Consider the following 72,089-nt stretch of genomic DNA (forward strand, 5'->3'; position numbering starts at 1 on the left):
TATATATTGCTATAGTTGAAAACAATTGTATATATTCAAGTTCTTGAATTATATAGGGGAGGGATATTTTGAGAACCATGTTGAGTTGTAAGAACTTTAAGAACTCAAATTTGGACCACACATTTAATTAAATGATATGAAATATGTGGCTGAGATTAAATGTAATTAAAAAATGAAGCAGGAGAGAGAGAGAGTAAGTATTTTTGATGATTACACAAGTTTAACTGTTAGTTACACATGTGTAATAAGTCGATTCGGTGTGTAAAAAAATACCGTAATTTAATTAGAGATGCCGTGAACTTTAATTACCCACTGTCACAACAAGTGCCATGCCGTTAGAAAATGCTCGAGTAACAGAGTACTAAGAAAAAACCATATAACTAAGCATATTTACATAGGAACATGCAAAAAAGAGTACAAAATTTATAATCTATTGCATGATACACAATATATTATATAAAATAGCTTAACTCAATTGGAACTAAAAGGTAGCGAAACGCCCGCACAACAAAGTGACGGACACGAATATAAACCAGAATACTACGAGTGAAGGAAAATAGAAACTGCACTACAAAGTAACAGAATATAAGTAATACTATGAGTGAAAGAAACCAGAAACCGTACCTTAATCAAAAGCGAAAACAAAAGTAAAGTCAACGTTGTCCGCCAATTGTATGAGAACCTACGGTTTAATTTCTTGTAAGATTAATTTACATAACTTAAATTATCATGTTGGTGATTTGCTAACTTGCGGATTCCCCGGTGACTAAACATACAAGATTCTTAATTGATTATTTAGTTAGTTTAGGATTCAAGTGACTCTTTTATTCGAAGTATTACAAAATTTGGATTTTTTAAGAATAATAAACATGCAGAGTTGAGTTATTCTACAAAGGATAACAAATATGAGAAGTATGAGAAGCTGTAAGAAATTAACATGTGAAGTGTAGATCAAAGGTATAAAAGTAATAGTACACATTTTCTCTCTCCACATGCAAGTCACATGTTAATTCCTTCATCATTCTAAAAAGTTTATAACTTTTCATATGATATTTTTTTTTTAAAAAAAGTTCACCATAATAATAAGCTTTTTTTGTCTTTAATATGAGTATAATTTTGTTATATAGAAATTAAAAAAAATTTACGTTATTGTGTTTTGTTGCTTACCATTGTGTCTTTTTTCGTCATTGTGTCTTTCAATTTATTATTGTGTTTTTCGCCATTGTGTCTTTCAACTCATCATTGTTAAAATACTAATAACGCCGTTGTGTAATAATAATATGTAAATGTAATGAAAAATACTAACAAATTATCTAATACTAAATACAATGATGAATACATATTACACGTTAACCTGAAACGTAAAACACAATAATGGATACATATAACACGATAACATGAAACGTAAGACACAATAGTAAAATACATATAACACAATGACCTTAAACGTAAAACAAAATAGAAACTGCATATTACACAATAACTCGAACATAATACACATTGAACATAACACTATTTTTCTCAAATTAAGTGAATGTTGAAGACAATGACTAAAACACAATGATAAGCATAAAGACAAATGTTGAGCACAAAGATACAATGACGTAATTGTTGTTTTTATTTTTATCTTTAATATGAGTAACAATTGAAACATAATGACCAAAATCTATAACACAATGCATATAAACTCAATTAATAAATACAACAGAGAACCAAATAACATAATATAAAAAAACCTACCAATTTTTTTTTATTTTTATATAACAATGTGATATACATATTAAAGATAAAAAAATGTTTGTTATGACGGTAAAAAAATTTTCTAGAAAAAATGACGTATGAAAAAGTTATAGACGTTTTAAAATTATGGAGGAATTGACATGTGACTTGCATGTGGAAAGAGAAAAAGGGTTATTACTTTCATGCCCTTTTCATCAATTTTTATTTTTTAATTAATCTCCAGTATCAATGGATTAGAATCCTTATCACACTTCTTATTTTTATTGTAATTTATATTTAAACTTTACACTAAACATGAATATTCACTTGTTTAAATTATTTATAAAAATATCTTTAAATATATTAAATAGATTTCCACAACTATTAAGTATATATTAAATAGATTTCCACAACTATTAAATATATTAAATAGATTTAACTAATAGATAAATTTGACTTAGATTAAAATTTCCTTCTGTTTTCACTTCACCGACTCGGTTTCATGGAGACGAACACCACCAAGTCAAGCTACAAATTACAAGAAAACTGATAGCCGGCAAAAAGATCAAATGAGTGTGTGCGCAGACGGGTCAAAAGAGAGTGGTCGCAGACTAAACCGATGACTAAAAGGTTAAAAAAAACAAAATCACATGATAAAAAAAAACATGCTTGATTTTACCGAAAACGTTATTACTCGTTCAACTTATTATTTAAAGAAATCTGATTTCTAGTTAGTTTTTTTTTATTGGTTTTCATCTCCGGAAAATTTAACGATTAAAGTCACATTATACCGAACCAGTTATTGAGAATAACCAGTTGCAAGGAAACAAATGATTACCTCAATAAACGAGCAGAAAGAATCACTGACTCGGAACTTATCTCCTCGGTGTTTTGACTGTAGTTATAGAAGGGTTAAATCTCTAGTTCTTATCATATGGTGAACCAAGGTGGGTTGCATAAGTGAATTATATAACGCACTGAATCATTGAAATCCCACCTCGTCCGGTGGTAGTTCTTTTGTAATGATTATGATTTGAGAATTTTGAAAATCTCATGCTGATCATATGACTTTATTTGATCCAGGTTTCTATACACTTTACTTTATATAACTTATAATATGCGTACTTATCTAACTTTAATTTCCAACCAAATGTTACAAATATTAAAAATCCAATTAAAGTTTGTATTATCCCAAACCTATTTTAAATATTGTGATTATTATCTAAAAAAATATATTTCGGGTTTTTATAGTGATCTATTCTTTTCTTATCAAAAATTCTCACTTTAGGTGAGTATTTCACTCTCCTTTTTACTTATTTTTAAACATTTTGGGGGCATATACGTATCATATTATTTTTATCTATTATTTAGTATTCACACTTGCGAACTGTTTTAATCCTTGTGTGCATTATAATTATTTGCCTAACATGATATATGTTTATTTGCTTAATTGTCCGCATTCGAAGAGGTCCATCACAATCACAATAATAGTATGATCATACGCCCATTGTAGTAGCCAATTCCCACTTCGCAAGACAACAGTTTTACCGACACCCCTTATTTGCCCATTGGCTAAAATGTTTATCTCACAGGAACATTTTTTCGTTTTTATATTATATTGTATCTTAAACCAACTGGTGTTTTACTCACTCAACCTTGTGTTGACAAAACTATTTTATTTTATACGCATATGCAAGTTATCGTGTGAGTGATTCATAATTGGTGAAGATGTAGGATTGCTTATGTTAGAAGGAACATTACCAAGACAATAAATCAAGACTTAGTTTAGATTTTGAATTATTAATTATCATGTTGCCTTTACTTTAATTTATGAACTTGGTTGTTTGGATTTATTTGATTAATTAAATAAATTTAATAGATATTTTCACCTTTTAATTGTTGCATGATAGTGCCTTGAGAGCTATGAGCAATCAGCTCACTTCCGACATTTCCGCATTAGGTTGGGGTGTGACAGATTGGTATAAAAGCCAAAGGTTTAAGATAGGTAGCTAGTGGTGCCTTGGTAACATACTTATGAGCGTCATACGTGCTTATTTGCTTACCTTATGTATTCAAATTATTTGTTTACAGCTTTCTTAGATAATTAATTAACTATTTTTTATTATTATATTGTCATGCACACACACACAACTCCGAGGCTATGCCTTAACCTCAAAGATAATTTTTCTTAAATTAATTTAAATCAATTAGATTGTGTGAATGAAGTATGAAAGTATGAGAGTGTGATAGTATGAATAAATGTATGAATGTATGAACGTACGAAAGCAAGGCAACATGTAAAGTATACATTATGTATCTTCGGATGCGTATATGAAAGTAAATGTATGAATGTACATTTCCTGAATAACTAGAACTCACTCAGCGTAGCTGACTTTTAGTATGCACGCAGGTGAATAGATTGAAGTAGTTGGCTTGAGAGAAGGACACATGGCAGGATTAAAGGGACTGGTATCTAGAGAAGTTTTGTCATGATGTTTTAAATAAACCATTTATGTTTTGTTTTTAAGACAAGTATCGAATTTTTGTAATGAATGATTGAAGTTTTATTTATTCCACGAAAGTTTTAATTAAATCTAATATTCTGAACTGTGTTTATAAGTAAATCGAACACCAATGTAGGGCATCGGGAACGGGGCCTTACAATTTGGTATCAGAGCATAAGTTCGAGAGAAATAAGCATCCTACATGCTTAGACTTAAGCAGAGAATGGGACATAAGTCAGAAAAGAAAGAAGATGTCAATTCAAGAAAACCATGTGTCACTCAAGCAAGATCAGTAAAGGTAAAGTGTATGGTTGATTTCATGTGTTATGTAAGAATGTTTAAAGAAGTTAGCTAAATTGCTAGGGATAGGAGTATCTAACTGAATGAACTGTATGACTGTCTAACTGTTAGAAGTCGAACTAGCACAAGTGGACTCACAAAGGGAAGTGTATAGGACAGGAGAGTAACATGATCAGCTAATCACAGCTGGTCATTGTTATTACCTGTTAACCTTACTATCCTTGTACTAAATGGTTCCTTAAGTGATGACGTTTGTGTTTCCTTATAGAATACCAATGACTAGAGCAAGAAAGGTCGTCGGTCAGAGAGGTCGTACTGGACATCATGGTAGGCCATGTATTGTCCAAGAACCTTCTGTAGAATCAACTACTAACACAAGGGAAGAAGGAAGTGCAGCTGGACAGAATCCGAGCAACAATGAAGGGTATCAACTTGGCCCCGCTATTCAAGCAACCATTGCTCAAGCTGTAGCTGCTGCTGTGAAGAACCTTTAACCTAATTAGTCTGCTGGAAGCCATGGGAGGACTGCTGAGAGGGCAGGGGATGACGGTAAAAAGGCTGATGATTGGGAAGGTGACTCGAGTGAAGTTCGATCTGTGAAAGTTTATGACAGAAGGAGAGGCCAAGGCGGGTGTAACTACAAGTCATTCAAAGGTTGTGACTCGTCGAAGCTGCCTGTTTTAGGGGATGCAATCGCTACTCTCCAATGGATAACCGCCATGGACAAGGTTATCTAATCAGTGAATGTCGTCCTGACCAAGTAGTGGGTTATGCTACCCAGTCATTCGGAGATGAAGCTGTGTACTGGTGGGAGTAGGTTGAGCAGATAAAGACTCGAGAAGAAGTCAAGGCGATGAGATGGGATGACCTGAAGGAGTTAGTGATGAGAAGGTTCTGTGCTGATGCTGAGGTTAAAAAGGCTGAGATGAAGTTTCTGAACTATAAGGCGAGTAAGATGACACACCGCGAGTACACTACTGAATTCCACCGCATGTCTAGGTTGGTGCCTGACATGGTGAATACTGAAGCCAAAATAATCAAGTGCTACATAAGAGGACTGCCACAGAACGTCCGCACTTTGGTCAAGACAAGTAAACCTGCTACTTTTGACTCTGATGTTGAACTCACAGAGATGGTTTACGATGAACTGGCTGTGGGTGAGGTGGTGGTAGAAGAGAAGAAATGGGTTTTTCCTGCTAAACGACCCGGTACTCAGTTGTGGAACCATAGGGATAAGAAGCAGAGAGTGTGGGAGAAAAAGTCGTGTAAGACGTGTGGTAAGATGCACAGTGGTGAGTGCAAATGGGGTAAGGGTACGGATGTGACAAGTGTGGTAAAGCTCATGGGGGAGAGTGCAGGCTGGGATCAAATGCCTGTTACAAGTGTGGGAAGGTGGGGCATTATGCTCTAGACTGCACTGCAAAGCCCGTGTGTTACAAGTATGGTAAGACTGGTCATATGGCAAGGGAGTGCACTGACGGTAAAGCTGGAGGAAGTGGAAAGAAAAATGCTGATCAAGCAAGGCCAAGGACTGGGGCCTTCATGTTAACTTAGGAACAAGCCAGACAGAATCCTAATGTTGTGACAGGTACATTTTAGTGAACGGTATTTCTGCTTCAGTATTGTTTGATTCAGGTGCGATTAGAAGTTTTGTAGCTACGACATTTAGTAAGCTAGCAAAAATGAAATGTTGTCGTGTGCCTGAAAATTTTTAAGTAGAAACCGCGAGTGAGACCTCAGTTAGAATAATGAGGATGGTTAAGGACTGTAAGATAGAATTAGAGGTACATGAGTTCCCTGTTACCTTGTATGTCATGACCTTAGGAGAGTTCGATGTGGTTTTGGGAATGGATTATTTATCTGAGTTTGAGGCTCAGATAGTGTGTAAGAGTAGATTAATAAGATTAAAATCCTTGGATGGTGGTACGGTGATGGTTTATGGTGATAAAGAAAGTTCAGGGCTTAATGTCATTTCAATGATAAAAGCTGAAGGATTGTTAAGGCGAGGGTGCGGTGCCTACCTAGCGTATGTTGTCAAAGCTACGGCCGATGCAATAGAAGTGAAAGATGTTCCTGTTGTGCACGACTATCCAGAAGTGTTCCCTGAGGACCTTCCGGGGTAGCCACCGGGGCGTGAGATAGAATTTCAGATAGACTTAGTACTAGGAGCCCAACACTTCGCGAAAGCACCTTACCGCCTGGTACCGTCCGAGATGAAAGAATTGGTGTCCTAACTACAAGAACTCCTCGATAAAGGTTTTATAAGACCGAGTGTTTCCCCGTGGGGCGCACCGGTGTTGTTTGTTAAGAAGTAGGATGGAAGTATGAGAATGTGTATAGACTACCGTGAGTTGAACAAGCTTACGGTGAAAAATAGATATCCGTTACCATGGATTGATGATTTTTTTGATCAACTGCAAGGTTCGAGTTGGTTCTCATGAATAGACCTTAGATCAGGCTATCATCAACTGAAGGTGAAAGAGGCAGACATCCCTAAGACAACGTTTTGAACACGGTATGGACACTACGAGTTCCTCGTGATGTCGTTCGGTATAACGAATGCTCCTGCAACATTTATAGACATGATGAATAGGGTATGTCGGCCGATGTTAGACAAGTCAGTCATCGTTTTCATTGATGATATATTGATTTATTCAAAGAGCGAGTCTGATCATGCTAAGCATTTAAGAGAATTATTGGAGGTTTTGAAGGAAGAGAAACTGCATGCTAAGTTTTCAAAATCCGCATTCTGGTTGCGTGAAGTGAAGTTTCTTAGTAACGTGATCAATCCTGAAGGGGTTACCGTGGACCTACCTAAGATTGAGGTGATAACGAATTGGAAGACTCCGCAAAACCCTGACTGATATATGAAGTTTCCTAGGGTTGGCTGGCTATTATAGGAGATTCATTGAAGGCTTCTCCAAGATAGTCGCACCGTTGACTGGAATGACCCAAAAGACCATAGTATTCAGTTGGGGTAAGTTTCAAGAGGAAGCTTTTGGAGAATTAATGCGAAGGCTCACACAATCTCCAATCCTTGCTCTACCCGATGGTGATGAGGATCTGGTTGTTTGTACTGATGCCTCGCATCATGGGCTAGGTTGCATACTGATGCAACGAGTAAAAGTGATAGCTTATGCGTCCAGACAATTGAAAGTTCACGGAAGTACTTATCCGACGCATGATCACGAGCTAGCGACAGTAGTGCATGCTCTGAAGATATGAAGACATTATCCGTATGGTATTAAGTGTACTATTTACACTGACCAGTAGAGTTTGAAGTATTTCTTTGAGCAGAAAGAGCTGAACATGAGATAGAGAAGATGGTTAGAGTTGATAAAAGACTATGAATGTGATATCAAGTACTACCTTGGTAAAGCTAATGTGGTCGCCGATGCGCTAAGCCGTAAGAATGAAGAAGTCAATGCAATTGTGAAGTCTTATAGTTGATTATTAACTCATATTTCTTCGAAGAAATCATCAAGGCACAGTCTGAGGTGCTTGCAGATGAAGGGCTAATGAAGAAGGAAAGAATTGTCGAACAACAAGACGAGCTGATGGAAAACACTCATGGTGTTAAGAGTAGGTTCGACTGTATGTGGATTCCACGCTATGGAAATCTCAGAGGTCAAATCTTAGATGAAGCTCACAAGTCGAGATACTTGATTCATCCAGGGGCCACCAAGATGTATTAGGATCTTAAGAGAGATTATTGATGGCCGGGTATGAAGAATGATGTAGTAGACTATGTTAGTAAGGGCGTAACTTGTTTACAAGTCAAAGCTGAGCACCAAAAGCCTTATGGGAAGATGCAACCTTTAGAGATACCGGAATGGAAATGGGAACACATCATCATTGATTTCATAACTAAGCTACCCCGTACAGCTAAATATCATGATACCATTTGGGTGATTGTGGACTGCTTGACGACAAGTGCTCACTTTCTGCCTATACGGAGGCTATCTCATCAGAAGTATTAGCAAATGTGTTCATAAAGGAAGTACTGATTAAGCGTGGAGTTCCGTTATCGATACTGTCTGATAGAGATACTCATTTCACTTCAGGATTATGGAAGAAGTTCCATGAAGCTATGGGAACAAGACTGAACATCAGTACGGCGTATCATCCTCAAATAGATGGGCAGTCTGAAAGGACCATCCAAACCCTTGAGGATATGCTACGTGCTTTTGTTTTAGACTTTGGAATAAGTTGGGATGATCATATGCATCTGAAAGAGTTCTCCTATAACAACAGCTACCATTCGAGTATTGGTATGCCCCCGTTTGAGATGCTATATGGTAGACGTTGTAGAACTCCTATATGTTGGGGAGAGATTGGTCAGAAAGAGATTGGAAGCCTAGAAGTTGTGCAAGAAACCTCTTCAAGGTTTGATCAGATCAAATCAAGAATGAAAGCTGCTCAAGACCGTCAAAGTCCTATGCTGATAAGCGACGACGACCAATCGAGTTCAACGTTGGTGACAATGTGATGCTCAAGGTCTCGCCTTTGAAAGGAATTATTCATTTTAGAAATAGAGGAAAGTTGAGTCCAAGGTACATTGGACCGTTTAAGATTGTTGATCGTGTGGGTGAAGTGGCTTACAAGCTAGATTTAACTAAAGAGTTGGAAGGACTTCATTCTACTTTTCATTTCTCTCATCTGAGAAAATTTCTAGTTGATGACACGTCTCATGTGCCATTAGTAGACATCGAGGTTGATGAATAGTTAAACTATATTGAACAGCCGGTAGGGATCGTTGACCGCAAGGAAAAGCAGCTTCGTCATAAAGTTATTCCTCTGGTGAAGGTGATATGAAAGCACCGTATGGGATCAGATGTCACTTGGGAAATTGAAGAAGGGACGCGCAAGTTTTAGCCGGGATTGTTTAAGTAATAGTTAGATTTCGGGGACGAACCTCTTTAAAGAGGGAAGACTTGTAACACCCCGTTTCTTGTTTCGGTTAATAAAACAATAATATGAGTTATTATAAGTTGGGCTCGTGTTAGGTTAAATAAATGCGGGTAATGGACTTGGATAATCAAGGAAGAAAGACCATGGGTTAAGCCCATGACCCATTATATATAAACCACAATTATCCATTAATCCATCCATTACACTCATTCCATATACCATCCATAACACACACTTAAGCTCTCTCTCTAGCCGAAACCAAGAGAAGAACTGATCCCGGCCCGAGGTAATGATGTTACGATCTTATATGGATCCTAACCCGCTAGATCTAGTCGCAAAACAACTAACCAGCACCCTCAACCATTAAAGTCACGAGATTCGGATGGAAATCGGGTATAAGACGATTGAATGACGAGCTTAAGGTCTACTAGCTAGGATCCGGAATGATTGGGACGAAAAACGGTGAAAAACGGTGTAGAAACACGTTTTTCCGGCCACCGCCCGTTTTTCGGCATGGTGGCGCCGGAAAGGCGGCGCCAATGATTGGAGAATGTCAGGGAATGTTCTGACATTCCGTGCCCTAACCCTAGGCGCGTGTAAAGAATGGGGCTATGCCCATTCCTTAAGGAAGAACAACGAATGAACTGTCATTCGTTATGCCATTCGTTAACAGAGTACTAACAAATGAACTGCTATTCATTATGCCATTCGTTAATGGAGAACTAACGAATGAACTGCCATTCGTTAACGGAGAGCTAACGAATGAACTACCACTAGTTATGCCATTCGTTAACGGAGAACTAACGAATGAATCCTCACTCGTTATAAAGGTTCATTCGGTATAAATATTCATTCGTTATAAAGGTCCCATTCGTTGAGAAGTAACGAATGAGTGCATTCATTATGAAAGAACACACTCGTTAAGAAGTAACGAATGAGCTTCCATTCGTTACAGAACTGGATAACGAATTAGAATTTGAGAGAATGACAGAAAGGTCCATGGACTTAGAAAAATGATTTAATTACATAGAAGCCGTTGGACTATACTAATTAATGAAAAACACTTTAAAGGTTAATGAATAACGATTAACTAACCGATTAACGATCAATGAAGTAAAACCGGCTTCGACGCTTAAGATTAAGTAGCGAAGAATGTGTAAAGCGGTATTTAATATTGTGTTTATTAAACAGTTAGTCGTGCATGACTAAATAAAGGAATCCCGTTAACGGTGAATGTAACATGAGTCAGGTGAGTTTAGCCCCATTTCCTTGTTATGTTTACGGGGCTGTGTGCATACTCAATGTGAATGAATGTTAATACACTTACCTTAAGTGGTAAGTGTATGTCCTGATGATAGATGTGATAGTTATATTTATGTTATGAATGTATGCTTGTCGGTACGTGAACGGTCTTCGGATATTGCATGAATGGCCAGGAAAGGTGTGTCTTACATAAGATGCATGAATGATATATATATGAGTAAGAATATATATGAATGTATATAATAGAATGTACGTATAAAGAAGCGTAAGTATGGTTGTTTGGAAAGAAGGGAGTAGACCCTAATAATATCTGAGATAGAAGGGACCAGACCCTAAGAATATCTGAGACAGATAAGGAAAGGACCAGATCCTAGTAATATCTGAGATAGAGAAGAAAGGGACCATACCCTAATAATATCTGAGATGGTAAAGATAGTATATATGTAGTATGAAAGTATGAGAGTGTGATAGTATGAAAGAATGTATGAATGAATGTATGAATGTACGAAATAAAGGCAACACGTAAAGTAATATTATGTATCTTCGAATGTGTATATGAAAGTAAATGTATGAATGTACGTTGCCTGATTAACTAGAACTCACTCAGCGTAGCTGACCTTTAGTATGTACGCAGGTGAATTGATTGAAGCAGTTGGCTTGAGAGAAGGATAAATGGTAGGATTAAAGGGACTGGTGTCAAGAGAAGTTTTGTCATGATGTTTTAAATAAACCATTTATGTTTTGTTTTTAGGACAAGCATCGAATGTTTGTAATGAATGATTGAAGTTTTATTTATTCCGCGAAAGTTTTAATTAACTCTGAAATTCTGAACTTTGTTTATGAGTAAATTTAACACCAATTTAGGGCACCGGGAACGGGGTCTTACAAAAGTTTTAATTCACTCTGATATTTAGGACTTTGTTTATGAGTAAATCCAACGTCTAATGTAGGACACCGGGATCGGGGCCTTACATATTCGCCAATATCAAGGGGAATTAAGGTTTTGATCTTACACCGCTCTTACGTTATGTGGGCGTTCACTTACACACCTACAAAAAAGTACTTTTCGTTGATATCAATTACCAATACTACCATAAATGTTATTAATGAAAATTATTAGCCCCCTAAGTGATTACCAACCTCTAATATACCCTGCTTTTTGAAAGAAATAAAATCATGACCAGAAGGGGTGTAGCTTTTAAGGGGCTGGTGATGTTCGTGGTCACCATTGTTTTTACGCTTCATAAGGTAAATTTTTGTAATTTCTTAACGAAAATTTTTATACGTATTAAGTTCGGTCACCCTTCAGTGACTTCGGTCACACCCATAAATTAGCCCAAACTGTGGCAATTAGGTTTAAGGATTTCATAGTGACGTCGTCAAAATCAGCAAAAATGAAAATCCGCAATCATTTTTTCTCAATCGACTCTGTAAATCTTATCCCTATCTGTCTGTTTTCTCATACAATAATCTTTATACAGTTTTTCATTCTCAAATTACTAATCCTGCGATGCTAGCCTATTTCGTAATTTTGATTGTTCATGAAGTTCTTCATAAATTTACCAGTGTTTATTTGATAATCGTCGATCTCTGATTGAAATCTTGACATTTAATGGATTATATACAAACCTAATGTAATTTGAATATGAAATGAAATTACAGGATCAAATCACCAAGAGGTCCGGTTCACTTTGTTATTTTTCATAACCAACAGAACCGAACTATATATGGACCACTTCCTATAGTTATAGAAGGGTTAAATCTCTAGTTCTTATCATATGGTGAACCAAGGTGGGTTTCATAAGTGGATTATATAACGCACTGAATCATTGAATTCCCACCTCGTCCGGTGGTCTTTCGTTTGTAAAGATTACGATAGAATTTTGAAAATCTCATGCTGATCATATGACTTTATTTGATCCAGGTTTCTCTACACTTTACTTTATATAACTTATAATATGCGTACTTATCTAACTTTAATTTCCAACCAAATGTTACAAATATTAAAAATCCAAGTTATGTTTGTATTATCCCAAACCTATTTTAATTATTGTGATTATTATCTAAAAAAATATATTTCGAGTTATTATAGTGATCTATCCTTTTCTTATAAAAATTCTCAGTATTTCACTCTCCTTTTTATTTATTTTTAAACATTTTGGGGGCATACGCATATTGTATTATTTTTATCTAATATTTAGTATTCACACTTGCAAACCGTTTAATCCTTGTGTGCATATAAATTATTTGCCTAAATTGCTATATGTTTATTTGCTTAGTTGTTCGCATTCGGAGAGGTCCATCATCATCACAATAATAGTATGATCATACGACCGTCGTAGTAGCCAATGCCCACCTCGCAAGACAATGGTTTTACCGACACTCCTTATTTGCTCATTGGCTAAAATGTTTATCTCACAGGAACATTTTTGCGTTCTTATATTATATTGTACCTTAAATTAACTGGTGTTTTACTACTCAACCTTGTGTTAACAAAACTAATCTATTTTATACGCATATGCAAGTTATCGTTTGAGTGATTCATAATTGGTGAAGATGTAGGATTTCTTATTTTAGAAGAAACATTATCAAGACAATAAATCAATACTTAGTTTAGATTTTGAATTATTATCTTGTTGCCTTTACTTGAAATTATGTACTTGGTTGTTTGGATTTATTTGATTAATTAAATAAATTTAATAGATATTGTCAACTTTTAATTATTTCATGATAGTACATTGAGAGCTGTGAGCAATCAGCTCACGTCCGACATTTTCACATTAGGTGGGGTGTGACAGATTGGTATCAAAACCAAAGGGTTTAAGATAACATGCTTAGGAGCGCCATACATGCTTATCTGCTTACCTTATGTATTCAAATTATTTATTTACAGCTTTCTTAGATAATTATTTAACTATTGTTTATTATTATATTGTCATGCACACACACACAACTCCGAGGCTATGCCTCAACCTCAAAGATAATTTTTCTTAAATTAATGAGTTAAGTGCCATTTTAGTACATGTGGTTTGTTCAGTTACGCAACTTTAGTACCGATTTTGATTTTTTTGCAAATGGCTACTTCAGATTTCTAAAGCTTGCCATTTTAGTACTTTTTTCTAACTTCGTCTATTTTTGTTCGTTAAGTAAAGGATAAATTAGTAATTTTCATTTATTTTATTTACAAAAAATATAAGGTTGAAGAATATGAATTAAAATATAAACACCTTTGAAAGTAAAGGGACCTTTGTGCAATTCTCATAAAAAAATAAATTCCAACCCAGTTCCCTTCCCGTCTTTCCGATCAAAGTATCTCACCGCCGGCGAGCTTAGTTGTTTTATCCGGCCAATCCACAACATTAATTTTTTTTAATTCGTAATCTTAACGCATCACGACTATCTCCTAATCTTTGACTCGATTTAATTCAGTTTTTATAATTGTTAACCAGTATTATTAACTTGGAACCGGTATTAAAACCAAATCAAATTAGACACGTTAATGTTGATTTAGCCAAATAAATACACCCAAACTTTACTCATTCGATGATTGCGAACACACTCATACGATCAATTCCTCCCAAACATCAACACTATGATCATCTTGAAACTCGCCACCGACCGATAACTTCAACTAGTCAACTGACATCAATTCCTCCACTTATCAGGTAACTGATTCGTGCTTCACGCACGTCCATATGCAGAGAACAAAAGCCCTCTATCATATCACATTGACAGATGACAATTATCGATCAATTTGGGGTTTCATTTCTAGGGTTTATGAGGATTTAGGGCTCATGAGAAGCCCAACTCGCAAAATTATTTTAGTATGCTGACAAGTTGGGAAAATAAAATGCCATGGAATGCTCATGGGAAACCCAACTTACCAAAGAAAATTTGTTTATTTATTTACTCGATTTAAGATAAAATAAAAATTTTATTATTTGACTTATTCACTTACTTCAAAATATTTTGATCCTCATGATACGGCGCAAATCCCCCATTTATAAAGGCAAGGTTATTATAAGTTATCTAAAAAATTAAACATTTTATTATTTAATTGGTTTCTTCAAGAAGACACCTATAAGTTTCTAACAAGTTTTAAAACACACCAGTTTTATGTATTAAACTTCCTTAGACCATGCGTATTCACCGCGTTACGCTGGCGTTTTGGCCTATAACGCCGGGGTCACATTGCCCCTCTCGTCATTTTGGAACAACGTTTTCTACAAAACGGTTAAAAAGGCTCGCATATCAAACAAATCTACCATTTTCTACATTACCGTTTGAGAGTTGGATGTCTCCGCCGTTGGTACTGAATGATTTGGTGAGTGGATTGGAGGTACAGATAGGCTTATGTCTCCGCCGTTTGAGAGTTGGCAGTCTCTGCCATTTGAGAGTTGGTTTATGTTTATATTATTGTTATGGTGGTGGGGGTGGGTGAGTTACAGATCGGAGAAGAAGGAGATAGGGATGGGTCTACCTAATTACCTACCAATACCATACCTATATCAAATATCCATTGTAAAAATAATAATAATATTAGATTACTAAAATAGGTGAAGCAATAAAAATAAGAAAACAAAAATAAATAAAAGTGACTGCACGACACGTGGCGCATAACGACCAGGGGTGGAAAGTTATGACTATACCCTCTTTTTGCAAAAACCATAACTCTGACTGGGCGCCACGTGGCACGTAATGCCTAGGGGATGGGCATTATGACTACACATGGTCTTACGGTTATTTAATTGTTTTATGTTAAAGTAACTTTCTGGCGAAATCCTACCTTACAACGTGAAAAGCAAAGATAGCTAAACAAACTTAATTGACTTAATATAATAAGTTGACAATAAAACCTAGACGGACTCCTTACAAAGAACTAAATCTAGCAATCATGATCAACAAAGATCTATCAATAACCACTCACTTTACAGCTTTCTATGCTAGCAGCTCACTTTTATATATTTGATTAGTTTTATTTTTTCTATGATTTTAATGCATATCAATCAGAAACTAGTCAAGAACACATAGTAAATGACCTAACAAAACTCTATCCTATGAAACAATCAACAAGGGTAATATGAAACAATAAACCTAAGCAAATAAAACCAAGTAATCATACGCATCAATGAAATCAAACTCAACAATTTACTTTTAAACATAAAATCCATAACAAACATAATCCCAATCAAAATCCATCCAAACAAAGGTTCTTCACTAACTAGGTAGTTTAATAAGTTTAGGCTAGCATCATGTATCAAAATAAAAAAAAGTAATAAAATACGAAAACATGGTGAAATAATAAATAACGGAATATCAAAGGTGATAAAACCCGTAATCTTCACTCTAGAATGTCTAACTCTTCACCGGATGCTCTCTTTCCTTCAAAAATCGCCAAGAATCTCGAATAATAGGTCAAGTAATCTCCAAATTCGTCTGCTGGCTGTAGGGTATTTTTCAAGTTAAGGTTAAGGGTGTATTCATAGTGAACTGGGCCTTGAACTGACAAAAAACGGAAACTTTCTGGAATAATGGGGTGGTCGAGACCCGCGAACATGTATGCCCCCCTGGTCGTGCGGCGTGCAATATTAGGGCGCCCGACCCGACCGGTTCTCCTTCCGGTTCATTTCCTAATGCGTTCTAGCTTCTCGTTTTGACTATTTTGACTCGCTTTTCGTCCTTTTTCGACCATGATCAACCTCCGGAACCTACAAAACACAATAATGTTAGTGGTATACAAATTTTAACTAATAAACAATAAAAACTAGTTAAATATTAAATAAGATATACAAGAGAAACATATATGTGTAACATTATATCAAATTTCCCCACACTTACTCTTTTCGTCCATGAAAAAGTCTAATGCAGTGGAATCAGAATCGGGAAATATTATCTTAAAAACATATAGATTAATTTAAAATTTCAGAAAGACTCAAATACCACGATCACCGATATCAATGTCTACTTAAACCCATGTCTTGATCTTTAACTGGACAAATAAGATCCAACAATTATATTACTCAGTGGTTTACACAATTAAGACCCACTTATTTTTAGCTTTTACCGAACCAGACCACCCCAACTTGACTTAAACCTCAAAATTAGCAAATTTAAAACTTTTATTGCTATTTTTTTATGAATAGTTAAGACGATCAAGGGTATTGTTTATCCACCTAAGCTTAATCACCAAAGTCTACCAAGCAGCCATTGGATATGATAAGGTATAATTAATTAATTAATTAATTAATTAATTAGCTAGCGTTCCCCACAACATGACATACCCCCGTTATCAAGCAACACCCCGAACCCATCACCATAGGTGTGTATGCACGAATTCATCTGTAGGGTATACATGTGGCGTGTCCCTTGTGGTCCGTTTCTTAATGGTAATGGGATGCGAGTAAGGGGACCCCACATGGCTAAAAGCTTGGTTGATCAAGTCAGTAGTGTATTTTTACTTTAAATACGTAGTGATCATGTTTAATGACTATGTGGCAGATAACAGCGGGTTTGCTCTTTTTAGCTTTATTTAAATATTCACAACCCCCCTAGGAATTGTAAATACCCATATGATAAACCGCATACAGACCCATTGTCTCTGGACCTGAGGCATCCCATCAATACAAGATTTAAGGTTATAAAACCATACACCTATGAAATGTAAAACACTAAAGCTTGACAATTTAAGATTTATATCACCGGTTACTTGGCATGCTCTAACGTTAAACCTACCCAAGCATCATCAGATAACGTATTCAAATTTTTAAAATTCATAATATTTTCACATTCATACCAACTATTGAGGCTTGAGTATGGCCCGACCTTTCATCACTTATTTTTCACGGATAAAACGCTTTAACCACAAGAGATTTCCGTTTACCCATTTATCAAATTGTCCTTTCATTCTCAAGGCGTGTGTTTTCTTTTATATTATCTTATATTATTAGAAGTTTGAAAAATCAATTTCCGATAAGTATCATCATCTCCCATTTTAATGCAGAAAACTATATTCAAAGGACATTTTTAAAACTTTTTCAATATTTATATTTATTATTATTATTATTATTAAGTTATATTTAAACTATGACTCAAATATCTTATCCTCACACTTAAATTTTGCATTGTCCTCAATGCAAGGATAAGGACGACTTAAAATAAAAATAAAATAAAGTCGGACTATAAAAAAACTAAAAACCTAAAAATTAAAAACAAAAAAAAACAAAAATAAAAAGTTAAAATAAGTTAGATAATGGAAAGACTTAGCTGGTAATATGCGCATGAAACATGATGCCAAAGTCTTATTTCCAAAAATGCCCTCCAACTAGGAACGTGCCCAGCATAAAGTTCCTCTTTCCCTCATACACAAACATAAGCGGCAAAAATAAAACAATCATATTTAATAATATATCTTATCAAGCTGCTAGATATTATGCCTTGAAAGTATTTCACCGACCCACAAATATATACAACATGAATAACCAGGAGAAAATAAATAAATAAAAAGTATACGGCTCCACTGCTGCTCCATCCCCACACTTGTCTTTTTTTTATTAAACTCTTCCTAGGGGATTGTCGCTCTAGCTCACTCATTTTCTCTTTAAATCTGCAAAAACTTAAAAACACAAAAACAAAGAAGAACTATAAAAAACTACGTTAGTGACTCGATTAATTATACAAAATCTGCGAAACCTCCTCACACTTGAACTTAATCAGGAGGTTTCTCCTTGATCTAGACCGTATCTAACCCGTTTAGTTCCACCTGATATTTATTAAACATTAAAATTTTATTGGTGGAATTGAAAAATATTTTAGAAATCCTTAACGGGTCAGACCACCAAAATTTAAACTTACATGGCATGAACCAAATGCGTGGCATGTATCGAGAAGAATGGCCGTGCTTGAATTTTAATGGATTCTTCTTTCCTGTGGACCATCCTCCTTACTTGCAAATAGTTTTGATTCACAGATACTCTTTTCTTTGCCTTCTCCCATGGTATGGATTTTTTAGCGACATTTATTTTAAGTACCATAGGCCAGTTGTGGTGTTCTTCATCTACCACCACTTCGATATCTTCTAGTAGGGCTTCAAAAAATGCAAAGTCGCCCTCCGAATCAAACTCACCTAATTCATCATACTCCGGAAAACCTTCTAATTCCAAATCCAAAAACTCATCCTCTTCACATAACTTATTCTCAACCTATTCCTCAACACCAAACATAACTCAAGTGAATCCCCCAAATACACGTCATCCTCCATCTCTTATTTCTTCTCTAACGACCTTTGATAAGAAGCCCACTCTTCTTCATTTATTTTATCATCAGAGTCACTCCAGTAATCAATAAAAGTATCCTATGAAATCGGAGGTGGGATTTCAACGTCCGTTTTCGTCTCCGTTACTTGACTGATCTCCTCATCTGACTTGTCCTCCCAAGAGGGAATACACTCCTCTATTTGATTTTGCAACCCAAGATCCTCAAACTCAATCATTGGCTCATTAAATTGTATTTTACTCATTAAGCCTAGCTTGAAATCATCCATGATATCTGATAGTGGTGCATTTGCATTAATTCTATGGATGACACGTAATAAATCTCTTAATATGTCTTCTGGATGTGGTATGTGATCCATCATTGCACCAAATGAGTCTTTACAACCGATAACATTCCCGATCTTATCAAACACCATGCAGAATTTGGGCTCGTAGTAACACTACATAGTGATCACTACAAAGATAAACTTAAACAGAAAAGGATCACGGGCACCAAATAGTAGTAAAATAAAAAATATATTAGACACTAAGTAATACTCTAGACTCTTAAACTACTAATCGGCATGTGTACTGGTCGACTCTAGTACAACTAAGTAAGTCCGAATATCAAATCCACGAGACTCTCTAAATTACGTAACTAGAAAATTAGACTCGACTAAATGACACGACTATTTATTAATATTGTATAAGGGGGGTTTTTTAATGTTAGTGCACGGTTTTGTCGTCTCGAGTCTTTGTAACTTATCAGTTTTTAATTTATTATTATAATGTAAGGGTATATATGGAAAACAGTTATTTCGTTATGCAATGGCTAATTCGTTAAGGACGTTTAACGAATTTTACAGTTCGTTATATTTAAGGTCCATTTGTTAAGGATGTTTAATGAATGGACTGTAATTCGTTATGTATGTTCCCATTCGTCATGGAATGTTGACGAATGGGGGCATAACGAATCACTGATTCATTATGCTTTCTTTGTATGTTTTGTAAGTTAATGAACTGGAGCCAATTCGTTACGTGATGTGTGATGAATTGGTCTCCATCGTCTATTTAAGGGCTATTTACGCTTCATAATTTAAGTTTTGAGCTAATTATATTGAACCTCTGTCCAAATCCTCTCTCACTCAATTCTTCCTTAACATATTACTAATATCATACATATTACAATTATTATTATACTATATACCTAATTAAGACAATTTCACAAACTAGATCCTAAGGTTATCGATCTAATCCGATTATCTATATTGATTAGATATAAACTATTAATACGTAATTACAAGTGGTATCAAAGCTATTGGATGTTAGATTGCTCTTAATTAAGTGTTATTAATTATTATTTGAAGCTTATTGTTCAAGGTTCTAGTTCGTATAAATTTTATTGAAATTATGTTTGAATTTTGGTTTGAGTGTGTTGATTATGGATTGATTTTGGTTTGGACTATGTTTGGTAAGGTTTCATGAAAGTGTGTGTGGTTTGGATTGTGAATTGGAAGTTGATTGAAGTGTTTATGGTTTGGATCTGAAAACCTACGGAACAAGGGATACTGTATGTGATAATTGGTAATCGTTGATTGTGTTCTCGAATTGATTACGAGTGTTCTGGTTTTTGATTTGGCTAATTTGGTGCTGAATTGAGGTAGTATTACACAATAATTTTTGTTTGGGTTTTGATTAGTATCGAATCTAGAAATTTTCCAGATTTCTGGAAATTTGCTTGAAGATTTGAAGATCTGATTGAAAATTTGAATATGATGCTAATTCGTTATACTCAATTCGTTAACTACGTGTCTGATTCGTTAATAATTCGTAACTAATTCGTGCCACGTGGATAGTTTGTTACAACTGAATAACAACTTTGTTCGTTATTCACTATAGTCACTGCGTTATCAACTGTAGCTGATTCATGCTTACAGTAGACACTTCATGTTCATTGATTCGTTATACTTTCATCACTGATTATTTATCAATTCGTCTATTGATTCGTTCAAGTGATTCGTTAGTTATTCGTCCTTGATTCGTCATCTTAATTCGTCATTAAGTCGTTCTACTGATTCGTTAGTGATTCGTTGGTGACGTGGCATTAAGTCATTCTACATCTATTGATTTGCTACTGATTCATTAAATTTGATTCGTTACTAATTCGTCATAATACTGTTCCTGATTCGTCATTGAAACCCCACTTGGTTCGTTAAGTTACTATTCTCAATTGGTTATCCATATTTCACTCAGTTTGTTAAATTCACTGTTTCTAGTTCATTACTGAAGTTTCACTTTTAACCCTCAAGTTTGGATATTTGTTAAATTTGAACTTTTTAATTACAATGGCTGGTTTTTATGCATTGACGTCTCAGAACGTACTTATGCAACAAATGTTACACCTCTAGGCAGAAATTGGATCCTATTCAAAATGCCCACGACTGATGAAATTCAGTTCTTTTGCAAAGTGGGAACCACGTTTTCGAGCACATCTTGGTTCTGTGCATCCCGATTGTTCTAGAGGTCTTGATGATGTCTATACTGTCCCAATGCTTGGTGATGATACGACGGTACTCCTAAAGCTTTTACTCAGTATTCAGAAGAGGAAAAAAAGGCTTTAGAAATCAGACTATAGCATATTCAACTCTTACTATGGCTTTACCCGATAACATATTCCATCAAGTTGGGAGTATCAAGATCTGTGCTTCATTCTTTCAGCACATTAAGATGAGAAGCATGGGTAACTCTGAAGAGAGAAAGAAAGTAATGTTAAAGTTCCAATTCCGAAACTTTAACTTACTAATAGGATGTTGGGCCTAGTTTATGTGGTTTGAGCTTAGTTTGTATTTAGTTTTATTTTGTTTGGGCTTGGGTTTTGAGTTTGTATGTGAGCTTCTTGGTGGGCCTTTCGTAGTTTGGGCCGGCTATTTGGTGGTGTCCCTATATATAGATGTTATCATGTATAGGGTTAAGGTTGTTCATTCATAGTTATTGTGTTCAAGTATTGTAAGTATTTAAGAACCCGACGTATTCTTAATATACGTGTGTTTTGAAGCAATCCCGTGTTATTCTTTATTGTTAATTCTTGTTCTTGAATCACCAAGTATCGATATTCTGCACCTATACCTGTTATATTGATATCATAATTGTAGTGATCCAGATTCGAGACTTACAATTGGTATCAGAGCCTTAGACCTTTCAGGCTCGTTATTGTGATATTAACGATTCGAGAATAGCATCTACGGTGGTTATAACTTTTTCCAGTGAAACAGTTACCGGAGAAGAGGAAGAAAGTATTTTTGTGAAAAGATTGACTTTGGTTTGGAAACAAATCAGAATCCCACTTTCTCGGGAGTTTGTTACAAGTTAGTTGAAGAATTCTCTGGTTTTCGGCCACTGTTGGTTTTTGGCAACTATCCGTTCTCGACAATCAATAGTTTTCGGCCACTGAAGTTCTCGGCTCATAACAGTTCTCGGTCAAAGAATTGGTCAACAATTGAGCTTTCGGTCAACACTTAGTGTTCTCGGTCAAAGAATTGGTCAACAACTGAGTTTTCGGTCAAACTCTTAGTGTTCTCGGTCAAAGAATTGGTCAACAACTGAGTTTTTGGTCAACACTTAGTGCTCTCGGCCAGTATTAGTCAAAGCCTCAGTTTTCGGTCAACTAGTCTGATTTTATTCTCAGCCCAGTTAGTGTTCTGGCCTGTTATACTTAAACTTGGACTTAAGTTTGGACTTTTAATTGGACTTAATTTTATTTGGACTTAAATTAAAATGGCCCAGTTAACTAATGGCAGCAGTTCCATCAACTCGTCACTTCACCAAGAACTTGATTCCATCATGGGCACTGCTACTCGTATACCCCGATTACTGTCCCATGAGGGGTTCAGTGAATGGAAATTCCATTTCGAACACTATGCCAAGATGAAAGATTCAAAAATTTGGAAAAGCATTGTGAAGGGACCTCAAAGGATCACCTATCAAAGGGAGGGTTCAGACGAGGTTCTTGTGAAACCGGTTGCTCAATATGATGATGATGACTTTGCCAAAGTTGAAGAAGATGAGAAAGCTCTTTCCACTCTAACCATGGCACTCTTACCCGAGATTGCCCTTCAGCTTAGAGAACTCCAATCTGCTAAAGAGTTGTGGGCTGCACTGATAGAAGTTTATGAGGGAAATGAAGATATGAAGAGAAGTCGCCAAGATCTGCTGCGACGGGAATTTAATATGTTTAATCATGTTTTGGGAGAGATATTGGAATCCCAACTTCAAAGGTTTATATCTCTCGTGACTAAAATGATAACTGCAGGAATTTTTCTGCAAACCTTAGAAACTAACAACAAGTTAGTGAACTCTTTACCAAAAAATTGGGACATGAATGTTGCGGTTATCAAAAAGACCAAGGATCTTAACAGAATGAGCATGACTGAAATGACAGCCACTATTAAAGCCTGTGATATGGATGATAAACAACGAGCAATTAATCACGCTAGTTCTTAGAGTGCTGCGGGATATAACGTTGCGTCTAATAGTGAACTTATGTCTCAGGATAGCTTCTCACTGTTCAAGCCTACTCAACAACCACCACAGGGAAACTTCCAGATGTTTTCGTCCACTCTAGGTCAATCTTCATCATCAAATTCGCCCAATCCAGCTCCAGCATTTTTCACCAAGTCTGGTCAGTCTACAAATCAGTCTACAAATGATTCCGGTAAAACCAATCCAAATCAGAACAGATTCCCACAATACCAAAAGAAACTCAAGAGAATATAGCTCTAATGGCGGGATTTATGAATTGTTATCATGCTTTCTGGCCCGAGATTTGGTTCAACTTGTGGTCGCTGCTGAACTAGATCAGATTCATCCCGATGATGTTGAAGAAATGGATATCTCGTGGCAAATTGCAATGGCAGTTTTCCGTGCCAAAAAGTTTATAACCAAAAGGTTAATAACCAAAAGGACGGGTAGAAATAATTGGCATATCTCGTGGAAAATTGCAATGGCAGTTTTCTCGTGGCAAATTACTAAAAGGATGGGTAGAAATAATTGGAACATGCCTAATAACCAAAAGGTGGGTTTTAACAAAGAGACTCTCAGGTGCTACAATTGTCACGAGCCGGGTCACTTTGCTCGTGAATGTACCAATCCAGCTAAGGATGGAAATACGGAAAGGGCATTAGTTCTAGTTGGGAATACTCGGGGTGAGGCTGGAGGTAGTTCGGGTAATGGTGAAAGAGGTATGGTTGCTCAAACATTTTTTTGGAAGGTCAGATGGTTGCGCTTAACATTGGAAATCAAACTGCAAATTTCACAACTGTTGAAGACTTTGAAGAAGAAAATACTGCTGAGGAGAAGGTCAAGGAACTTAAGTTCGCATATATGGCTTTCACTTCTCCAGATTCATCCGAGGTACGTTTTCAACCGTGTTCTTTAAATTGTGGTGAGAAGATTAAAATGTATAAACTTCATAATGACAATCTAAGTAGAGATACGGATAGAATAAAATCAGAGAATTTTAAACTTAAGAAAAATGAAAAGGGTTTTCTAGACAAAATAGAATCTCTTAACAAGGATATTAAAAAACTTAAGTCTGATTCTAGCATAAGAGCTGTCATCATCTTGATGCTAAACAAGAAATCGCTGAGTTAACTGCTAAACTGGAAGCCTCCAAGTTAGAAATTTTAAATATAACCAGTAAGTTTGAAATGGCTGAACTTGATTTTAAGAAATTCGATGTTTCCAGTAATATAGTTAACTCAATGATTGAGAACCAAATGTGGTGAAAGAAAATGAAGGTGAGGGAATAGGATACAGTCAAGTTCCCCCACCTTACAATAATAATTATATTCCTACTCCTGTCATCAAGGAACAGGAGGAAAAGATAAAGGACATGAAGTATGGTAAACAAGACAAAGGTAATGGGACCAGTTCTACGAGTGCTGGTCCGTCTACTTCAAATATGAACGATTCTAATATATCTACTTCATGTGCAGAAAATGTAATTGTGAAGGAGTGGACTGATGAGGATGATGAACCGTGTTTTGATTTTAATAATAATGTTATTTCTGATGTTTCTTTACAACTTCCTATTTTGAATTATGTTATTACGACTGTTTGTGTGGGCTCTGTTTTAAAGAGCAAGGATTCTTGTGTGGTTGATTCGGTTGTAACTTTGAACTCTATTAATGTGGTTTCTAATAAAACTAATAATTCAAAAATTTCAAAAACATCAAACAAAAAATATGTTGCACCTAAATTTGTAAAAGAGGGATGCTCTAATGACAAACAAGGTGATAAGTTCAAAAGGAAAACAGGAGTTCTCGTGAACTTAAGCAGACTGGTCCACACAGTCAGTCCAGACAAGGAGTTGCCAAAAATGATTTTTTCATAAAACGTCAAACTTGTTTTAACTGTGGCACTCCTGGCCATATTGCCAGAAATTGTCCACATCGTCTGTATGTTCCTTACTACGGATTTTATCAAAGGAATATCCGTACATGTCCCATAAAGCGTACAGGCAAGGATTTAGGCATTATCAAGCTAGTTCCTTTGGCGATGATTGGAATCGAAATAAATCTGGCAGGTTTAGTTCTCATCAGACCAAATCTAACATGTCCAGCAGAAAAGTCAGAAACGGTGTTCCAAGTTCAAATTCTCACATGAACACTAAGGCTATACCAAAACAGGAAAAAAAGACTGATTCGTCTCCATCTACATCTAAAACACCGGAGATTATGACAACCATTCATACCTATAATTCCAAAACATACAGACATAAATGGTTGCCTAAATCTCCGTGAAAGTGTCAACTCGTTCCATTTTTGATGATCAAAAGGATATGTCATGACAATCTGTGACAACCGTAGATGAGTCAGGGTCACCCAGTGTAAGTATGGACTGGGTACCAAAAACTAACTAATCTCGCGCTTTGTGCAGGGACAACTATGGAGGAATATCATCATACCTTGGTATGTTGATAGTGGCTGTTCCAGGCATATGACAGGAGACATTACCCAGATGCACAACATTCAAACATTCAATGGTGGGTATGTGTCCTTTGCGGGAGGAGAGAAAGGAAAGATCACTCAGAAGGGTACTGTAAGTAACGGTGTACTAAAGTTTGAAAATGTTAATTTTGTTCCAGAATTGAAGCATTGTCTTTTAGCATGTCACAAATTTGTGACAAAGAATTTTTAACTCATTTTACTTAAAAGGAGTGCTTAATTCTGAAACTAGTATAATTATACTAGAAGACTGGATTCTTGTTCAATCACAACGAAAAGATAATGCTTATGTGATCGACATGAACAAAAATGTTCCTGACGATATAACATGTTTGTTTTCAAAAGTGTCAGAACATAATGCGATGCTTTGGCATCGTCGGCTTGGTCATGCTAATACAAAAAATCTAAATCGTCTAACTAAAAATAATTTAGTGCGTGGGTTGCCAATCAAGGATTTTGTGACTGTTGAAAAATGTGTGGCTTGTGCTTTGGGTAAACATCATCGAAAATCTCACAAGCCGAAATTGATTAATACCATATCGTCTGTTTTTCAATTACTTTATATGGATCTTTTCGGGCCAGTTCATGTTCTGAGTCTTTCTCGTAGCTCTTATTGTCTTGTTATTACTGATGATTACTCACGTTTTACATGGGTATTTTTCTTGTCAAATAAGAGTGAAACTGCAGATCTAATCAAGAAGTTCGTTGTGCTTATGGAAAATCAACTGAATCTAAAGCTGAAGGGAATCCATTGTGAAAGTGGAACAGAGTTCAAGAATGCGACTTTGAATCATTTCTGTTCAGAAAAGGGGGTGCTCCGTCAATACAGTGCCCCATGGACGCCTCAACAAAATGGCGTAGCTGAAAGAAGAAACAGAACTCTTATCGAAGCTGCAAGAACAATGCTGTGTGACTCCAACTGCCACTGTTCTTTTGGGCAGAAGCTGTTAACACAACTTGTTATGTTCATAATCAGGTGATGATTAACAAATCCAAGATGAAGACACCATATGTGAGTTTTTACGGTCATCAACCCACTGTTGCACACTTCAGAGCTTTTGGTTGTCCGTGCACTTTACTGAACCTCGAAACCACTCCAAAGTTTGGGGCTGCAGCCGATGAGTGCTACTTTGTTGGTTATGCAGGAAATAAAGCTTACAGGGTCTACAACAAGTCCACCAAACATATTTTAGAGTCTTATGAGGTTCGTTGGCTGGAAAAAAATGAGACTGATGCTCGTGTTGGTCCCGATTGGTTATTTGACTACATTGAATTTTTCAAACCATTCAATGTGTTTCCAGTCATTAGCACCGAACCTCCATGTGGTCCCATAGTGGAAGTTGCAAAGGAAAATCTACAGACTGTATCTCATATTTCTCCACTGATTGATGATGATGTTACAGAATTGAATAATGCTTCACCTGCCACTGACAATCAATCCAACAAAACTCCAGAACCAGAATGCTCACCAAACATGACTGAAAATGCAACTCATGTTAAGGGGGAGAGTTCTATTCATCAGATCTTTGGGGGCACTCTGTTTCCCGATTACATTCCAAATGAATATGTCGCCAGCACTTCGTACTCTCACAGCACGGCAACATCTGGATGGAAAAACCCTCTTGTTGATGATATTGAGAACTTGTCAAATCTGCAATCTACCAGTGATGTCTCTGATAAGTTAATTCCATCAAGAATTCAGAAAGATCATCCGATTGAAAAAGTCATAGGTCCATTTGAAGCGGGAGTGTCCACCAGAAGCCAAACAGGACACATAAACAGTTGCATGTTTTCGTGTTTCATCTCTCAAATTGAACCTAAAATTGTAGAAATGGCTCTTCAAGAACCAAGTTGGGTTGATGCTATGCATGAAGAATTGAATCAGTTTGATAAGTTGAAGGTATGGAGATTGGTCAAACTGCTAGAAGGAAAGAAAGCTCTTGATACTAGATGGGTTTTCAGAAACAAGCAAGATGACACCGGGGTTGTTGTTCGTAATAAGGCACGATTGGTAGTTCGTGGCTTTCGTCAGATTGAGGGTATAGATTACACTGAAGTCTATGCCCCAGTGGCTAGACTTGAGGCTATTAGAATTTTCTGGCATATGCTTCTTTCATGGGGTTTATAGTATATCAGATGGATGTTAAGACCGCGTTTTTGCACGGCGAGGTAAAGGAGGAGATTTATGTTGATCAGCCACCAGGTTTTGTTAATTCCAAGAAACCAGATCACGTTTACAGACTAGACAAAGCTTTGTACAGGTTACACCAAGCTCCTCGAGCGTGGTATGCTACGTTGACCAAGCATCTTCTTGATCATGGGTACAAGCGTGGAACCATCGATCAAACCTTGTTCTGGAAAACTATCGGAAAAGATTTGATTCTCGTCCAGATGTATGTTGATGACATCATTTTTAGGTCCACCAGCGCTGAGTTGTGCACTGAATTTGAAGGGGTCATGAAGAAGAGGTTTGAGATGAGTTCATTGGGTGAAATGACAAGGTTTCTAGGGCTACAGGTTCGTCTAAGCTCAGAAGGAATTTTACTCCATCAAGGGAAGTACATTGAGGATATGATAGTAAAGTTCGAGTTTCAAGATTCAAAGAGTGCCAATACTCCCATGGCGGAAAGACCACTATTGTCATCTGATCCTGATGGGAGTCCCGTGGATCAAACATATTGCAGATCGATGATCGGGTCTCTGATGTATCTGACAACAAGTCGTCCTAACATTTTGTTTGCAGTCTGTCAGTGTGCTCGGTTCTAGGCTAATCCTAAACTCTCTCATTTAATTATTGTTAAACGTATTTTTAGATATCTGAAGGGACAACCAAAGTTAGGCCTTTGGTATCCCAAAAAATCAGAATTTGATCTTTATGCTTTTGCTGATAGCAATTATGGTGGAGATGACATTGACAGGAAATCCACGTCAGCCGGTTGCCAGTTCCTAGGAGACCATCTCATTTCATGGCAGTGCAAGAAACAACAGACGGTGTCTACTTCGACTGCTGAAGCGGAGTATGTTGCTGCATCTGCTTGCTGCTCTCAGGTTATCTGGATGTAAAACCAACTGTTGGATTACGGTTTGGAATTTCTTCACACTCCTATTTTTTGTGATAATGATGCGGCCATTGCCATTGTAAAAAATCCTGTTTAACACTCCAAAACCAAGCACATCGGTATTAAAATTCATTTTATTCGTGACTGTTTCGATCAAAAATTAATTTATCTTGAACAAGTCCACACAAACAACAATGTGGCGGACTTATTTACAAAACTGGCCGGAAGAGCCAAATTTAATGTGCTTGTGGGGTTTTTTTTAAAATGCTTAGTTTCGAGGATTGAGTCTTTTTGGGTATAAATTTGTACATGTATGTTATTCTTGCACAAATTTAGGGGGAGAAAAATCAAAAAGTAAAAAATAGTGTGTGCGCGTTTTTATTAAAAAAAAATTCAAGATTCATTCTCGCTTAAAATTATGCCGGTTGCTAAAATTTGAAGGACATATATTCGTATATGGTTGGTCCGGTGTTCTACTTGTAGTTTCAGAGGATAGCCATTTACCCAACGACTGAAAGCACCCGGGGCGATTATGATGTGTTTTATGTTTTGTATTCTTTCACTTAAAATTATGTCGGTAACTTTGAGCTGGAGGGACACGTATTTCATACATGTTTGGTCCGGTTAACCACTTGTGGTCATACAGGATAGCCATTTACCTAAAAGCTTAATAGTGACTGGGGTGACTGAATCCTTAACACGCATGTTTTATGTGACTCCATGGGAAATGATATTACTATTTATTTAACAGCTTTTTAGAAGCCTCAAATATTTTCAATTGAAAATTGATCCAACCTTTGGAAAGTGATAGATAAATTGTTTTTGTGTGCCTAACGAGTGAAGTTATTAAGCTTAAAAGACTCTAGAACAGTCATTGATATTGTATGGTAGCTTTCCATGGTGCGTAAAAGTTGAAGTGATATAAACTAAATTTGCTAAACATAATGTGGAGAGTCATTTTGAATACAGGTGCATGTCTCCAGATACATCTCTCCGAATGATAGGCAGAAAAGCAATTACACAGTCATACACGAGTCCGTTTGTGCCTTGATCACCAAAAATATTGTGCTATTATGTTAAAAAAAATCAGCAAAAGAGTTATTTGAGTATTATTAAAATGAGTTATTTGAGTATTATTAAAATTATTTTGAGAGGTTTAAAGGGTTAAACTAGAACTACAGAGATGAGGGTACATATGTAAGCCCTGTCATGTCTCGAATGAAAGGCTTATCAGTTTACTGGCACTAAGTCCAACGTTCAACCTTAAAGCCTAAAACGTTTGTCTTTATAAAAATATTTGATCAAGCTCTAGGGGGTTGGAGTCAAATTGGGGTGATCTGGGGAAAGCCAAACACGCTTTGAGAAGAGATAGGAGGCACCACAGGTTCATGAGTGATGTCCATCTAAGCTTTATGCCGAACTGAACCTTAATCATATCACTGATGTAATAAAAATCATGTTAAGTATGTTATACCTGCTATCAACCTGACTCTTTATGCCATAATAACGCTGAACATGAATCCTTGTGACAGCCTCTTAAACAATATGATTCCATGTTCGAATCTTTTCATAAAAGGGTAGCGTTTTACGAAACTGAAATTTGATCCCAATTTTTAAATTCAAAGGGAGTTACTGTGTATATTAAAATGTGTATTTATTTTTTCTTTATTCTTAGCTAAGTTTATCTGTTTTATTTTGCCTAATTTTTCTTAAATTTTTAAGTTTTCCTCGAAATTACTCTCCTCGAAATGATCGTATAATTTGAGTTTGTTTTGAAAATCGGGCTTCAATATTTGGGTTTTTTTTGTTTGCTAGAACATATGTCACTTGGGCTGCTCACTGGTTTGAGCCCATTTGGTATTCTCAGCCTGACTCCGGTATAACCATGAGGGGTATTAATGTTTGTTTTGTTATCTCTATCATTATTTTCTCAAAATCAAAACCCTTCTCACTCTCAAGCCTCTAAGCCGAAATCTAAGCCATCACTACTAATCATCCTCAGAGTGTTTTTTCTTTGATTAACAGGTATAGTCAAAGGTGTTATTGAATTTCGATTCTGACAGGGGCTTAACTTAAGTTGCGAAACCGATTTCATGGAATCTATAAGCAATTAGGGTTTTTGAATGGATATCTTAGGGTTTAATGTGGGTCCATGTGTTTTTAGTTGTCTGGTGTTAATAAATTTGCAGGTTTAATGAAGGTTTTGGCTGAGTTTTCGGTGGGTTGAAGATGAAGTGTACAACTTCCAAGAAGAAACCCAAAGGGTTCCCTGTCTCTAGCTGTCAAAGGGGGTTGACTTTCATTGACCGAGAACACCTTTCATTGACAGAGAACTCATGTTCTCGGCTACGTGACCGAGAACTCCTTGCAATGACAGAGAACTCCTGTTCTCGGTTGATTTCTTGACTTTCGTTGACCGAGAACCCACTATGTTGACCGAGATTTCTCCAAGTGGGCTTTACTTTCACCATTTGGGCTCACACTTATACTGTGTTGTTCATTTGGGCCATATAATATCCCTTGGGCTCTCCTATGAGTTCTCTGTGGGCCGGTTACATTTCTTTGGACCAATTTCCTTTTAAAAGCCATGGACAAATTTTAAATATTATTAAATTAATCTATTGGCTATCTAACTTGATACGTTTGGTGCAGAAATGACTGATCAGAATCCGTTAAAGATTGCTGACTCGCACAACTTGGCTGGATACTTATATGATCCACCCCTAACTCCCAAGGAATTCATCTCTATGATTGTCGGCCTCTACACGTGCAGGATATCTCACGCACTGCGAGAAAATCCTGTCATTTGCAAGAAGATGATCATGGATTTCTCGAACAACGCCTCAATCAACCCACATCGACAAGACGGAGTCATATCCATATATTCCAAAATACAGAAGAAGCCAGTTAGTATCACTGAGACGGTTGTGAGAGAGGTGTTATTGTTTGGTGATCAACCCGATTACCCGACTGAGTATTCTACTGCTGCTGTCACAGAGGTTCTCACCAAAGTGGGTTACGAGGGCACCTATCCTCCGGCAATCAAGAAACTGTTTCACCCATACTTGAGATTCTTGATTCACACGTTTTTCACTTCCGTGTCTGGTAGGAAAGGGGGCTCTGATGAGATTAGTCATACTCAGATGTCTGCTATCACTGCTCTGATCATGGATTGGAATTACAATTATTCCAAGTTCGTTTTCAATGAAATGATGAGCAATCTGAAAGGGAAGTAGAAGGAGATGTTCCTTATGTATCCAAGGTTCCTGCAGATGATTTTCGACTCTCACTTTCCAGACCTTGTAAAATATGTCGACACTATGGATATGAAGTCATTGGGACCCAATACGTTTGGGTTGATGAAACAAAACAGGAAAGGTGCCAAGCTCGTTTATTGGGGCCTTCATGCTCTGCTAAAATTTGGACGATTTGTTGAAACAGAAACTGAGCCGGTCATAGCTCAGGTTGCTGATGAACACGTGGCACTAGTTGGACCACGTGTTGCAACTTACGAGATTTCTGAGATAAAGAAGATGAGACTGAACACCGTCAGTCAGATACCTCTCCAAGTAATGAGACTTTAAATGCTTTGGAAGCTGTGAAAGCTTTGTTACAGTCAACTGCTCTAAAGCCTCCTCAGACTGTTGCTAAAATCAATGAAGATGACATAGTTGAGGATCCAGCCGCAAAACTCGGTCCACATAAACGAAGAAAGAGAGACCCGAGGCCTGGCGTGCTAATTAGTGAATCTAAAACAACCACCAGACCATCTACTGATGCAACAACTAGCCCTAAACAACAAACTACTCACCCTGAGACATCTGCCCTAGAAGTACAAGCTGAACAAGTGCTGAGCCACCATTTCATGATTTGTTGACTAGTGATTTTGTCAGTGAATTTGATTATGATACAGACATTCCACACCCCGACACTACAGATATTCTCTCCGGCTCATCTGGCCCAAACACTCAGGATCAGTCAAGTTCCGGTAAGTCAGACAAGGTTGCACAGATTATGGCTATGCAGGAAGCTTATCTTCAGAATAAAGGTAAAGGTGTGATTCTTGAAGATGTTCCTGTTGATGTTCATGCATTACAACGTCGGGTTTTGAGCTTGAACAAGATTCGGTAGTCAAAGATGTTCGTATTCAAGAGTTGGAAACATGAAATTCTGATAAAGATTCCAAGATAAAAGAACTACAATCCAACATGGGAGAACTAACTGCCTTGTATCTTGATCTCTAACAAAAGCTGTTTCAAAAGTTTGGAGATGAGTTTAAGGGTAGTGATGACGTAGCCTCCAAAGTACCCAATGTGAGTCAAGGTGGCAGCTCTTCTGCTCATCCTGTGGACAACATTGATGAGTCAGAATCGCTACAACAATACATGGATGCTCCCCCCATTTCCAAGGAAAAATCAGACAGAATTTAGAAGAATCTACTTGAAAAGGGGAATAAGAAACTGCTGGTGATGAAGAACTCGAATCAGAATGTGGAATCATCGGATCATCCAGAAAGGTTCGTTGTTACTTTTCAAAAGGGTTTCTCCGACAAATACGGTGATCGACCTGGAGTTCTATCATGGGGTTTTGATGTGGATAAGAACATGTGGTGGGTTAAGAGGAAGTCAGGAACAACTGAATATTACAAGAAGATGAAAAACTTCGGTTCATGGACCAAGGTGGTTCTTAGTGACCTGATTAATGCTCCATTCACCAATCCAACGAATGATAAACGTGGTATAGATTTCTGGAACTTTCTGAGAAGACAAGACGACAGAGGTTTCCCTAATATGAACACGGTTGAGTCCTTTTTGAAGAAGGCAAAAGGAGTTCAAGATCCAAAGACAGGGAAAATAATGGTCAATGTCATGTGGCCTCCCACATACAAGGCCACTCATATTCCTGTTCCATATTAAATTCCAGATGGCACGTTGGATAACATGAGATTTTGGATCTATGATAGTGTAACTACTACAGTTGTCATTAAGCTGGCCAAAGGAAAGGGGCAGTTAAGATTTGTTGATCCGAGAGACCTACTGAAGTTCAAAGAACGAGATATCAAGACTCTAAGTACAATTCAGATAATTGCTTATCCGATTTTTGAAATGGCCGCCAAAGAATTCACCGGTAGGGCAGCTTCAATTATCAGATGCAGGTTTTGGGCGGGTGCTCTGAAAGATGCTGATATAGACTACATGGAGCATGATTAAAAGACAAAGCTACAAACCAAGGGGGAGGTTGTTGGGCCTAGTTTATGTGGTTTGAGCTTAGTTTGTATTTAGTTTTGTTTTGTTTGGGCTTGGGTTTTGAGTTTGTATGTGAGCCGAGAACACCTATGTGTTCTCGGTGGACCTTTGGTAGTTTGGGCCGGCTAGGTTGGTGGTGTCCCTATATATAGATGTTATCATGTATAGGGTTAAGGTTGTTCATTCCTAGTTATTGTGTTCAAGTATTGTAAGTGCTTAAGCACCCGGCGTATTCTTAATTTACGTGTGTTTTGAAGCAATCCCGTGTTATTCTTTATTGTTAATTTGTGTTCTTGAATCACCAAGTATCGGTATTCCGCACCTATACTTGTTATATTGATATCATAATTGTAGTCATCCAGATTCGGGACTTACATAGGAGAAACTGTTGAGGAAATGCTTACTCGTTTTAATCACTTGATAGCTGAGATGAATAAGTTAAAGATGGATTCTTCTGAATCTGACAAGATGGATATGATTAAAAATGCTTTACCAAGTTCATACTCAACATTCCTGATGGTGTTGAAGGAGAATAATTATTTCAAAAATGAAGATTTGACGGCTTCAGAATTTATGCAAAAGATTAAAGATAGAGAATATGATCTGAAGTGTCAAAAATCGTCAAAAGAAGTTCAAGATCCATCTTTTTACGGTGGTTGTATGCCATTAAGTAGCACTGCATATCTGATCACTGCATTTCTTACTCTGAATGCAAATGAGGGATCAACAACAACTTATAGTGATCCTAATGCTTGCTTTTTGGCATCTGGATTCCCTGATAACTCTATATGTTCTGGAACTTCTACTACAAAAAGTCAATTTTCTGCACCACCAAACGTGAACATGAAAGAAGCTGAACAGAATTTTGCTTTTCTGTGTGCTTTCATGACTTCGTATGAGAATTAGGTTGGTGGCAAAATTTCCACGAGTGAGTTAGCCGATGAAGATTATGACCAAATCGATCCTTATGATTTGGAACTTATGGATCTTAAGTGGAACATGGCAATGATGGTGAGAAAAGTGAAGAAGTTCATGCAAAGAACTGGGAAAGATCTACCATATTTGAACAAGAGGGTTGGATTTGATAAGTTAAAATCAAGTGCTATAACTGTCAAGAATTTGGCCACTTTGCCAAAGAGTGTGACAAACCAAAGAAAGAGTATAATGGACCGCGAAGCCAAGATAGAAGTTCTGTGAAAAAGAGTAATGATGCTGATAAACCTTATGGCAGTATACCTTTTGCTTTGGGATCACAAGCTCTACTTTCTGCTGTTGATGGAACTGATTGGACCCAAAGATTTTTGTGCTGCGACAATCAGGCGAACTTGTCTATGTTCGAGATGAATGAAAGCTTTCAAGATGCAAGTGGGAATGAGTTATCAATAGACAATGACAATGAATCTGATCTGATGATTCGTGACAAATGCAGCCAACCACGTTTGCATGTATGGCCAAGATCGATGAGGTTAGTTCTTCTTCTTCATCTTCTATTAATTTATCTGCAAATTTGCCCTGTGTTGATTGTGAAACTACTAAGCCTAGGTTAGAATCGCTTAAAGATCATAATGACCTATTGGTGAAAGAAATTATTTCTCTCAAGGATACTTATAGACAATCATTAGAATCTCAAATGAGATCTAGGGAGAAAATTGAAGCATTTTCTATTTGTAACCATTACCTGAAAGCTGAACTGTCTGTTAAAATGACAATTAACGATCAGCAATTTCAAGAAATCTTGAAACTTCGAACTAAGATAACATAACTTGAGAATGAAGTTCTTGAGTTGAAAAGTAAATTGGGCAAGTTTAGAAATTCATCGTTTTGCTAAATGAAATCATTGAAGTAACCGGTAAGAAAAAAGATTCAAAGAAAGGTGTAGGTTTTGTTGAAATACCACCACCGTTTCATAACGATTATACTTCAAACCCATTTGCGGGTAAAAAGGAACTGTTGCTAATGAACTTGTTGTTGAAGAAAAACCTAAACTGGTAAAAACTGATAATGTTAATGCCCAATCATCAACTCAAAAATATCATGTTGAAAGTTACAAAGTTTTCGTTGAGAATGTGGAGAAAGTTATTATTGAGGATGTATTTGAACCCGAAATGATACACAAAGACCAGAACATTCCAAGTTCAAATCACATTCTATGTGAACCTCATGAATTTGAGGAGGCGGTGTATGGCTCAAACACATCGCAAGTGAAGAAGGATAAACCAATTAAGGCTAAGAAATCAGAAAAGCCAAAGATTTCGGATTAGGATTTGATGCGTTTTGTCAATCCTATTACTTCCAAGTCTTCTACTGGTCGTGTATTTAAGTTGAAAGGGATCATCAAGGTGTTCATAGAGAAATACATCCCACTTAATTTAATCAAGCCCGAATTCATTGAAACTGTCTTTCACATTGAAACAACTAAGTTACAAGACCTTGAAAACAAGTTTGTGAACTCAAAAACATCAAATGTAATAGTTCCTTTTATAAAAGCTAAAAATTTGTTAAAATCTACTAAGAGAGTTCAGTTTGTTAAATCAAATGGAACTGACACCTTACAGAGCTTTTCAAACTGTTCAAACCTTGATTTCTACATGAAAAGGAAATCTGTGACATTTGATTACTTGGACAAAGGTCCCATTGATAGTGTTTATCATCAATTTTCGGTTGCACAAGTTTCTGCTAAACCGCCACATGAACGTGTTGACATGAGAACATGTTTTCTCTGTGGTGAACAAGGTCACGTTGTCAGAAACTGTGGTCTGAAGAAATATCAAAATGTTCATCCATTTATCAAGGAACAATCCAACCCCGTCCCTGTGATAAAGGAGATTTTGAAAAGACCTATGTCTTTCGATGATGAAACTCATATTATGTATTCTGATGTGAATCCTCGAAAGGTGGTTAATGTTAATGAAAATACAAATAATTTAAAGTCCAAATTCGTTCCCATGGAACCTATTTGCAAAAACGTGAATACAAATATAGTTTAAGCTGCATACTTGAGACGAAAGTCGAAACGACCTGTGACTTATTCACAAGCGGCTAAACCACATTTGGATTCACTAAATGTTAAGACTTTAAGAGAAACTCAAGAGGTGCCCAAGACTGAGGCCTTGGCTGCCTTTTTGACTGATCATTTTTCTTTCTTGTGCAGAGTTCATCCAAGACTGTTCTGGTGAAAACTGGATAATGGATGATCTCATCATATTACCGGCAACATCAACCTCTTAACAAATGTAAAAAATATACAAGGGGGTATGTAGCTTTTGCGGGTAATTTGGGTGGTATGATCACTAAGGAAGGTGATGTGTCAAATGGGAGAATCACATTTGAAAAGGTTAATTAATGTGATAAAGTAGATCACAACTTTTTGAGTGTGTCACAAATTTGTGATAAGAAATACAAAACCGTATTTAATGATAAGGAATGCATAATACTGAAACCAGGATACATCATTCTCGAGGATATGGTAGTTATGCGATCTCCTCGATCAAATGATATTTATGTGTTGAACATGACTTATAAAGTATTTACTTCTGTCGAAACGTGTTTTGTTTCTAAGGCAACAGAAAAAGACACGATTCTGTGGCACAAAAGAATGGGTCATATTCATGTTAGGAAAATGAATTATTTAATGTCAAATGACCTGGTTGATGGTGTTTCCTTGAAACACATTAAGTTATATAGATCACTGTGTTGCTTGTAAAAATGGTAAACAAAAGAAGAAGAAGTCACACCATTCTAAGTTAATCAATACCATTGCTACTCCACTAGAACAACTTCATATGGATTTATATGGTCCTGTGAATCGTGCGAGTATTATTGGTGATTGGTATTGTTTAGTTGTCACTGATGACTATTCAAGATACTCATGGGTGTTATTTATGAGTTCAAAAGATCAAACACCCATTCTGGTTCAAAATCTAATCACTAAGATCGAATCACTGTACAAATTGAAAGTGAGACGTATTAGAAGCGATAATGGTACTGAGTTTAAAAATAATGTATTGGATTTCTTTTGCATTCAAAAAGGAATTCATCGAGAATACAGTGCTCCTTACGTACCACAACAGAATGGGGTGGCTGAAAGGAAGAACAGAACATTGATTGAAGCTGCAAGAACAATGCTCGTAGATTCTAAGCTTCCTGTTCAATTCTGGAACGAGGCTGTGAATACTGCTTGCTACACGCTCAATCGTGTTTTGACTGTGAAGAAACTTCAAAAGACGAGTTATGAAATTCTGAACAAGCGTAAGCCTAACTTAAAGTACTTAGAGCCATTTGGGTGTCCTTGTACCATGTTGAAGAAAGATGCGGGAAAATTTGAAGAAAAAGCAATTGAAGGATATTTCTTAGGTTACGCATCACCTAAGACACGTGTATTTAACTTTACTTTGGGATGTGTAGAGGAGTGGTACCATGTTGATTGCCAAAGATACACCACACCTCCCCAAGGTAAAGGACCTGATTGGATGTTCGACTATGAGAGTTTATTTAATTCATTTACTCAAATAGTTGAACAACCAGATGAAGAATTGGTGCGTGCGTATCTAGAAGATCAATACTTACCTCCAAGATCTTATGTTTCTAATAATGATGAAGTTCCACAAGATGATCTTCATGATACATCCGATGTGATTTCTATCTCATCTAATGATGGTCATTTTGTTGATTTCTCCTCGGCTCCATTTCCTGAAACACATGAGATTGGTGAATCATCTCATGATGCTGAGGAGAATCTAACTAATTTATCTGACAATGTTGTGACTAAGAATCCTACTCTTCGGATTCGTACTTATCATCCACAAGACAACATCATTGGTGACCTTGATGTAGGTGTGCAAACACGTTATCAAGTTGCTACTTCAAATGAATCTAACATATTGTGTGCGTATGCGGATATGCATTCCTCATGAATCATGAATCTCGCGAAATACACTTGCTTCCTATCTCAAGTAGAACCAACAAATGTTCGTATGGCGCTTGAAGATCCATCTTGGGTAGAAGCGATGCAAGAAGTGCTGCAACAGTTTAACTGACTGGTGTATGGGATCTCATTGACAACCCCGTTAGAGTTAAGAACCAATTCCTACGAAGTGGGTATTTAAATTCAAGAAGGACGATCGTGGTGTGATCGTAAGCAACAAATCAAGGTTAGTGGTTCAAGGCTTTCATTAGCAAGAAGGCATAGATTACACTGAAGTATATGCTCCAGTTGCACGATTGGAAGCTATACGAATATTTTTGGCTTATGCGGCTTACAAGAATATTAAGGTTTATCAGATAGATGTGAAAATTGCATTTCCCAACGGAGAACAACATGAGGAAGTGTTTGTTTTGCAGTCTCCTGGTTTTGAATATCCAGATTATCCGGACCGAGTTTACCGATTGAACAAACCAAGCCCCGAGAGCTTGGTACGGCACACTTGCTGACCATCTTACTGATAATTGCTTCAAGTGCGGAATTGTGAACTGCACTTTATTTTATATGAATGTTGGTGATGATCTGCTCCTTGTCCAGATATATGTCGATGACATCATATTTGGTTCAACAAATGACAAGTTATGTAAGGAATTCGAGAAGTCTATGAATACAAAGTTTGAAATGAGCTCGAGGGGGGATATGAACTTCTTTTTAGGGTTGCAGGTTCATCAGTCTAACAAGGGAATCTTCATTCATCAGACGAAGTACGTGAACGATGTGTTGAGCCGATTCAAGATAACTGCCGGAAAAACCCTTCAACACCTCTTCCCATGGGTCACAATTTTTCACCGGACGAATTGGAGGATAACGTAGATCCTACCCTTTACTAAGCGATGATAGGTTCATTAATGTATTTAACTGCTTCTTGTCCTGATATAATATTTGCTGTTTGTTTGTGTGCTAGGTACCAATCAAGTCCCCGAGTGACTCACCTGGAAGCGGTAAAATGTATACTTCACTATCTGAGGGGTAATCCTGACACCGGGTTATGGTATCCAAGGATGATAGTTTTGAGTTCACTGTGTTTTCCTATTCGGTTTATGGAGGATGCAAGATCAACTTTAAATCGACCACAGCGGGTTGTCAATTCCTAGGAAGCCGGCTTGTGTCCTGGCAGTGTAAGAAGCAGACAACGGTCTCCACTTCAACCGCCGAAGCAGAATATGTGGCAGCCTTGAGTTGTTCACAGGTTCTTTGGATCCAGCAACACTTGCGTGATTACAGTTTGAAGTTTCTTACTACTCCCATCTATAGTGATAACTCTGCTGCTATAAGTATCACCAAAAATCCCGTGCAACACTCAAAGACTAACCATATCAAAATTTGATATCATTTTATACGAGATTGTTTTGAAAAGAAATTAATTGATATTGAGAAAGTGCACACTGATTTCCAAAAATTCGATCTATTTACCAAGGAATTTGATAAAAACACGTTTTAACTTTCTGCTTGGTCTAAATGGATTAAAAACTCTCGCTGGTATCCTAAAACAAGGATAATTATCTTTATTTTTCTTTTTGTTTATTTTCTTTCATTTATTTTTATATTTTGGGTTTTGGGGGTGAAATAGAAAAATACAAAAATATTATGATTTTGTTTGTATAGGAAATTCAGAAACATTAAAAAATTTGAAAAAGACAAAAAGATTGTGATTTTTTGGTTAAAATATTTTGAAAAATCCAGAAACATAAGGATTGTGCTTTTAGTTTGTATAGAAAAACCCGAAAAGACAAAAATATTGTGTTTTTAAGTATGTACAGAGAAAAACCAAAAATATTTTTGCATACTTTCGCTTAAAATTATGTCATTTACTCATATTTGAAGGACATATACTTGTATATGTTCGGTCCTGATATTTACTTGTAAATGTTCGGGATAGCCATATACCTGATTTTGGAAAGTAGTTGGGGCGACTGTTGTGCGTTTTTATTTAACTCTTTCGCTGAAAATTATATCGGGTATTTAAGTTTATGGAACATGCTTGCATGTGGTCCTGTTATCTACTTGTAGATTGATAGGATAGCCATTAATCTATAGACTAAAAGTGACTGGGGCAATTGAATTTATTTTTATGCTCCTCAAAAATTGAGTTTTGAAGCAAAAAGAGAAAATGTTAGTACATTGGTCATCTGGTCCCATATCTAGAAAGAAATAAGCTTAAAAGGCTGAGTGCTTAATTGCATTGGTGCATTGATAGGTCTTAAACAAGCCATTAGAGTAAAGTATGTGATATAAACAAAACTAAACGCCAAATTGAAAGAGGTGTTGTCTCTTCCAAAAATCTCGGTAATGATGGCAGAAATGTAATAGCCTATCATACTCAAGCCTTAGGTTTGTCTGATCACCAAAAACAAATAAGATTGAATAACAAGCATTCGGGTTCTGGACACTGTGAGTCTTTATGTGGCTTAATCATATGGGTTTTTATAAGCATGAATATTTCAAACGCTTTTAGAGCAACCCCAAAGTCATTAAACTTGATCACTGTTGTACAACGTGCAATTTGAATTACTGACTTGATCAAAATACGTTGTCAGTCATACATTGTTCCTCCATTGCGTGCGTCTCAATACCAATAAGAAACGGACCCCAGGGGACATAATGTATGTAAGCCTACAGATGGACTCGTGCATACTCACTCACGGTAAAGGAATCTTGGTGCATCAATCAAAAATATCTATAAAATTCTAAATTTTGATCGGCAGCATAATGGTTTAAGTCAAGTTGGGGTGATGCGGTAAAAATCAAATTAAGCTTGAACCGAGGTTGGAGGTTAATAGTTTCAGATATTATGTGCTTTAATTGAACATTTAATCATATCATAAAAATACTTGAAAGTTTGTTATAATATTTAAGTGGACAACAATATGAATGACCAACTTAACGCCAGTATTAATATTGCTGAAATATAAAACTGAGATGGAAGGACAATTTGGTCAATATGATTCTCTGCTTAAACTCACCAAAAATACAAAAATATGTACTGCTTTCGAAAAACATACAAAAATACAAAAATATTTTTTTTTCTACTTTATGTTTTCTTTTCGAGTTTAAATGTGAATATTTTGAAAGGAAAAAAGAAAAATATCAAAAAGATTTTCTTTTTAATTTATTTTTTTTTAAATATTATTTAATTCGTTTTAAGTTATGTGTTTTTAAGCGTAAAACACATTAAGGTATTACATTTTACCATGTAAGGTAAGATTCGTAAGGTAAAATTCATCGGGACACGGGTTTCGTTGATTTATTTATTCATTTATTTAATTCTTTATTTAATTGATTATTTATTCTTTTAAAATTAAATTGAAAAGGTTTTAAATTTTAATATAATGTCATCTCCATTCGTTATCTTTCTGGATAACGAATGAGGTTCATGTTGATAACGAATTACTCTAATTCGTTATATTTAATTCGCTTCCGCCACTCTGTAACGAGTGACCCTATTCGTCATCAGACCTATAACGAATGAGGCACGAACTGATTCTACTTCGTTAATATTTCGTTATGGACTTAACGAATCACTCATTCGTTAAAGATATTATGAATAATATAACGAACTAGATAACGAACTAGCTTTTTCGTTAATTTTTAATTAACGAATTAGCTACTTCGTTACGTTGGTTTGCTTGCAATTTTTGGATTATATAATAAATAGGGTCAGACGAATCCGTTCATTCATCTTCCCTAATTTTTTTCCTTCTTAAGCAAACTCTGTCAAAAATTTTCACAATTTTCTGACCTTCACCAAACTCTATTTTGAACATCATCTAAGATTGGTAAGGTATTCACGATTCTAACGCAATAAAAATAATCAAATGATATGATTGTTTCTAGGGTCAATTGATGTATTTTAATGTCAGTTTTAACATTTAAACATAAATACTAAAAAAATCTAATCGATGCTTAAGTTTAACCAAAATGAGTATTATACAACGATGGTCGATGTGTTTCCAAGACGATTAGTATATTTTATTGGTCATTACATCGTCTTACATGGTGTAATTGAATCTAGGTTTGCATGTTTGACTTTCTAGGTTCATATCAATTTTGACTTGGACTCCGTATAGTCAAACTTCTTAATTATTGGTGTCAATTCATTATATGTTAACGAATGGACACTCATTCATGTCCAATTCGTTATGAATTGTATAACGAATCACTTCCTTCGCGTGTTTTAATAACGAATTAACCTACATTCGTTCTTTAATTCGTTATTCCTTTGTGGGTGATTCGTTATGCCTAATTCGTGGTCTTGCATAGATAACAAGTTAAGCAATTCGTTATAACGAAGTACCTAATTCATTATAACGAATCAGTCAAGAATAATGATTCACACTTAGACTTATTTTGAAATTTAAAATTAAATTTTTAAATAATTTATGTTATTTAATTGTCCGTGTTTACTAAATCTCGGGTTTATGTATTCTCAGTTATGGCTGACGAAGTTGTTCAGGAAGTTCCCGTGGCAGAGCAACCACCAGTCCAACAACCGCAGGAGCCGGAACCCCCGTTATTGTCATTTGACAAGAAGCATATTATATGTGCTTTTGTTGGGAAAAATTTTGCTGACGAGGATGTGTTTCACGATATGTTAGATTTTATACGCCGATCTAGTATAAACTATGTCGTTACAGCAAACCCGGAGATCCGTTTTAGCATTATATGACCATTTTGGAATTCAACTCGCTACATTGAGTATGAAAACCAAATCGTCGCCCGAGGTGAACAAGAAGCCAATCATAATTACAACCGAGGTTATACGAAGGGTTCTGCGGTGTGATTATAATATGGACAACCCGTTTGAGTTCGATAAGGGGTTGATCCGAGGCCTGTTCCATCGTGTGTTCTATTCTGGTTGATGTGTGTCTAATGAATGCTCTTTCTAAGGAACTCACAACTAAGCTTTATATTTATAAAACGAAACTCCTAATGAATCCACACACAACTGGCAATTGTATCGATCAAAAGTAGTATAGACCAAAGAAGTCCGAGTATCGAACACAAGGACACGTGAGAACGCCTATGATCACTAAACCCTAAACAAGACCTTCCTAAGAATAATATTTTATAAATTTTTTTTTTAATAAATTAACTACTTGAGTTAAATTGCTTTAGCTAAATTAATTAACTTAACAAAACTTAACTTAACTTAACTTGACGAAACTTAGAGGCTTAACTAACAATGGAGAACAAGTCTACCTAGGTAAGAATCATATTGAAGGTCTAACAATCTAATGGATTGAATGATTACTCGACACCGGTATCTAAGGATGAAACAACTAAGGTTCGCTCAAGAAAGCTAGATCACCTCTCAGTCTCACTAACAAACCCTAACTTACACTTAATTGATTTTACGAACAAACTGGGAAATGAATGCTAAGGTGTTCTATTGTCGACTCTCCTCTCAGTCTCACCGACACAAGACCCTAATGGAAACGAATACTACACAACCAAGGATAGAGGAACAATTTGGTTTAACTCAAACTAGACCAACTAATCGCTCATGAACCCAAACCCGACAAGAACCGAACCCGCTCTCGCACAATCCTAATCCTAACAAGTAAAAGCTATGAGACGACTTTACTTCCTATTACCTCTCAGTCTCTAAGAAGGTGCTTACACGCTCAATTTTACCATAACACACTCAACAAAACCAAACGGTTGATCCTACCGTAATCAAACTCTAAACAAAAAGTTAAGAATTAAACAAGCTACAATCAATCAAAAATAATTCAACCAATCGAAGCAAGAGGTTTATAAGTATAATTAATAAAATCACAGCCACTAAACACAACCTACTTTAATATTAAACCAAACTTTCAATAGCAAATCAAGTAATATTAATCAAACAATCCACTAAACTCATTAAAACCTAACAATAATCATCCATCCTAGGTAGAACAAAGAAGATTAGCTACTCATGATTTTTGGAAAGTAGGTATAACTCAATGAAAACACCATATTAATCATCACAAACATCATTAAAATCATTCAAAAATCAATGAAAATCAATAACAACTCAAACCCTAACTCTATTGCAAAAGAATTCAAGTTTAAAGATCAAATAAGAAAAGTTATGAACCCTGAACAAGAACACAAAGTTTATGGAATGTTTACTATCGATTGGGGCTGAGTTTTATGATGAATATTAACCCTTGCTGTTGGCCCAAGTTGTCCTTAACAATCCTCTTCTTTTCCTTGGCCGCCAATAGCTTCAACAACCTTTTTTTTTTCTTTTTCTTCGGTGGTTGCCTGGTTCCGATCAGAATCTGGTAGGGTAGTTTTATTTATATTTGTTTGTTGTTGCTACCCACGTGAGTTTTTACCAAGAAATCAGATTTTAATGTTGTCTCCAAAAGCCAAACAATTAAGGAAAATACCACCCACTAGCTGACCACACCAAACAAACTTTCTTTCTTTTCTTTTCTGCCAATTCCGATCGGACTAATGGAGGGGGTCCTCGGGTTTTTAATTTTTTTTTGTTATAGTATAATATATCATGCATGAAAGGCTTGGTTCTTGTGGGCTTGGGTCTGGCCTTGAGTTTATCTTGTTAACTTGATTATAAAGGCCTCTTATGTCTTCAAAAACCCGATCATTTTCTCTTTTAAAACTTGTCACCTACACATAATAATAAACTTTGTAAGATCAGTTTAAAACGAGTTAAAAACATTATGTATTATATAAATACGTAATAAAAAGATGATAAAATGGTACGGGAAAATAAGTGTGTTTTACAACACATCAAACATCCTCACACTTAAGACTTTTTCGTCCTTGAAAAAGAAATCTACACAGGATCATAACCAAGTGAAAACAACAAACTCCCAGATTATTTAACATTACTAAAGCACAAGAAACAGCTCGACATATCGACCACGATTGCCAATATTGTTGTCCACTTAAATCCAGCCACTAACCAATCAAGCCCCCCTTAGCATTAAGCGTTTTAAGTCCAAAAATCAAGGCTACACCTACCCCATCTCAGACAAAGAGAGCTAGAAGAACTAGAGTCAAAGCAAACTGGTTCGACAAATCACCATAAGCCAAGGACTCATTGATGGTACTAATTAGTTGCACTCTGTGAAACTTGATGGATGAATGGTCTTGTGTAGGTCGTACAAGCTATTCCTAAATATTATTGGACTTTGTCCTATAAATTCCTAATTTGATATTTATCGACTAAGAACCTTCGAGCCCCAATAGTGTATCCTCATAGTCACTATCCCCTTGGTAACACGTAAACTCTAAGTCCCGTCTAGTATGTGTATCTTTGGCCTCTTTTACTAAATTTAAAGAATGCTTCTTTGGCATTTTACAATACATAACTTTCTCACAGTCATTTGCTTTCTGGAACAACTTTTCAGTGTACACTTTCAACACATACTTTTTTTATATCACCCTAAAGATATAACTATTTCTAAGCTCGTAAAAATATGAACATGTGGTGGTGTGCTGGTTTGAGTTCATCTAAGTCTTACCATCTCAAAATTTTTAGATTATGGTAATCCTCCCAAAGCATCGAAATTCGGCTTCACCGTTTTTCAAATTATCATATATAAAATTTGCTAAAGAGGATTATCAAAGCCAGTTGGGCCTACCGACACATCCCAAATCAGATACGCAAACCATCTCTTCTTTTATTATTATATTATATTTTTCAAAAGTTCCGAGAGCTTGTTAACACAACGATAATAATATCATTTCCTGCTTAATGTAGAAGAAAAACAATTTTCAAGGGACATTTTTCTTTAAAAACTTTTTTTTTTTCACCTTCAGTCGCCCCAGTCACTTTCAGTTTTCAGGTCAATGGCCATCCCATACGTCTACAGGCAGATAATAGGACCAAAGATATCCAAGAATATGTCCGTCAAACTTGAGTAACCGACATAATTTTCAGCGAATGAGTGCAAAAAATGTTAATTTTTTTGTTTTAAATTTTTTTACAACTAAGTAAAATAAATTCCCATCCCCACACGTAGAACAAAATCGTCCACGATGAGAACAAGGAAAAGAAATAAAATAAAATAAAACATAAAACATAAAAAATGGTCAAATGTAAGGCCCCGTTACCGGTTCCCTACTTTTGACGTTGGATTTACTCATAAACACAGTTCTATATATCAGAGTTAATTAAAACATTCGCGGAATATTAAATACTTTCATAAACATTACAATCAAATCCATAACTTTGTCTTTAACGAACGTATTGTCTTTCAAATCAAAACATTAATTAAAAACGTCTTAGGTCCTCAGATGCAAGACTCTTATTCTTCTGTCATGTGCCCCCGCTCAAGCCAGCTGTCTCATTCTACTCACCTGCGTGCATACTAAAAGTCAGCTACGCTGAGTAAGTTCTAGTTAATCATACCACATACAACATATTCATAACTACATACTTTCGTACATAATTCATACTTTCTTACTTGCATAACCATACCTTACGTTTTAAAGAGAATTACGCCCTATAACCTTCGCATATATTATTAGGGTATGCAGCCCTTTAACCTTCGCATATATTATTAGGTTGTGCAACCCTTTAACCTTCACATATATTATTAGGGTGCGCAACCCTTTAACCTTCGCATATATTATTAGGGTGTGCAACCCTTTAACCTTACCTAACCTTTCATTATCATATCTATACATTTAATACCATACATATCATAGTCGTACATACTTCCTTGTTCATACACACATATCATACATACTACACTATACTTGCCTTAACAATACGTGCATTACCCGAAGGTCGTTCACGTACTGTTCAGCATACATACATAACTATCATAATCGTCATTAAGACATACACTTACCATTTAAGGTAAGTGTATTAACATTCACATCGAGTATGCACACAGCCCCGAAAACATAACAAGGAAATGGGGCTAGAAACTCATCTGAATGCGGTTACGTTCACCGTTAATTGTTATCCCTTTCCTCAGTTGTGCATGACTAACTGTATAACAATTACACGTATCAGTTAATTACTACTACTCATATCGTATATCTAGCTTAATTAAAACCCACAATGAATGGGGGTCCGGGAGCAGTGCCCCTGGCAGCAGGGTTCTAGGGGCGGCAGCCCCTAGCAGGGTCCAAGGGGCAGAGCCCCTGGCTGGGGTAGTTTATTGTTAACCACTCAATCCTTTAAGGTATCTTCTATAAAATTAATAAAGGTCAAGTCCTATTTTGTAATTAAATCATTCTTTTTCTAAGTCCAAGGACTGTTTTGTCATTTATCAAACTTCTAGTTCGTTACTTGGTTCTTAGCGAATTGGGTTCGTTACTTGGTTCTTAGCGAATGGGTCATTCGTTACTTTATAACGAATTGACACTTATAACGAACTGGTCCTTGTAACGAATTGGACCTTATAACGAATTGGTCCTTTGACGAATTGGACCTTATAGCAAACTGTGGGTTAAGCTGCCAGGTCAGCTTAGAAAAAATTTATTTTCATTAACTATCTTAACACATTTTCCATTAGGATTTTAAATTATTTTCTAATTCGTTAATACATTCTCTATAACGAATTAAGCCTAATTCGTTAGCTAATTCGTTATCTTTCATAATCTAGTTCGTTAACTGATCCGTCATCGGGTCATCATCTGATTCATCATTCCAATTCGTTATCTGAACAAGCCCTCATTCGTTATTTTATTCTTAACGAATTGGTGAGTAACGAATCACCTGATTCGTTACCTGGTTCATTAACGGATTCGTGATTTGGTTCGCTGTCTAGTTCGTTATCCTAACGAATTGGGCAAGTAACGAATCACTTGATTAGTTATCTGATCATAACGAATTGGTGAACTGATTCGTTACCTTGCCATAACGAATTGGGTTAATTAATTCGTTACCTTCTCCTAACGAATTACACCAATCTTATCCAGACTTTGACTCAGAGGTCAAAGTCAAAATCGTCAAGAACACCATATAGTCAACATATCTTAGATTTGTGATTAAACCTTCGTTTCTTAACCAAATAACACGATTAAGGTATCAATGGATTCGGAATTACAGCGCCTACAAACCCTAACTCTTTGTTCGTCAAAATATTCATGTTTAAGGGGTGTGATTTATGTATATATAGGTGCGGCTCAACACTCATTCGATTAACCAATCTAATGTTCACGAATTGCACTGTGTATTGGTTTGTTTGATTCGTTTTCGTCACATTTATACAGATCTAGGATTACCTAAACAAATCCGAACCTAAATGATCGATTTCTAATTATAAACGTACCTTAAATGAGCCGAACTACGAACACGGTTAAGCCTTGATGTTGTTTTGGTCCGTCACGACGTTCCAGCACCAACAAGATCGGGTTTTCGTCTTCGGATCTTGGTTCAGGTTATAAGATAATGTTTGTGTGTGTTTTCCAAGGTGTAAGCTATGGTGTAGAGATAGATAAAAATGGAAAGGTTTAGGGTTTAAGAGGTATTTATACTCCCTTAAGCCCATGGACCTAAGGACCATTCCATTTTTTTATTTCATCTTCTAAAGTCCAAGTCCACTCTCTATTAGTTTATTAATTTAAACCGATAACGACACACTATAAAATAAACGAAATTTATTTTATTATTATAACCAAAAGTAGGATGTTACACAAAAGTAAAACATAGAACGGGTTACTACCCTAGTTTATATGCAGAATCTACACCAGTTGTGTATCAATCGAGCGACCGTATAGAATTTCATTCGCGGCCGCAATCTCGGGAGAACCAGTTCCAAAACGCCATCAGAGCTACCATGCGCATAATAATTGTAACTCGTTACTTTTCAAACCCAAAAACCTGACCCGTTTTAAATTTGCGATTTTATTTATGAATATATGTATAAATATTAATGTATATTTCAAGTTTCATATTATGCTTGTTCGTCAACCGACTCATTTTGATGTTTCGATGTATTCGTATAATTATTTTATTATATATATAATTATTGTTTATTTATTTAATAATATTTACGACGGGTTATAGTCGTTATTCGTTGTTTATCTATTTCATATTGTTTAATAACGAAAATCCAAGTTCTAACATGCTTACTTAAACGAGTCCCGAACTATCCGAGTATAATAAGAACATATATCCAAATCATTAACTTTTAATTCATTTATATAACATTTAGAAGTACAAGGTCCAAAATGTAAATTTATATTAATTCCATTTAAAAGAAATATGAGAGTCTAAGGGTTGAAAGTGTAAAATCATTTTAAAATATAATATAATAAAGATAATTATGAAAAAATGCAGCAGCAAGCAAGCCTCGTCTCCACGTTTTTCCGGCGTCATCTCCGGCAACCGGAAAACGGTTCCGGCAACCATTAAAATCACATTTAATCATTGATTCGATCCGGTAAATATTCTAAACCACTTCTCCTCAAACGACAAACAATAATATACAATTTATTTCATCATTAACAACCAAATTAACTCGCATTAATCGTCCATTAATTGGATTATAATCAAAATCGTATTAACTCGAAATAAAAACTAATCGACACTATTGGAACCATAAATAGTACCCAAATCATCGTCTAAACCTTTTTGCAAGCCTAAATCTATACGAGCAATGCTCTAATAACATCAAATCGGTCGTCAAACTTTGTTCCGGCCAACCCATGGTTCTCCGTCAATTCGTAACGATACAAGGTAATTTTTATAAGAATTGTTATAGTTTTGAGCCGATTAACAAAACCCCTAACAAAGATTTAGCAAACCTGGAACCAAATGAATGAATTAAAACCTAGGGTTTGTATCAAGAAGATGAAGCTGAATATTAGTAATATAAATATTTAAGTTTATGATATTTTAACTAGTTAGTTCACTTCTGTGTGAACAGGAGGACCTGGGTTCAAACCCGGGTCAGGCCGTTTTTTAGTTTTTAATTTTCTTTTTAAACACAATTCTATTATATATTAAACCAAATAAAAGTTATGAAAATTGTATAAATCCTATAAAATTATTTTAAGTTGAGTAAAATTTATTATAATGTATATTTATCATTTTGTCGCCAAAAAACCAATCTTTCAAACTCGACAAATTAGTATTAAACTCATTTGAATTATATATATATATAATATTTTGTTCGTTAGACTCTATAATTCGTTAACACTTTCGTGTTCAAAATAAAATATATCGTTAAACACCAATATCTCCGTAACCTATATAATATCCAAACTTAACATTAATCTCGTAATTTAAATAATATTAATTTAATAAATCGTTAATAATCCGTTAATATATAATATTATAATATCAACTTCATAAAACAATAAAATATACATTTAACACTTCTAATTCTCGACAGTCCGGTTTATTTACCTTTTAAGTCGTTAGTAATAATTAATCTTGTACTTGTAATTCTAGTTCATGACGTTCAATTGCTTCGGTTTCATTTACGCACTTTCGGTTTTATTTCAAGTTTGTTTTCAACTTCAAGGTGAGTTTCTCACAACCCCTTTTGACTCTTTTACTACTTTTGGGGTAACATATATATCCTATCCAAATTACAATTTCGTTTATTCATTATTTACAAATTACAATTAGCTACATGGACTTATGTGTTTACTTGTTACTTGTTCAAAATTACTTGCACATGGTTTACTTCAATATAGTATGATTATACGCCCCTCTTTGCGCTCAATACATTTGTTGTTATGAGTGGAAAAGGGCCTCATTATCCTAGTACATTGGTGCACAAACCCAACTGGAAAGGACCTTACTTGCGCTTATCATAGTACGCAGGTGCACAATCCCAGTTGGAAAGAGCCTTACTTGCTTATTTACACTTGTTCATGGAATTGTATGATTTTTATGTACGTATATCAAAACTTGCGTGAACTCACCAACTATTCATTTAGTTGATTTTATTTTATATGTATGTTACAAGTACAATTATTAGAGGATGAAACGGATAAGACACTAGAAACTTAGGTTATATTAATAAATCAACAAGTTGTTAATTGTTCTTGTATTTTCCTTGGTATTTCTCTTACTTTCAAACTTGTGTACTTGTTAAATCAATTAATGGTATTATTGTCACTTAATGGTGTCTCATGTGTTTTGAGCAATCTGTACGTCACACTCAGGCGTTTCCGCTTTAGCCAGGGTGTTACAATAATACCTGCAATAACTCAAACTCGCTCGCTTGTAGCGACGTACAAAACAGAAAACAAAAACATAAGAAATAAACATATTTTTGTGTTTTTGCTATTTTTTTATTTTTTTAAAATTTTTTATTTTTTTTATTTTTATTTTTTTTATAAATATCAAAAATAAAATAAATAAAACAGATAATAAATAAAATCATAATACACCCACTACAACTCGGCCCATTTCCCGAGTGACGCATCCAACACGTCTATGCCTCGGTGAATGAGTCAAGGTAGAACACCTTGACTGTCTGATCAGCTACCGACTCGCCTATGTAGTGCTTCAACCTGTTTCCATTCACCTTAAACTTCCCGCTCTGATCTTGTATCTCAATAGTGCCATACGGGAATACATTAGTGACCGTGAACGGCCCCAACCATCGGGATTTCAACTTTCTCGGGAATAAACTCAACCGGGAGTTATGCAATAAAACCATATCCCCACATTTGAACTGCTTTTTACCCTTCAGCTTTCTATCATGCAGTTCCTTATACTTAAACGACTGAGCATATATGCGTGATCCCAGATCTCCTCTAACTCGTGCAGCTGGTGGAAACGAGTGCCCTCTACGGCAGATAAATCAAGATTAACCCTCTGAAGGGCCCATGAAGCACGGTGCTCCAACTCAACAGGAAGATGACAGGCCTTCCCATAAATCATCCGAAATGATGTGGAACCAGTCGAAGTCTTGTAGGCTGTACGGAAGGCCCACAAAGCGTCATCTAATTTGTCGGACCAATCCCGATGATTTGAACCAACCTTTTTCTCAAGAATACGTTTGATTCCCCGATTACTCACTTCCACTTGCCCACTAGTCTTTGGGTGGTAGGCGGTCTCAAGCCGATGGGCGACCCCATAGCGCTGCAACGCCTTATCCATCTCCAAATTGCAGAAGTGAGTACCTCGATCACTGATCAAGGCTTTCGGGACACCAAAACGAGCAACGAGACTTTTAAGAAAATGTACTACCACTCGGGCATCATTCGTGGGTAAAGCCTTGGCGTCAACCCACTTTGAAACGTAATCTACAGCAACGAGTATGTACTTGTTCCCACGCGAAGATGGAAACGGTCCCATGAAATCAATGCCCCACGCATCGAAAACCTCACAAACTTGTATAACATTTTGGGGCATTTTGTTTCGCGATGAAATGCTGCCGACACGCTGGCAATGATCACAACTCCTAACAAACGCATGTGCGTCCTTAAAAATCGAAGGCCAATAAAAGCCAGAATCAAACACCTTCTTAGCCGTTGAACTCACACAGTGGTGACCTCCTGTCGGTCCCACATGACAATGGCTCATAATCTGCCATCCCTCCTTAGCGTCTACACACCTCCTTATCAGCTGATCAGCACCGATACAGAAAAGATATGGGTCATCCCACAGGTAAAACTTAACATCAGGAAAGAATTTCTTCTTTTGCTGGTAAGGCATCTTCGGGAGGTACCCGTCAGCAAGATAGTTCGCAAAGTAGGCAACCCATGGAAAACCCTCCTCCTGTGCCGTAACATACATGAGACTCACTATCGGAAAATGATCGTCGATCATGACCCGTGAATCTCCTAACTTAGCTCCCTCGAGACGCAAAAGATGATCGGCCGCCACATTCTTGGCCCCCTTTTTATCACGGATCTCAATATCAAACTATTGAAGTAACATGATTCATCGAATAAGATGAGGCTTAGCATCCTGCTTGCTGAAGAGATATCGAATAGCAACATGGTCCGTGTACACAATCGTCTTAGATAGAACTAGATAGAATCTAAATTTATCGAAAGAAAACACCACCGCTAAAAGCTCCTTTTCATTTGTGGTATAGCTCTCCTGTGCACCATTTAAGGTCCGGCTAGCATAGTAAATCGGATGGAAGTGTTTATCCTTCCGTTGTCCAAGAACTGCTTTGACTGCGAAGTCGCTCGCGTCACACATCAACTTGAATGGTAACGACCAGTCGGGAGAAACCATGATCGGGGCGAAAACAAGCTTGTTTTTTAAAAGATCAAACGCCTCGATGCACTACTCAGAAAAAGGAATGGAGCATCCTTATCAAGAAGTTTGGTCATGGGTCTTGCTATCTTAGAAAAATTTTTGATGAACCGGCGGTAGAACCCGGCATGACCTAGAAAACTCTGGATGGATCTCACAGAAGTGGGCGGGGGGAGATTAGAAATGGTCTCGACCTTCGCCCGGTCAACCTCTATACCCGCACTCGAAATCCGATGCCCCATAACAATGCCCTCGCGAACCATGAAATGACACTTCTCCCAGATATGAACTAGGTTGGTGTCAAGGCAGTGGGACATCATCCTCTCAAGATTAGACAAACAATGATCGAAGGAACTCCCAAATACAAAAAAATTATCTATGAACACCTCCATGGAGTCCTCGATCATATCACGGAAAATGGCCATCATACATCTCTGGAATTTGGCTGGAGCATTACACAGTCCGAACGGCATACGTTTATAGGCAAACGTTCCGTAAGGACAGGTAAAAGTGGTTTTCTCATGGTCATCGGGAGCTATGGGAACCTGGAAATACCCAGAGAAACCATCTAAGAAGCAGTAGTACTGCTGACCTGCCAAACGCTCCAACATCTGATCAATGAAGGGTAAAGGAAAGTGGTCTTTCCTGGTGGCATCATTCAGTCTACGGTAGTCGATGCAGACTCTCCATCCAGTCACAGTCCTAGTGGGAATGAACTCGTTCCTCTCATTGGTGACGACAGTCATGCCACCCTTTTAGGAACCACTTAACTGGACTTACCCATTCACTATCAGAAATGGGGAAAATGATCCCCGCATCAAGTAGTTTAATGATATCCTTCTTCACAACCTCCATGAGGATTAATCCGCCGTTGCAGGTGAACGACAGTTTTGAAATTATCCTCCATGAGGATTTTATGAGTGTAAAACGAAGGGTTGATACCTTTTTTGTCGACAATCTTCCATGCAATCGCCTCTTTGTGCTCTCTTAGCACCCTCAACAACTTCTCCTTCTCGACCTCTGTCAAAGCAGATGCAATAATAACCGGCAGCTTCCTCTCTTAATCTAAAAACGCATATTCAAGATGGGCAGGCAAATCCTTAAGCTCTAAGGAAGAAGGAGGACTCTCGACGGAAGGTCGGTCCATGGGATCATCTCGTATGATCTCAACAGACACGCCGTATTTAGGGCTATGTGACTCAGTGTCGTCATCCAAAGACTGATCTGTCATGGCAACCATCTCAATCTCCGAATCTCCCTATCAAGAATCTGGGTATCGGAGGTAGATCCTCCACAGATCTCACTGAAAAACTCCTTAACATGTTCCATGATGGTATCCATGAAATATAAGGAGTCATCAGCAGACTTAAGGTGTTTCAGTGACTGTCAAATGTCAAAGGTGAAGTTCTCATCCCCAACTCTTAAATTCAACTTACCCTCGCAGACGTCGATCAACGCTTGTGTTGTGGCAACGAATGGTCAGCCCAAGATAAGTGGGGCACTATCATCATCATTCATTTCCAAGATGACAAAGTCCACCGGGAATATGAACTTGTCAACATGAACAAGCATGTTCTCGACCACCCCTCGGGGGTATTTCACAGAACGATCAACAAGCTGGATACTCATCCGGGTAGGACGTGGTTCGCCTAAGCCCAACTTACGATACACGGAATACGGCATGTGAGGTTAATACTGGCACCAAGATCAGCAAGCGCATAAACCAACGTATCATCACTCAAGATGCAGAGAATCGTGAAACTCTCTAGATCGGACATCTTTTCTGGTAACTTTCTCTGCAAGACTGCGGAGCAACAAGCACTCAAAGGGATGGAAGAGACCTCAACTAACTTATCCTTATTCGAAAGAATATCCTTAAGGAACTTTGCATATTTTGACATTTGAGTGAGTACCTCAAGGAATGGAATGTTAAGGTGAAGTTGTTTCAAAAGATCAAGAAATTTGAAGTTCTGCTCCTCGTCTCTATCCCTACGGAGTCTCCCGGGATACGGAAGTCGAGGTTTGTAGACTCTCGCTGGTGTGCTGGGTAACTGCTAATCCTCGGCCTGTGCCATACTTCCTGGGTTGCGCCTCTGATGCACCTTAGCCGGTAGAGACTCCAACTAAATCTCCTCATCCACCTGCTCCTCTCCATCGAATGCAATCTCCTCAATGAGTCCTCTCGTCGCCTCCTGAATCGTGGGCTCACTACGTGCCCCTGCACCGCTCCTCGTCATCACAGCCTTCGCGAACGCCTTCGGATTTTTCTCAGTATTACTCAGAAGTGTTCCTGGTGACCTCTCGTTTAATCGATTCGCAATCTCTCCCATCTGACGCTCGATATTCTGAATGGGTTCCCCCTAATTCCTCATGAATGACTCGTGCTTCCGAAATTTCTCTTGAGTCTCTTTGTGACGGTGGTCCACTTGAGTCATAAGCTGCGACAACATCTGTGTCTGCTGTGCCTTCATCTCCTCTAATGTGGGATTTTTCTCTCCGCTACTCACTCCCTCACCGGAATCCTGGAATAGACTCTGACGCTACTGGAAGCCGGACTGATTTCCCTTCCTCCGTTTGGAATTTTGATTACCTCTCCACTCCGAATTATAAGAATTAAAAGATTTTTAATTTCGGTTCGGATTACTAACAAAGTCTACCGCCTCCTCCTGGAAACCTACGGGGCACTGAACAGTATCATGCCCTTCTCTACGAATCTCACACAACATACTCTTCACCAGCAAGTCCTTCACAATCTTTGCCAACGCCTCAACCTGTGCTGCAAGTGTAATTATTGTGTCGACCGAATGTATGTCGTGTGATAGGGAGTCGACGGTCTTTATGCTCTTAGCTGGTGGTCGCTGGTATCCACTCATGGCTAGCCCGTTAAACAAAGCAATGCACTCATCCATATCCTTCGTCGTCAACAAGTTACCTCTCGCCGTTGTGTCAAGCATACTCTGTGTCGCGTACGTCACTCCGTTATAGAACTTCTCAATAACTGTCCAGTCTTGCAGGCCGTGGTTCGGGCATAAAGTAAGTAGATTTTTGAATCTCTTCCACGCCTCGTAGAAGAGCTTAGTTTCCTACATCTGGAAAGAATGAATCTGGTTACGCTAACAAGCGGCCTTAGATGGAGGATCGTATTTCTCAAGAAACTGGGCCTGCATGTTGGCCCAAGTTGATATGGAGCCCTGTGGGAGGGACTCAAGCCACAAACTCACATGATCAATGAGTAAGAATTGAAAGACGCGGAGTTTGATGGCTTCTTCGGATATGCCGGCAAAATGGAAAGTGTCTCAAATACGTGCAATGCGAGTGAGATGAGAATGTGGGTTCATGTGGAGCAACCCGTGAAATTGCGCAGAATGAGAGATGGTGTTCAGAATTTTAGATGGAATCTGCCAATTCGTCGTAACTCCGATGGATGGTGGAGCATCGACTGGACGGCCCCGGTCTGCAAATTTCCTCCTCGGTGGTGGAACTGTGCCGCCCATAATCCTGTCCCTAATGACGGATTCAAAAAAAGTAGGAGAAGAGGATGTATTACTAACGTACGTAGAAGAATTGAAAGGCGGTCTGGTACGACGTCTCTCACGAAACTCTCTCTGGTTCAGAAAATCCCTCTGATTCAGGCGGTCCTAGAGATTGAGTACGTCGCATTAACAATTAAGATAAACAAAAGAAACTAAAATTAGCTAAACTACTTAAACAAAGCAAAAGAAAAACAAGTAGCAAACAAGGTAAGTCCTAATTCGAGTCGTTCTCAATACGCCTCAAACCGTGTCCTCGACAACGACACCAAAAACTTGATTTGTGTCTAAAAAATTCTCTTTCTAAGGAACTCACAACTAAGCTTTAAATTTATAAAACGAAACTCCTAATGAATCCACACAATCGGCAAGTGTACCAATCACAAGTAGTATAGACCTAAGAAGTCCGAGTATCGAACACAATGACATGTGAGAACGCCTATGATCAATAAACCCTAAACAAGCTTCCTAAGAATAATATTTTTTAGATTGGTTTTTAATAAATTAACTACTTGACTTAAATTACTTTTAACTAAATTAATTAACTTAACTTGACGAAACTTAGAGGCTTAACTGACAATGGAGAAAACGTCAACCTAGGTAAGAATCATATTGAAGGTCTAACAAGCTAATGGATTGAATGATCTCACGACACCGGTATCTAAGGATGACACAACTAAGGTTCGCTCAAGAAGGCAAGATCACATCTCAGTCTCACTAATAAACCCTAACTTACACTTAATTGATTTTAAGAACAAACCGGGAAACGAATGCTAAGGTGTTCTAATGTCTCGGTCTCACCGACACACGACCCTAATGGAAACGAATACTACGTAACCAAGGATAGAGGAACAATTTGGTTTAACTCAAACTAGACCAACAAATCGCTCATGAACCCAAACCCGACAAGAACCGAACCCCGCTCTCACGCAATCCTAATCCTAACAAGTAAAATCTATGTGACGACTTTACTTCATATCACCTCTCGGTCTCTAAAAGGTGTTTACCCACTGAATTTTCTATAACACACTCAACAAAACCCTACAGTTGATCCTACCGCAATCAAACTCTAAACACAAAGTAAAGAATCAAACAAGCTACAATCAATCAAAACTAATTCAACCAATCAAAGCAAGAGGTTTATGAGTATAATTAATAAAATCACAGCCACTAAACACAACCTAATTCAATATTAAACCAAACTTTCAATAGCAAATCAAGTCATTTTGATCAAACAATCCACTAAACTCATTAAAACCTAACAATAATCATCTATCCTAGGTAGAACAAAGAAGATTAGCTACTCATGATTTTTGGACAGCAGGTATAACTCAAGGAAAACACCATATTAATCATCACAAACAACGTTAAAATCATTCAACAATCAATGATAATCAATAACAACTCAAATCCTAACTTAATTGCAAAAGAATTCAAGTTTAAAGATCAAATAAAAAAAGTTATGAACCTTGAAAAAGAACACAAGGTTTATGTATGTTCACTATCGATTGGGGCTGAGTTTTATGATGAATATTAACCCTTGCTGCTGTCCCATGTTGTCCTTAACAATCATCTTCTTCTCCTTGGCCACCAATAGCTTCAACAATCTTTTTTTTTCTTTTTCTTTGGTGGCTGCCTGGTTCCGATCGGAATCTGGTAGGGTAGATTTGGTTTATATTTTTTTGTTGTTGCTGCCCACGTGAGTTTTAACCAAGAAATCAGATTTGAATGTTGTCTCCTAAAGCCAAACAATCAAGGAAAATACCACCCACTAGCCGACCACACCAAACAAACTTTCTTTCCTTTCTTTTCTGCCAATTCTGATCGGACTAATGGAGGGGGTCCTCGGTTTTTTTTTATTTTTTTGTTATAATATAATATATTATACATGAAAGGCTTGGTTCTTGTGGGCTTGGTTCGGGCCTTGAGTTTACTCTTGTTAACTGTATCATAAAGGCCTCTTATGTCTTCAAAAACCCAATCCTTTTCTCTTTTAAAACTCGTCACCAACACAAAAGAATAAACTTTGTAAGATCAAGTTAAAAACATTATCTATTACATAAATAAGTAATAAAAATATGATAAAATGGTACAGAAAATAAGTGTGTTTTACAGCACATCACTGGTGACCTTGAACGTTCCATGTATAACAAGGCTAACTTGTTCCCACGTACAAGTACTTATTACATGTGCTTATCCATAGCCTTGGGGGACGTAAAGGTGGATACAATGAATGTCGAACCATATTACAATCAGAATTCGTCACGTTGATTTTGAACAAACCGTTCAATTTCTCAAAGATGATCTTCTATCATCTCAAGGAAAATTGCTTGGTCAAAAACCGACACAATAAATTCCTTATGTATCCACGGTTTATTCAGCTGATCATTCAGGATCTTATTCCTGATTTGGAGATTGATTCGACGCTTCAAAACGACGTGCTGAAGTTGGATCATATGACTGCTGATACGTTAAAGAGGATAAAGTAGTATCGACAAGAGACGCCGAGGACCAAACGTTTGATTGGACATATATCAAATCCGGCGTATGTATGTCCTTCTGATGATCGTTGGATCCACGATGATTTGGATTCTGAATGTGAAAAAGGACCAGGTGGGAACGAACGTGGTGATGATGGAGATGATGGTGGTGATGGTGGTCAGGGAGGTGACCAACAACGTGTTGACGTTGTGGCAGCAAGTTCTTCTGTTGCACAACAAAAACGTAAGAGCAAGGAACTAGCGTCTGATCAAAAGCCCAAGTGTCGTGTGGTTCATGGATCTGGGGTGGAAATAGGTCCACGTGAGCCTAGGTCGTCCGATCTTCAAAGACTGGCGGTGTCGCTTGCTACTAGCACCCTGGAATTAACATTGACGACTATGCTTCCGTCTGATCCTAGGCTTGGTATGATTCCTCAATCTGTTTTATCTTCAATACCAAGGCAGACTGCTGCTACTTCGGTGATTCCTCCAACACCGACCATGATGCCGACTCTTCCTATGTACGTCTCGTTCATGAGAATTAGTCATCCTCAAGGTCCCGTGCAGCCGGTACCTCAGTCATTTCATGCTTTGTTCCCCAAAAATCAGATGAACATGCTCTTGAGTTTGATTCATCTATATGAGAATCAAATGGCGGCCGATCATCAAGCTCAAGAGCAAATGTTAATTAATCAAAGGCATATGATGGGGTTTGTCTCTTATTTCCAAAAGGAGACAAAGGAGCTTCGTGATATTGTCACGGCTCAGGGGTGAAAATTAGAGAACAGGAGAATCTCATACTTCAGCTGACCTGTAAGATAATGCACTCAAAAAGCTGAAGAATGACAATGATGATCCTGATGCTTCAGGTGCTAGAGGTAGTGAGCCGAAACAAGCTCACAGCTCATCCTCTGGTGCTGGTACGAGCGGAGGTGAAGGCAATTATAGACAAATTGTGGTCTATCATGACTCGACTAACGATCAACCAATCAAATCGGTCAAGGCCAACACCATCCTGTTCATGGACTTCAAGAAAGGCGTAGTGATGAGCACTGCGAACCTTGACCAGATCAAAGAAGGTCAGTTCGTTGATCAGTCCCTAACGCGTGAACAAATTGCATTATTATTGGGACTGAACGATGAAGAACTGGACGCTTTAGAAGCTGAGGATGATGTGGAGGTAGTGAACGACGAGGAATTATTATTGGATACGACTATTCCTCATATGAATACGTCGTTTATTTATGAAGATGAGAAGATAGAGATGGAAGATGTGATAGCAGAGGAATATCCCGATCTTTATCAACGATCTAATGTTGATCAGGGTGTTCCTACCTTTACTGAAGAAAACGTTAAAGCTGCCGAAGAACATTTGGAGAAGGTTTCGAAGAATAAAGCCAAGATGTTGGAACATGATGTTGATCTGACTGAGGCTGATATTCTGGGTTGGTTCGAGTACCGGAGCAAGCGGGCTCGTAAAATTATTGAGGCGTATAGTTATGTTAACTAAGAACAGAAACTGGACGCTATTGCACATGCTAAAGCTAATCAGAAGACCACTTTCAAATCCGTGTCGACTATGAAAGGTGATATCGTTTCATGGCTATATGATTTTGATTTAAAGGTGTTGGTACATGTGTGTCAGTAGTTCATAGTCTAGCATTTGTAATCGAGTCTGTAATGTAATTATGTTTTGTTTATGATTGTTTTGTAATACGCGAAGTTGTCAACAAGTTCGCTATGGCGAACTTGTTGAATCAGCGAAGTTATAGACAACTTCGCCAATGGCGAAGTTGTCGTGTATAAAACTGTTTCGCTGAAACAGTTTGAGTGTTGGTTGTTTAGGGTTTGTTTCAGTGTGTTTCATATTGGTGTTACGTGTTATTTTCTGTAATAGTGACCGTGAGTCACGTGTTCGGTTATCAATATAACGTGGTTGATTTATTGCTCGTGTGATTCTATCTCTACACTCGTAACTACCTGCGCAGGGATTCCGCACCTGCGTTGTTAGCGATATCCCGTGTACGATCCGTCCAGGAACCTACAAAAGGTCTGTATAATCAAGTGGGAGAACGGTGTTCAGTACTATGAGAACATCACTGACGTTCTCTCACTACCGCGTTGGGATGTTCGAACCCTCGCGAGACGACCTTTTATTAATCACGGTGGAAATCGACAAGCAGAATGGTTTCACCAACATTTGCTTTTCGAGGTAAACCGTGGTTTTAAATTCTTTAAGCCACAGATTCCTATCCGTAAACGTATTGACGAAATTGATCCTCGTACGGGATGGAGGAAGCTCGTGCTTAAATTAAAACCACCGAAGACGATAAAGTATGTACCGGTGAAGCATTTCCACAGGGTCTTCACCTAACGTTTAATCTTTGGTACTATGATAATCGTACTGGTGAGGCCGTCATTGTACTGGGTAAAGGCTTGAAGACCAGTTTTATTGGAGTTATCGAACCGATGTGGCTCGTTAATTTATCCGAAACACACAATGATGTGCTGTTTGTAAACAAGATTTTGATAGAGCGCCATGAAGACTACAACCGAGCTATGCAGTTCCAGCGTGTCGTACGTGTATGTCACAAGTTCGGTATTCATAGTTGTCGAGATTAGCAGACAAAGCGTTTCAAGTAATTTAAAGACAAAGAGCTCAAGACAAGGGGGTGTTTGTTAGTGCACGGTTTTGTCGTCTCGAGTCTTTGTAACTTATCGATTGTAATTTATTATTATAATGTAAGGATATTTATGGTAAAACAGTTAGTTCGTTATGTAATGGCTAATTCTTTGAGGATGTTTAATGAGTTAGCCAGTTCGTTATATGTAAGGTACATTCGTTAAGGATGTTTAACGAATGGACTGTAATTCGTTATGTATGTTCCCATTCGTCATGGAATGTTGAGGAATGGGGGCATAACGAATCACTGATTTGTTATGCTTTCTTTGTATGTTTTGTAAGTTAACGAACTTGAGCCAATTCTTTACGTGATGTGTAACGAATTGGTCCCCATCGTTTATTTAAGGGTTGTTTATGCCCTCATAATTGAAGTTTTGAGTTAATTATATTGAACCTCTGTCCAAATCCTCTCTCGCTCACTTCTTCCTTAACATATTACTAATATCATACATATTACAATTATTATTATACTATATACCTAATTACGACTATATCATAAACTAGATCCTAAGGTTATCGGTCTAATCCGATTATCTATATTGATTAGATCTAAACTATTAATACGTAATTACATTAAACTAAATACTATTAAACTAAAATTAAACCTTGATTAATTAAATAATAATAAACTATAAAGATTACTTAACCCTAAATGATTATTATATTAATAAACTTAAAACCCTAATTAATTAAAATATGAATAAACTAATAAGTTACTTAGATTAATTCAGATGATGAAAATAACTACCTAGGCTAGAATCCCCTAAGTTATGCATATCAAGTTAACTAGGAAAATTAAGTTATGGAACTGGGATCGTAAGATAATCCCTTGAAAGAAAACCTGAACATGTAAGGCCCTGAACCTGGTAGCCCTACTTTAACGTCGAATTTACTCATAAACGCAGTTCTTATAATCAGAGTTAATTAAAACGGAAATGTCAACTTAAAGCATTTGTTAAAAAACATTAAATCTTTGCTTTGATACCAACTTGTAAGGCCCCGAACCTGGTAGCCCTACTTTAACGTCAAATTTACTCATAAACGCACTTCTTACAATCAGAGTTAATTAAAATGGAAACATCCACTTAAAGCATTTGTTACAAAACATTAAATCTTTACTTTGATACCATAACACAAAACGTTATATTTAAAACATCGCTTCTTCTATCTTCGGATGACAGCCGTTCAATCCATGCCATGTGTCATCCTCATGCTAACTCTCTGGTCGAATCACTTGCGTGCATACTAAAAGTCAGCTACGCTGAGTGAGTTCTAGTTAATCAAGCAACTTGTCATACAACCACTACAGGCATTTATATACGTGTCTGAAGGCATATAATCCGATGTCTAACCATTTACTGCTTAACCACTTAATTAACCCTACAGCTTAGCCACTTAATTACTCCTACAGCTTAGCCACTTATGCCACTTTATGCCACTTTAATAACGAATAACGTTATGCCACTTTGCCACTTTAATAACGTATAACGTTATGCCACTTTGCAGCTTTAACGCTCTTATTAGACCCCTATCCACTTCTATCACGCTCTACTTCTACTTGTCTACAACACACTTTATATCGTTACATCATTTACATAATAAGAAAGTCACATAATAGCAATCATATATACTAACAACCATTTAACAGTCACTAACCTTGGCGATACGTGCAATATTCGAAGATCGTTCACGCACCGGCAAGCATTATATATTAGCTACTTGTATAACATCAATAGCATACACTTACCACTTAAGGTAAGTGTATTCACACTTCACATCGAATATGCACAAAGCCCCGAAAACATAACAAGGTAAATGGGGCTAGAAACTCACCTGAACTCGGTTACTTCTTCTGCTACTGGTTATTCCTTCTCGAGCTGTGCGCGACTAACTGTTTCATAACTACAATATTAAGTATCGCTCCAGTCATTCTCATTGCTACTTAATTAGCCTTACGCGTCTAAGCCGGTTTTACCTCATTGAATCTTTACCGGTTAGTTAATCGTTACTTGTTAACCTTTAAAGGTATCGTTAATAAATTATCAAAGTCCAAGGGCTAATATGTAATTATCTCATTCTTTTCTAAGTCCAGGGACTGTTCTGTCATTCTTCCAAACTTCTAGTTCATTATCCAGTCCTTAACGAATTAGACTATATAACGAACCAGTCCTCATAACGAAGTGAACCTTGTATCGAACTGGTCAACATAGCGAATTGGACCTCATTCGTAAGGTTTAACGAATTGAACTTCATAGCGAACTGAACCCTTAACGAACTGGGGTTCATTCATCAGTTCTCCTTTAACGAACTGCTTAACGAATTGGACTTAGTTCGTCATTCATTCCCTTAACGAACTACCTCTAGTTCGTTATCCCATCTTAACGAAATGTTTCCAGTTCGTCATCTCGGCTTAGAGAAATAGGCATAATGAATTACTTGCTAATTCGTTATGTCTTCGTTAATGAATCAGAGTTAGTTCGTTATGCTTCTGCTAACGAACTAGGGTTACGTCAGAAAATTCCCTGACACTGCTTAACCTCGTACCACATTCTCCGGCGCCGCCACTACCGGAATAACGGGATCTCGCCGAAAAGCGAGATCTCGCTCATGTCACCACCATTTTCACCGTTTTTCATCTCGTTCGATCCAGATCTGAGCTAGGGTGACCCCTAAGCACATCTTGGGTTCGGTTTATACCCGTTTCCACCCGGATCTCATGACTTCAACGGTTTAACAGTGTCGGCTCGTCGTTACGTGACTAAATCTAAAGGGTTTGAGTATAAACAACATCATACTATCATACCTCGGGTCGAGATCGATTCTTCTTCTTGGTTTCGGCTAGAGAGAGAAAGTAGGAGGAGAGAGAGCTAAGTGTGTGTTTTGGGTGGTGTATGGAATATGTGTAAATGAATAATTTAGGAATAATGAAGGTATTTATATGATGGATCATGTGCTTGAGCCCATTGTCTATCTTACTTCCATTTTAACCCAAGTCCATTACCCATATTACTTACCCCAACACAAGCCCGGCTCGTATTAGCTCCTACTTTATTTTATTATTTTCCCACTAACCCGAGTAAATCTTTCCCACCAATATTAAGTAATATAATTAATATTACTTTTGAAATTTTGGGATGTTACAAAACAGGACCCATGACCCTTCAAGAGGATACCTATGAGTTTCTAACAAGTTTTAAGAAACACCAGTTTTGTGTATTAAACTTCCTTACGGTTATTTAATTATTTTATGTTAAATTATCTTTATGGCGAAATCCTACCTTACATCCCGGAATCAAAGATAGCTAAGAAAAATTAATTGACTTAATAGACTAAATTGACAATCAAACCTAGACGGACTCCTTACGAAGAACTAAATCTAGCAATCCTGATCAACAAAGATCTATCAATAATCTATCACCTTACAGCTTATAGGCTAGCAGCTCACTTTTATTTATTTGATTAGTTTTATTGTTTCTATGACTTTAATTCATATCAATCACAAACTAGTTAAGAACACACAGTAAATGACCTATCAAAACCCTATCCTATGAAACAATCAACAAGGGTAATGTGAAACAATAAACCTAAGCAAATAAAACCAAGTAATCATACGCATCAATTAAATCAAACTCAACAATTTACTTAACGACCATAATCCCAATCAAAATCCAACCAAACAAAGGTTCATCACTATTTAGGTAGTTTAATAAGTTTAGACTAGCATCATGTAATCAAAATCAAACAAAGTAATAAAAGACGAAAACATGGTGAAATAATAAAGAACGGAAAGTCAAAGGTGATAAAACCCGTAATCTTCACTCTCGAATGTCTAACTCTTCACCGGATGCTCTCTTGCCTTAAAATACCGCCAAGAATCTCGAATAATAGCTCAAGTAATCTCCAAATTTGTCTGGTAGTTGTAGGGTATTTTTCAGGTTAAGGTTAAGGTATTTATAGTGAACTAGGCCTTAAACTGACAAAAAACGAAAACTTTCTGGAATAATGGGGTGGCCGCGGCCCGTGACCATGTACGCCCCATGGTCGCGCGGCGCGGCGTGCAATATTGGGGGGGGGGGGCGGTCTGACCGATTCTACTTCTGATTCATTTCCAGATGCATTCCAGCTTCTCGTTTTAGCTATTTTGACTCGTTTTTCGCCCTTTTCGACCACGATCAACCTCCGAAACCTACAAAACACAATAATGTTAGTAGTATACAAATCTTAACTAAAAACGAATAAAAACTAATTAAATATTAAATAGAATATACAAAGTAAACATATATATATTTAGCATTATATCATAACCCAACCCGTATCCATGATCCATTACCCAACCCGTATACCCAAATCGATTTCTTGAAGCTCAATTCTCATTCTAGTGTTGGAATAATAAATGTATATTATTCTTCTTGCCTTAATCGGCCTCACCGACACATTTGATTAGGAAACTATGATCAATATTATACGACTTAGCATATTATACTAACCATCCTTAACCGTTTTTAGGTATTATGCCATGGAGTCCATCTTTATACAATTCATCGCGCATGAACCATCCTTATATCATCGACAGTTAAAGCCCCACGGTTAATTTGATTAATAAAACCCGAAAGTACCAAATCCCGTCCTTGTTCCTGCCGGCCGTAACTCATCATAATTAACAAGTGAGTTAACATTGTTTAAGGATTTCTCGTTAGTAATTTCCGAATAGCGTGATCTATCCTTTTTTTATCAAAACATTCCGCCTGGCTTATTTGATAAGGTAAGTATTTTACTCCCTTTTTTTACATATTTTTAAACCTTTTGGGTACATATGCGTATTGTATTATATTTATCTATTATTTAGTATTCATACTTGCAAACTGTTTAATCCTTCTGTGCATATATCAATTATTTTCCTAACTTGCTATATATTTATTTGCTTAATTGTCTGATTCGGTCCATCATAATCACAGTAATAGTATGATCATACGATCATCGTAGTAGCCAATGCCCACTTCGCCAGGCAACGGTTTTACTAACACCCCTATTTGCTCATTGACTAAATTATTTATCTCACAGATAACCGTTTTACGTTTTTATATTATATTGTATCTTAAACTAGCTAGTGTTTTATTCACTCAACCTTGTGTTGACAAAACTATTTTATTTTATACGCATATGCAGGTTATCGTTTGAGTGGTTCATGATTGTTGAAGATTTAGGATTGCTTATGTTAGAAGAAATATTACCAAGGCAATAAATCAAGATATAATTTAGATTTTGAACTATTAATTGTCTTGTTGCCTTTACTTTATTTTATGTAATTGGTTGTTTGGATTTATTTGATTAATTAATTAAATTTAATAGATATTGTCACCTTTTAATTATTGCATGATAGTACCTTGAGAGCTGTGAGCAATCAGCTCATGTCCATTTTCGCCTTAGGTTGGGGTGTGACAGCACGGGCATCGGCTCAGGCGATGGGCGCAATGTGGGAAATAGAAGTAAGACCAAAACATGACGAGTTACCAAATACCAGGGACTAAAAGTGAAAAATCTGAAATCTTGATCCTTCACGCTACTCGAGCGGGCAAGGATTTGGTAATTCGCGCTACACGAAGGAGCTAGGATAAAACCAAGGTTTGGATGGCTTCGTTCTACGCGAAGAAACAACTCAGGACTACTTCGTGTTACGCGAAGTGACCCTCATGCATGCGTGACACGTGTGGCACGTGTCAGACCACGTGGTAGTCCTAGTGATGACTTAGCAAACATAAGGTCGGTTCGCGCAACACGCATGACCAGATGCATGTTCCCTCACGCGACAAAGCAACATAAAATTTGCTATAATTATGAGGGTTCATGGCACTTCCAATATCACAACAAAACACACTCTCTCACACACACTTTTGTCTCGGAAAACATGCCAAGACTCGTAGTGCGTGCCAAGCACCAAGGTTCCGATAGTTTATACCCCAGTACGCGACGTAGAGTAGAAGTATTGCCCGTACAATCTTAGGCATATAAACTCCATAAACCCGTGTAAGGTAGGGTTATGCCTAAGTCGTTATTTTATTATTATATTATACGGCTTAGACCATAGTTAGGGGTATACCACAAACCTTGATCATATTTATGCTTCAATAGCTTTATACCTACAAATGTCATTGTGTCTTTTGTTCATTTTCGTCATTTTTATACTTACATAGCTTACATGGCACAAACCTTGACCATAGTTATAATTGTGTCTTTTGTTTATTTTCGTAATTGTGTATTTGATCGCGGCATTGTGTCTTTTCGTTATTTATATATATATATTTTTTAAAAGGAATGATGACGGAAACATTTTAGTTTTGCAAATCTTTCATTTTTTATTTATATTTTGAGTTATGATTTTTTTATTATTTTTTTCAATATATTTTTAATGGGTTTTTTTTTGTGGTCACAAATTATCTTTCTCACACTTCTCATTTTTGTCTCCCTTTAAATTTTACTTTCATCTTAGTATTATTTTTTTATTATGTGCTATTATTAATTATATTGCTTTTAAACTTTGATTTCCTCTTATATTTCCTCATACATATGTTTTTTAGAGCTGAGGATCTCTTTGGAAGCCACCTCTCTATCCCATTAGATAGAAGTATGGTGTGCCTACAATCCACCCTCCTCAAACCCTACTTGCAGCCTTAGTTATTAAATGCAACAGGAGCACACAAGGTGAACTTGCCTGTCCTAGGCGGTAGGCGCTAGGCGCAAAAAAGGTGTGGCCTGAGACAAAAAAACGAACTTAAATAAAAAAATTCACAAACAAAATTTATAAAGTCAGACAATACTTTATTCAAATACCAAAACAATTCAAAATCATATTCATCAACCATAGTTTTCAAAACCATATGAAAATCCAAAAAAACCAAATTGTTCATACTCAAAAACAAAAAAATTCATAAAGTACCAAATATAAAAACGAAAGCCAAAAGATCTTCATCATTCCGATTCGTCATCAAGTTCAATTAAGATGTCAGCTTCCTGCACTTGCTCTTCTTCTGAATCTTCATCAATTAAATTTCTTGAAGTAGAAGCCTTAGAAGTTGAAGGCTGTGAAGATCTCGTTACCCCAACCTTGCCCGCTCCACTTGCATCTCCTGCTAGATTCCATGTCAAATTTCCATCATCATCGAACACCCGGTCATCATCCATATTCCCTGTTAGCCACTCATTGCTATCATCGATGCCATTCAATGATATTGCATCATAGACAACATCCGAATCACGGCAATACTTGAGCATTTAGTTGTCGTACACAAGATCATGCAACTTTTGGTGTTCAAGTCGATTTCGTTTCTTTTAATGAATCTGTTAAAAATGAAAAGCGTTAGATAATAATAATAATAATAATAATAATAATAATAATAATAATAATAATAATAATAATCTAACTTTTTAAATAAATTAGAAGGGTTCGATCTTTTACGTGCTCAAATGTGCTCCAATTCCTTTCACACCCAGATGCACTACATGTTAGGCTTAACATCCTAATAGCTAATTGTTGCAAATTAGGGGTTCATTTGCCATATAACTTCCACCACTCAGCTGATACATATAAATATATAATGACATTCAACATGTATCATATATATAAATTAATAATTAATATATAAATAAATAAATAAATAAATAAAAGTAAGATAACTTAACTAGAGCAATTTTATCATGTTGTCGTTTTTCAGCTTCTAAACCGAAAAACCCCCTTGGTTAATCCACTGAATCAACTCGGCAATTATCAAATCTTTCTTGGGTTTGTTACGGACAAGCATATTGATACAAGCATGCAAACCAAGTGACACTTCTTTATCATTCTCAATCTCCTCATTATAGCAATAAATTCCGGGTTGAAGTAGTAACCGCCGCATGCAATGGACGGTGAAGTTGACTGTTCTACCATTTGTCAATTATCTTGGACACGATGAAGTAGTCATTGCTATTTTCTCCCAAAACTGATGAAATTGCAAGTTTATCCATTTCCATGGCTTCATACACGTAACCCGAAGCAGGTTTCGTCTCGTTGTCGACTAGTCGAAGCACTTTCACTAGAGGTCCCATCATTTTAAGAGTGAGAAGGACATTGTTCCAAAAAGTAGGAGTAAACACAATGTCATTAGCTCTTACTCATTTATGCTCTTTAGCCCATTTCCTGTTAGTCCACTTCTCGCTTGTAAACATGTTTCTCAAAGCCGACTTTTTCTTTTGCGAACTTTGTAATGTGAGATACGTTATTGCAAACCTGGTCACTCCACATCTTGCTAATTCATTGTCTTTTGTAAGCTCCCTCATCATATTCAACACAAATATATGGTTATTAATATAACCAACAAGAAACACACCATTTTCAATTGTTGCTTTCACCTTTGAAATATTACCAATATCTTCTAGCATCAAATCGAAACAGTGTGCTGCACAAGGTGCCCAAAACAGAGATTTTCTCTTATCCATCAACATTTTTCCTATAATAATCAGATAAATATAATATCAATCATAAATATAGATGACAGACTATATATGTAACACAAAAACTTTATACTAACCTGCTAACTTGTAGCTGCTACTGTTATCAATTATGATTTGAACAACATTATCTTCACCAATTCTCTCGACAATCCGTCAAGAAGCTCGAAAACCTTTTCACCGGTCTTCGGGAGGACGCGTCAACGGACTCCATAAACATAGTTCCCTTTGAAATGTTGACCAAAAGTTGATCAAAGTTCTTTGCTTTCGATCTGTCCATTCATCTAACATAATAGAGCATCCATACTTTGACCACTCAGGTTTCTGCTCCTCAACCCACTGGTCCACCTTCTCTACCTCATTCTTTAGGAGAGGAACTCTTAATTCATGAAAAATCGGAGGCTTTAGATGCGAACCATATTTTCCAACATCAGCTATCATCTCTTTAAAACAATCCAAATTAGCTACATTGAAAGCAACTCTTGCTTGGTAGAAGAAAGCGATGATTGTTTGTATGGTTCTACCTTG

At 36.9% G+C, this 72,089-nt stretch overlaps 1 protein-coding gene across 1 annotated transcript in view; it reads right to left on the bottom strand.

Moving 5' to 3' along the window:
• Nucleotides 1-71,225: 71,225 nt before the first annotated feature.
• LOC143540556 (uncharacterized) overlaps nt 71,226-72,089 on the bottom strand; it is a 1,529-nt gene continuing 665 nt past the window's right edge. Inside the window, exons 3-6 of the mRNA XM_077033583.1 lie at nt 72,086-72,089; nt 71,743-72,002; nt 71,642-71,661; nt 71,226-71,560 (exon numbers count right to left, since the gene is read on the bottom strand). The exon at nt 72,086-72,089 is cut by the window's right edge and continues 53 nt beyond it. Of these exons, the coding sequence (XP_076889698.1) occupies nt 71,226-71,560; nt 71,642-71,661; nt 71,743-72,002; nt 72,086-72,089 (619 nt within the window). The remainder of the gene's footprint in view (nt 71,561-71,641; nt 71,662-71,742; nt 72,003-72,085) is intronic.

This window comes from Bidens hawaiensis, unplaced genomic scaffold (assembly GCF_021521415.1).
Source record: "Bidens hawaiensis isolate Kalapana, Puna unplaced genomic scaffold, B.hawaiensis_p1.1 tig00012278_1, whole genome shotgun sequence".
Lineage (NCBI taxonomy): Eukaryota > Viridiplantae > Streptophyta > Magnoliopsida > Asterales > Asteraceae > Bidens > Bidens hawaiensis.